The 72,089-nt window shown below is 41.0% G+C and overlaps 3 protein-coding genes across 6 annotated transcripts; 2 read left to right on the top strand and 1 right to left on the bottom strand.

The window, feature by feature from the left end:
• Positions 1-11,242: 11,242 nt before the first annotated feature.
• LOC112565113 (rho GTPase-activating protein gacN-like) lies at positions 11,243-15,699 on the bottom strand. 2 transcript variants are annotated; one of them, XM_025240410.1, is made up of 7 exons: positions 15,007-15,699; positions 14,408-14,493; positions 13,117-13,213; positions 12,622-12,890; positions 12,286-12,524; positions 11,858-12,101; positions 11,243-11,425 (listed from the first exon to the last, which is right to left on the bottom strand). In XM_025240410.1, the coding sequence occupies exons 1-7, from the start codon at positions 15,100-15,102 to the stop codon at positions 11,278-11,280; spliced, it is 1,179 nt and encodes a 392-aa protein (XP_025096195.1). In that variant the 5' UTR covers positions 15,103-15,699; the 3' UTR covers positions 11,243-11,277. The 2 variants fall into 2 exon arrangements, with proteins under 2 accessions (XP_025096195.1, XP_025096196.1); XM_025240411.1 differs by having other exon boundaries at positions 11,858-12,098.
• Positions 15,700-22,732: 7,033 nt separating this feature from the next.
• Positions 22,733-31,462, top strand: LOC112564232 (transmembrane protein 98-like). 3 transcript variants are annotated; one of them, XM_025238906.1, is made up of 8 exons: positions 22,733-22,789; positions 23,415-23,525; positions 23,891-24,057; positions 25,298-25,429; positions 25,833-26,042; positions 27,869-27,989; positions 28,683-28,869; positions 29,237-31,462. In XM_025238906.1, exons 3-7 carry the CDS (start codon positions 23,924-23,926, stop codon positions 28,839-28,841), a joined length of 756 nt encoding a protein of 251 aa, XP_025094691.1. In that variant the 5' UTR covers positions 22,733-22,789; positions 23,415-23,525; positions 23,891-23,923; the 3' UTR covers positions 28,842-28,869; positions 29,237-31,462. The 3 variants fall into 3 exon arrangements, with proteins under 3 accessions (XP_025094691.1, XP_025094693.1, XP_025094692.1); XM_025238908.1 differs by having other exon boundaries at positions 22,755-22,845; XM_025238907.1 differs by lacking the exon at positions 22,733-22,789 and adding an exon at positions 22,853-23,065.
• A 5,755-nt stretch (positions 31,463-37,217) lies between these two features.
• LOC112565302 (zinc metalloproteinase nas-15-like) lies at positions 37,218-44,881 on the top strand. The gene is made up of 14 exons (XM_025240689.1): positions 37,218-37,384; positions 38,235-38,307; positions 38,721-39,358; positions 39,509-39,614; positions 40,012-40,242; positions 40,727-40,846; positions 41,243-41,371; positions 41,922-41,966; positions 42,247-42,456; positions 42,733-42,774; positions 43,513-43,629; positions 43,887-44,018; positions 44,251-44,298; positions 44,604-44,881. Exons 4-14 carry the CDS (start codon positions 39,566-39,568, stop codon positions 44,639-44,641), a joined length of 1,161 nt encoding a protein of 386 aa, XP_025096474.1. The 5' UTR covers positions 37,218-37,384; positions 38,235-38,307; positions 38,721-39,358; positions 39,509-39,565; the 3' UTR covers positions 44,642-44,881.
• Positions 44,882-72,089: the final 27,208 nt, after the last annotated feature.

Below are 72,089 nucleotides of genomic sequence, written 5' to 3'. Positions count from 1 at the left end.
TCCAACATTTCCCAGAGTTTCTTCTAATTTCAACACAATCCCAATTAGTCAAGAAGCTCATGTGCTAAAAGATATAATAAAGAATAAAAATATACAAAACGCAAGCAAATTATAATCGAACCCAACCAAGGGTTAGCAAAGAAGTCTACAATCAAGTTCGAAAAAGCTACAAAAGAATATTAGCCATGACAAAAGAAAACATAAGCAACAAACATGGAGTGTTTTTACAGAACGCAAACAAATGTCCTGTAATCTGGACATTCTTTAACAGAACTAAAAAGGAACAGTCTAATATTAAAAAAATACTTATTGAAAACATATTTTCTTACAGTGTCCAAAAACCAGTTAAAAATCTTGAGTAATCAGCTGAAACAGGAAGTGGAGACAGATATAGAAACACCTGACCTCGGTAAACTTTTTTCCTAAAAACAAAATCAACAAGATTCGACACAAAATTAAACCTGGGAAAGCAGCAGGAATGGACGAAGTATTAGCTGAGTATCTAAAATACTCTGGGGACAGTATGATTTCCTTCATAACAGGTTTTTTAAACATGTTATTTGATTACCAGTACTGTCCTCTTTTCTGGGGATGTTCAGCCAATAGGAGACATCAATAGACCGGTCATCTAGAGAGCAGCTTCGTTACTCAGTGTCATTAGCAAGGCCTTCACTTCATACTGAAGGAGAGAGTGTACAAGCGGGCTGAAGAAAAAACAAATTACATGACAAGCATGGAGGTTCCAGGAAAGGATTCTCAACAATTGATCACCTATTTACATTAGCACCAATAATCCAAAGAGGTTTTAAATTGCAGTCAGGAAGGCTTTTATTGACGACACACGGGTCTTCGACTCGATGGGTAGAGAAATGCTGTGGTCTGTGTATTATATGTAAGATACGGGTATCTACAGGTTTAAATGCTTCAGGCTATATATCTGTCAAGCATGTATTATCTCTTACTATTGACCTCCAACCTTGGGCAAGCGGGCAATGGCTTCATCGGGATGGATAAGTGGTTTAAGACACTGTCAAGGTGCGCAGCCCGTTTCTTCAGGATGTATTGCTTCTCACCTAGAAGCCATACCCTTTCAGCACTGATCATGGTGGACCACTTTAAGGAATGTACACCCAGTTGAAAGCATGATAGAAGTTCTTGGAGTGGTGTTAGTCAGCACAGCTCTGGATTTGGTCCTGAAGGCAGATATTGCGCATCTCGCCAAACCTTTTCTGCACTTTGCTTGAGTTTGCTATCTTTTTTGTTGAAAGATTTAGTGTCATTCTAGTGTTCACGGAAACAGAGATCTTTCTCTGACACCGTTCCAGAGCTCATGCTGAGCCCCTCTACTACCCTTGAAGTCCTGAGGATGAAGATCGTTACACATGTCGGGTCAGCTGCAATAAGGGTGTCGAGCTCTTGGTATTACTTGTCATACTTCATCTGGTTGATCATCATCAGGCCATAGGCATTGACTAGTGTAGCTGATCTTTTGCTTCCTAGTGGTAGGTCAAGGGTCATGAGGAGGTCACTAATTTCTTCAGGGAGCTTGGAGAGCCTTTGTGCAATGTGAGCTTTGATGACAAAGCCAACGCCGGTCTAACGACCTTCCTCTTTGCTGCTGCAACTCCTCGGGATGTCACCACTGCCAGCCTCTGTCATCTGCCCTTTGTCAGCTAGCGATGTTTCGCTCAGACTAGCAATATCCACATAATTGTTAAATATAATGTCACTTCTGCCATACCTCATAGCGCGAATATAATTTCACATATTTCTTTATTAATTCCTTTATTTCGAAACTCTGTCCTGCCTGTACCTTTCAAAACCCAGTCGGTGTCGCAGCCTCTTGCTAGATGATTGCTAGAGAATTGCCTGCTGGCTGCCAAGATGTCCGCTCTCGGCGACAACAGCAATGGATTTCTTTTGTATTACATATCATTTTCTAGAAGTTCACAGTTCACCTAGAGGCTGTGAGGTTACCTCCTGACCTACAAACAGGGACAGATCACAGTGACATTTTCTCCAATTTTAACTCGTTTTTTGAATGTCGATGGATGTTTCTTCCCACATTCACCGAATTTCCATCTTTTCGTGCACCCGGAGCCCTAGAAATCTCTCGAATTAAACACAGCTGTTTGATCGCTATTTTCAAGAATATGGTTTTGAAATTTATTGCGGACTGCAAGAAAGGAATTCATTTGTGGAAAGTGCGATTTTCTTGTTTCTTTCTCCTCCCTGCACTTTCTCTCTCTCTCTCTCTCTCTCTCTCTCTCTCTCACCTTATTAATCACATACTTGTCAGAGTTCTATATCCTTATTTCTCCAATGTTCTCATTGTGTATTCTCAAGATGTATCAGCGACACAGCTGTGAGACTGAGAGATTTGTTTTCATCCAATGACGACCAGACTCGCCCACTTGCTTTCTCTTTTCCCGACGTGCAATAGAAACACAAAAATTAAAAGGCGAGATTGCATCTGGAGAAAAAAGTTTCAGCAGAAATGTAGAGCAACCTGTGTAACCGAAGATCCCTTTTATTTGGAAACTAAGGTGAAAACTACAAAATACCGACACGTCTGATGATTAAAACTATACACGAAACTCTTTTGTAGAAAGTAAGGATGATGTCATTTTATTCCAAAAGAAAAAAAAACTTCTTTGTTCGAAATTCTTGCAACAGTCTTGTGTTATATTCCCACACGTCCTCTGAGATTTATTACAGAATATAAACCATTTTATTGAGATTGTTATTATTGTTGTTAACACTGTTGCTTTGCACAAAATGAAAGCTAAGAATCTTGTAGGAAATTTGCTCCACGTCCAAGAAGATTAAAGACAGATAAAACAAAATAATTTTCAAGAAGGACAGAATTAATTAAATTTCAGATGCAAGAAGACACTGAGGAGATAGCAATAAAATAACGAGTTCACAGTGATAATGTTAAGGACAGACAGAAACTAATAATATTTCAGAGAATGTACCCCACTGAGAATAAAGTAACGAATTAAAAATATAAAAAATTAAATTTAGCAAAATTAAAAATGGGGCAGTTATTAATAAGTATACTTAAGTTGGGATGTAGACATGGTTTAGTGACGACAGAGCTGTTTTCTGTGACGAGAAGAATAGATGAAACGTGGACTAGGAGACTTGTCACTAGAAAGCGGTCCTCACCTCGCCATCATCAGACGAGGACAGCGATGGGTGAGTAATTGAGTTTACAAAGCTGACGACATGTGCTGGCACTTGTTAAAGAAGACTGATATCTCGGCAGCAGGCAAAGTGAACATTAGTCCAGGGGATGGGGTGGATGTGAAACCTAATTTTCCACCTCGTGAAAGCATGTGCAGGCACTTACCATGGAGGTCATCCTGCAGTCGGGTAGCCAAGGAAACGAGATGTACACCCGAGTCGTTTATTTTTAGATATTTTCAGTTCGATTAATGTTCTACATCTTCTAGGCACAGTTCTTTTGTTCGCATCAATTTAGTGAAATTACTTTGATCAGTTATCACACCCTTTATATACAAACAGGAGAAGGATGCACATGATAAAGCACTGTAGATTTGTACTCCACAGAAACTGTCTTCACTTTTCTCTGATCATTTTATAAATTTTTTAAAAAAAAATCTGAATGCATTCAGGAAAACGTAAAATTTCCTGGAAATTATTTTAAAACTATTTTGTTTTGCATTAAGATATTCTAAGATATCGTGCTGAGAACCAATACATCAAGTAATGGTTTATCCTTTCCTCAACGAATATCATCATTAGCCACAAGAGAAAACTCGTAATTCATGTGAATTTTTCAAGGCGATGTAGAAGTGTGTTTAATCTCGGTTATATTTCTGTCCTGAAACTTTTAGAACTACCTCCAGAATTTTGTTTTAAAAACCAACTATAATCATGTTAGCTACTTTTTGATCCCAGCTCTTTCGGTGCACTTCTGATGACCTCGTGGATTTAATGACCACAATTCTATTCATTCCTAACATTACTGTCTGAGACAATGTTTTGTGTTTATGTTCATTCAGGTTATCGTTTAGTCAACTCCCAGTTGTTTTTTTCTAGCATCAGGCATTGTACTTGTATGAGAGTAAACAGAAAGTGTTCCAGATGACCTACTGACCGACCAACAGAAGTGATGGAGCTGTGTAACTTGATTAAAACATCTGTGGACATTGTTTTGACCAGACGTCTGTGATTACCTCCACGCTGAAGAGCTTCTCTGAAACTTACAGAAAGTTTGGCAAAGACCATTTAGTCTAACATCTGACACAAGGACAGAGTTAGCTTCCCCATCTCAGCTTAATTTTTCGTTAAAAGCCCAGACGTAGCCAACCACCGTTTCACGGTATCACGCAGCTGAATTCAGAGGACGAAGTTAAAGGGAAATGCGAGTCAAATGGTAGGCAGGGATAAAATAATAAGATACTGTCCATCTGTTTGAAGGGAATTTCGAAGTGCAAACTATCGTTTGTTTTGAATCACTTCTAAAACAAAACTTCAGATCACCGTGTTTGCTGACTCTTTCGTAAATGAAAATAAACTGACTCTAATCTGCGAGGTCGAGGGACCATCAGGACAAAAAGGTATCGATCGAGAAGTACCAAAAGCTTGCAATATATATGGAAAGGTTTAGCTTACAAGAAATGTGAACTGTGACCTACCTTAGAAAACACTAGGTTCGTGCATATAACTAGCTTTGTTTGTGTGTAAGAATCTTTACAAACTTCTCTGCCAGTGCAAACCGTCCTAACCCGAATCAAAGGCATGTGGGTTCCTTCACTGTTGCCATGGCATTCTTCTATTTGTAACACAGAGAGATCGTTGGCGATAGTCACTCGACGTCACTCGACAACAAAAATACTTGAACCTCGTCAGATGTCTTTCAGACACGATTGTAAGTTAACGATTGTCTTGCTACCCAAAATTTTGATCCTATCTTACCATTTGACTTGCCTTTTCCTTTAAAAACAAATAACCATCTCCCTTCATAGTGAAAATTTATGTGTGTGGGTTTTTTTTTTTGTGTGTTAATGCAGTTGTACTTTTCTTTCTAGCTTGGGATCGACAAAATAACACTGATGCCAGCAAAGCCGATAAGGCGTTGGTGTTTCCTGTCCAGAAGCCCCCACTAAGCTCGGCGTCGGCGAAAGGCAGTCATGCGGGTTCCCGCCGTCTCCTTTATCTGTGGACATTAACACAGGGAAGCACACTTGCTTCCATCATGACCAACATTAATCATCCGCGCACTAGAGTCAACCTCAGTGCAGGGTCACGTGCATGTCCATGTTAGTATGCGTGAGAGCATGCGCGTTTGCGTGCGTGACTTCTGATATGTGTATCAACGTGAATGTGTGAGAGAGAGAGAGAGAAACAGATAACCAATTGGTTAGAACACTGGCGTACGAACTGAGAAGTGCGCTGGTTCGAAACCCGTGTAGTGCAGCAAACTTCCCTCAGTCGACCCAGAGGTAGGTAATGGTTACCTGAGCGACAGAGAGACAGAAGATGGGGACTGCGTTCATGTAAAGCTGCCCCCGAGAAAAGTGTGGTCTCTAACATCTCACCCCTCAACGACCTAAAATAAATAAGGATTAGGATACGGCCTTTACTTCTAGCTTTCCCTGTAGAGAACTATGTTTGTCATTCCACCAGGCCTCTATTGATTTCAAAATGATCCCATGGATTTTCCATCCCTAGCCAGTGAATTTTTTTTTTCTTTCTGAGAGCGTCTGTCAATATATCTTGAGGACAGCACAGCAAATAAGTTCAGACTGTCAGACATATACATACGTAGACAAGTTCGTTGCAAACATATGACCTCACTGTAGGAATGTATTGCACCTTTCGACATTTTCATAAAAATAATAAATTTTTCAGTCCGGAGGATTTTTATAAGATATGAATTTTGTGTCTATTTCCTGGTCGTGTAGGAGTGAAAAGTAGAGGTTGAAAGCAAACTTTGGGTTTTATTTGGTGCTGGAAACTGGTGAAACTTAGTAAACCTATGAAGAGAGACGTGCATACCCGCTTTATTCTAGGTTATTAGGACTCACTTTGCTTCTTTGTGCAAAACCAGGGGCAACAACGGGATAAATAAAATAAACACAAACAAATGAATTACGCAAGACCTGCTTCCCAGAGGACTGCTAACTGAGATGTCTTCAATATACACTTTCTGATACAACAGATTTCATTGATCCAGGCAATGACATTGCTGTTTCCGACAGTAAAAAAAAAAATGTCTCGAAAAATCTGCTTTGAATCTACGTGTGTGTGAAAGAAAGAAGGAATCAAAGAAATGTGTATACAACCAGGAACTGTATTACTGGACTGCTGGCAGACGATTTTTTTCCCCAGTTAACTACTAAAACGAGAGGTGTGTACAAAGCTTCCGGTTTAGTCTCATTCATTGTTTAGGCTCGCCGAGACTAACAGCGGAGAACTTCGCGAGAGGCTAAGCGTTGGTCTCGGCAGACAGACAGCAGTCCACTCGTTATAAAACTGTGACATCGTAGTTCGATGTCTTCCAGGCTCGAAAATATTCCGCCAGCTCAATCACTACCCCGGGGAAAACATTGTGTGTCCAGGAAGTGCCATACGATACCTCTGGTGCTGGCAGAAGCCGTGTGGTCTACACTGTCTTGCCGGTCCCCTCGCAGTGTCCAATGGGATTGCCAACGAGATGATGACGTCATGGTCACACAAATAGATCCTCGTTAAAACAGTCCAAGCTGGAAAGATGGAAACTTGAATCCACGGATGACAGCAGGCTGACAGATAATTTTTTTTTTCAAATTCATGCTTACGAGGAAGAGGCATCTCATAAATCATAAAATCTGTTTATTTCCGTATTGAAGATACAAACATTTTATTTCAATATTTGGATGAAAATAAGCGTTTTTCACATTTTCCGTCATCGCTGTGTTTGTCGTTTAAATCATTTGAAAGTCATTAAAATCTTTATATGCATAATATTTAACATTTTAAGTATTTACATTATTTTTTAAGCATGTATGTTAGTATTTTTCCCTCAACGCTTTGAGTTTTCCTCAGGTGGAGCAGTTCAAATGGGCAACAAAATGTTCATCATTAACTCCATATTAACTATTTTCATTACTTCTTCAACTTTGATTAAATTGCGGAGTTAGATTGTGTCACGAAGAAAATGACATCTTTTTGGCCATTGTTTTCAGACAAGCAAAATAATATAAAAACATATACCATGCGTGAACTATTTCATTGGGCAAGATTGCTGCTTGTGGAGATTAGGTAGCGAACGGAGACCTAAGGTCTTCCTGAACTCTGTTCCTGCTTTGTTATCATAGATACATATCAGATAAAAAAATATATGAGGCAAACATTTGTAACAGCTTAGGCAAATTCTTGCAAGTACAAGCAATGGTCGGGTAAATAAATAAAAAGGAAGCAGGATTCGTTTTGTTATTCAGCAAGAAATTGCGTGGTGAAACAGATTGTTTCCTCGAATTTAGAACTCTCTTCCGGTGTTGCGATACTCGCCTACAGACATCAGCATCCACATACAACAGAGGACAACAGCAAATAAGGCACAGATACACATAATTAACACATTACTAATTATAAGAGATAGCGAGACAAACATTTTTTTCGTCTGGATTGTGTGCACGGTTTGGTGATCACGTGAGTGATTAAACTTAAAACAAAATTGGCAGATGCTTGTAAATTCCTCTCTTTCCTGCACTAACCTTGTACTCCATCTTTTTTTACGCTTAGGAGACGTTCAGCATTGGGGAAAATCATTTTAAATGAAAATCGTATTTATTCATGTAAGGAATCAGGTATTGTATTTCAGCTTTATATCGCCGTCAGGTTGGAACACAGCACTCCTCCGAATAACCGCAGCAGACTCCCTGTTTCTCCGACAATCACAGTAATTCCTGTTCAAGTTCAGATCACTTGTTGCTTTGTGTCGAAGATTGTTCGCAACTACATTGTCTTTTCCACAATGACGGGATCAGTTTGAGGCAAGCAGACGGAGATCCCTCTTTCCTGGAAACGTCGCTCGCTCGGCGGAGGGTCTGCCAGGTGAGCAGGTATTTTCCGATGTTTCGGGGATGGAACATATGGACAGCGATTCGTGGGGGGAACTTTGGAGGTCAGTTGGAATGTCCAGAGGAGGGGCATAACCACATTGTTTCGTCTCTCTCGTTACACTGCGTGCTTCCGGCATTACTGAGGAACGATAATCCGAGTGGACAGAGGAAGCGTCCTTGTGAAAGGCGACTGCTCTTCCCTGGAGCATGACAGGGTCATTCCTGTTCGCCGAGTTAGTCTGTTGGCCACAACCAACTGTCATCTTTTCTGTGCCACAGAGGGAATCACACTCACATTTAGCGCTCGAACCCAACAGCAGCTCCTGCTCCAAACTCTGGAAGGTGCGAGAAAGAAGTTCCACGTTTTTCTGGATGTTTGACATCTGCGCACCTTGGCGCCTGGGAACATTCTGTGACGGATGACTGATTCTGTTTCTGGTCACAGTTCTTACCGGCTTGTCTCCGTACATCGCTGCCGTCCACCTGAGCTCTTCCTCGCTACGTATGATGTTTAACTCTTGAATATTTTGCTTAGTTATTTCCAAGTCATCTCGGTCTTCCTCCTGATCTCTGTCGCTTCCCCATTTCTCATCACCACCCCGATACAGCACCGAAGATCTACTGCTTATCAAATGTTGAGACCTCGAAGATGAAAAAGATGAATCTTTATTATTACTCTGCTTCGTGCCTTGACAGGTTTGTTGAATGAAAGTAGAGACCTTAGCTTCATCGCCTTGCGCCTTCTGGTTCACGAGGGCTTGGTTACTGGAGTGAGCGCGGGAAGGACCAGTGTTCCCTAACCCTGCTGACCGGTTTCGGTTTTTCTCTTCCAGAAGACTAATTGCCCCCTCTTTGTTCTCAAGTGGAGGAGCTCCAGCCACGTGGTTGTAACCTGTGCTTTGCTCGGCAAGCCGGATCCCTGCCCGATGTTCTCCACCGTCAAGCTGAACGAAGGCAGTTGCATGCATAGTGGGAGTGCAGTTCATGGAGTTCGACAACTGCAACTTCGATCGTGAAGTTCGTCCAGACACAATGTCCACTCCTCTGGGAGCAGCAGAGTTGTCATAACGCATCATTTGTGGATCCGTTTCGCCGCCTGCAGGGCTCTGAGGATTCATGACCATCGTTTTAGAGCGCAGTGCGTGTCTCTGGGTCGAGTTTGATGTGGGGTTCGGGGGCTCACAAGAGTTGCTGGAACGCTGAACTCTTTGTCCGCTAGGTTTCCTGTTTTTGATCTTACACATATTTTCTGCTTTACATTTGTTTTGCACATTACGAGACATCTGTGAAGTGTCAGAACAGCAGCGGTCGAGGGCGCGTGGTTACGAGTCTGAACCAAACCCACGACCTCCGCGCCCACGTTCTGATGGTGACAGTAATGGCGCTGGACCTGGGTCGTCGCCTTGTTGGCATTCCTCTTGAGAGGCCGATCGCTGTTCTCGACAGAGTTCGTAGACTCGCTCTCCCTGATGGCAGATTGGGTAACGGAGGTTCCATGGGAGGTCACGATCTGGTGGCACGACTTGTCGAGCACAGCCGCTTTATTGTTTTGCTCTTCGCCCTTTAGCATCTTGAGCAACGTAGGCAGGGGGGTCTGCCCGGGGGCGCCCACCACCAGTCTGGGAGAGACTGCACGCGCCTCCTTGTTATCCGAGTTACGAGAGCTCTCACACCCTGGTCTGAAGGAACCTATCTCACTTTGAGATCTTTGTGGTAATTCTGCTACTGTATTTCTCCTATGTAATTCTGCCGTTTTTTTCTGTTGCCGCGGGGACATGCACTTTCGTGCCACCTCTACCTTCTGGCGCTGGCGTCGTTTGTCCACCTCAACACTCGATGTGATTTTTCGTACCCCGATGGACCGGTCCGACGCTGAATGTGCCACAAAACCTGCAGGATGTTCTTTGCGACTATTTCCGTTACATTCTTGTACATTCTGCTTTACAATGTTGCCAGCAACCTTGCTGGATTTTTCAGCCTGCCCCAGAAGCTGGTTCGCAGAGACTACGTCTGGACGCCTGTTGACATTGCCGGCTCCGGAAACATGATTCTTGTCACAAATTGGCTGACCTCTAAGAGAATTATCCATTTGTTGACCCTTGCAAGAAGGAGAAGCTCTCGGATGCCCTTGGTGATCGAGCTTTACTGTGTGGTCAGTTAAGAGAAAAGGTGAGCGCTGCACAGAACGCTCCTTGACCCACTGCTCGTCAAGCTTATTAGGATAGGCCTCCGGGCTGGAGATGCTGGACAGAGGATTTCCAGGCCGAGGATCGTTGTTCTTATGCCCTGGCAAGCGAGGACACAATTGTGTTCTTGTCGGGAATGCCAGCAACATCAGCACACTGTTGGGAACTGTTGTTCATCGGTCGTGCTGGATCCGCAGTGCAAACCTTTCCTACACCCGGGCTTAAGCCACCTTTCACAAGTTCACGGTGAGGAGATGGATTTTCTGTTCGTGGGCTGCTTTTAGACATGGGCATCATGGGGCTCCGTTTCCGGGAATCACATCGAACAACAGGACTCTCCAAGGGGATACAGCTGACCTTTGCTTGTAATATTTGTTGCTTCTTGTGGACTTCTTCGCAGCCAAGCACACCTTTCGGCGAGGTAGTAGACCCTTCAGAACCCCGGGCTGCAGCAGCCGAAGGTTTTGATTCCACCTTGTCACAATGGCCTCTCTCACCTTTACTGTTGTCTGCCTGAAGATATGAGACTGACTTTTCAGGTGATCGTTTTTGTCCATCGCTCTCTTTTTGCGGGCTCTTCTTTTCAGCTACATTTTCATGTATCAGTCTATCTTTTGTAGTATGAGGGCTTTCCTCGAGTGCAGGGAATATTTTTGTCGCGTGAAGACTTGTCTCAGGTTTATTTTTTTCACCTGCAATGCAGTTTGGCCACGCTTCTTTCAACTTAGGGTGAAGGGCATTGCTTACATTTAATTTTTCCATCACATTCTTTGTTCTTGCCGATGTAGTGGCGATAGCTGGTTTGGCACTGTGGGATCCACTCTGTTCGTGGGCGTCAGGTTTACACGGCGAACTCAGGGACCTAGGACTGCCACGAGCCCACACACCTTGGTGACCCAACAGGTTGTTCTGTAAAAGTTCTATTTTGGCAAAGTCCAGAAGGAACTTTTGGTGAAATGTCCTCAGAAAAATCGGACCACGCAGACGTCTCCTCGTCGTTGTGGACATCTAAGTCAATTGACCGGAATAGCATTGGACCAAGATTCCAGCAAACTGGGCCCTATCTTCCAGCCGAAAGGAAAGAGATCTTCGTCAAGATTTTTTGTATTTTTTCTAAAATAAGTTATAGTCGGCTTAGTTCTTTGGTCCACCGCACACACTCTGTCGGAAACAAAGGAAAGAAGAGCTAGATAAAGGAGGCGACATAAACGTATTTACAAAAAACTAAAACATACAAAACACATCGAATTTGATGTTAGACTTTTGTGTTTAACTTTGAGAGGTAAACGCGAATTATTTGAGTTTGTTTTCAAAAACTATATATATTTTTCTTGTTGGCAGTACTGAGCTGTGCAAACAAACCGAAACACTCCACGTCAGATAGGAAACTTTTCACCCAAACAAAAATATTCTTAGACATAGAGAAGAAATAAGATAGGTCAAAAAACGAACACTTTTTTCTATTTCTATAAGACAAAGAAGTGAAATGTAAGAATTCTTTCTTTCTGTCCTGCTTTCTCCCCCACCCTTTGTATTTGTTATTTTGTTACATCTCTAGACAACGGGATTCATGGAAAATATTCTTTTTTTTACCTCTTAACGTATTTCTTGTTTTTGCACGTGTTGGACAGCGATTGTCCGCACGACCGGGTGCAGTTGCTAGGAGACCGCTGTTTCTTCCTCGGAACAAAGCTGATGCGAGCGTTGGGCACACTCATGACCTGAGTGTCTGGAACTGAATGGCAACTGTTGGGTCGAAATCCCAAGTCTGCTATGAAGAACAGCAGCAGCTTTTCCGATTCCAGCTGCTTTTCCAGAATCTTTCTCTGCGCCTCTGCTGTTGCGTCAGCACAAGATTACATTTCAAACTCACTCACCTGAGCATCTCTCTTTCTCTCTCACACCTGAGATTGAAATGTGTGTGTGTGCTGGTTGTCTTGTGAGTCTCTCACTCAACAAGTATCACACAAACAAGCACGCAGATATAGAGATAAAGAAAGAAGGAAGAACAAGAAATATACCATTTTTCTTTTTCTTTTTAGCTTTCAGCTTGCTGGACATGTCCTCCAGAAGCCGCAGACTTCCATGGAACATGCGTGACGTCATGACACCAATGGTGGCGGCGTGACATATGAGATGTTCGACTAGCGCCGTCTGGCGGGGCAGGGCTCGTAACTCCTCCTCCGTCATCAGCTTGCTGCGGGACTTCATGCGGATGAGGCTGGGTGTGAGGACCACGGCGAGATTCCGCGCCGTCATCCTGAGGCCACGATTGAACAAAAGATCAGATGATTGATGATTGATGATTGATGATGATGATGATGATGATGAAGAATAATCCACATAAAAAAGTGTACCTATTAACTACTGACATGGCAGCAACGTGTGCCAGCAGCCTCATGAAGTAGCGGAGGCTGGACAGATGGTGAGCCGGGAGGGAGAAGCACAGTCCCTGTACGGCCTCCACCCGCCTGTCGTGATGCGTGATGTTCAGGCAGGCCAGCAGCGGGTCGTGGAACAGACATGGCACCAGAGGCTCTGGTAGCAGGCGGAAGAAGAACTTGACCAGTGACGTCACATCGTGCACGTCACACTCACTGAGGGAGCATCCTTGCTCTACTTGGCTCTGGGGGGTCGCGTAACACAAAGCAGGCTGAGTAGTTTTCAAACACCAAACGAGGCGAAACATTTGTGTAAAAGTGACATATTCTTGTAGCCCGGCTCACGTTCGTTTCATTTATTTATTTATTTATTTAACCATAGGGAATCATTGGAAAGTGTAAAGACTAAAATGAGTCTGCTAGTTGGCCAGTATGCACGATGATGTTCTCTTTGTTACTGACAGCCATTACCTTCAGAACGTTCTGTCTTCGAAGGTCCCCGGATTTTCTGAAAAGGCCTTCACAGTCGATATTCTTTTTAATCACTTTTCCGGCGTCTTCCAGAAAGCTGAAACATTTATCAACTTTGTTCTTTTTTCAAGGCATACGGTTGAGTTTATTTTGTAATGAAATCCTCCTGGGCGGCGGGACACTCAGACAGTTGCCGAGTGAATATTTAAGAAAAAACAAGCAGCAGACAAGTAAATATGAAATATACAAAGCATGTCTAGCTTAAGGATTCACCATGGCACCTGGAGAGAAAGAAAATGTCACACAAGAACCTCATTTAGTCAGCAAACATTCCACGCAAACTCGAAAACAACTCAAGGGACTTAACTCTATGACATGTAAGCTGTGGAGACTTAACAAGAAGTCTGATCTTTCAAATCTGATGGCGAAAAGTAGGCGAAAGACTGTTAGAGTTTGACTTCTTAAATCCACTCCTTCCCTTTTATCTTTTCTCTCCCCTTTTGTGATGCTAACACCCTGTCAGAAGCGACGACTCAACTATATTCCCTAATGCCTTCTGATAACCAAAAGGAGGATGAGGATGACCATAGAAAGACGGAGAGTGAGGTTCAGTCCCAGAACACCAGGACTGTGTGTCTCTGAAGTCAGTCATGAAGATGGTCTGAGGGTGTGAGTGGCTGCTGGGTGCGTGTTGCAAGAGGAGGTAACCCGCTGTCCCGCAGCAGAGACTTCACGTCATCCTAAGAACTCTTCTTTTTGTGAGGAGACATTCGTCCACCTCTTAATCATCACCACCGTCGGAATCGCAGGCAGAAGATCGGCAAAGGAGGGAAAACGTGAGGCGAATGTGATTTATGACATTAAAAAGCACCCTAATTCACTAGAATGCTGAAGAAGTTGGTTGTCCTAAGCATTACACGTAAGCATAACATGTCTTTCAGAAAAAAATGACTGGTAAGAGCAAAATTCTGAATGACTCTAGTAAGCGCAGATTTTTGAAAAATGTTTGCAAATGTGTACAAAAGGAAGAGAGTAATTTAAAATAGTATGTCTTGTAAAAAGAACAGTTTCTTAAGTGACAGCAGGTGGCCAATCTTCTAGACGAATATGCTGAGCAAATGAGTGTTGGAAAGCCCAGCATTTTTCTTACATGAGAGGAAGTCGGTCATGTACATACAATGTCATCTACTCTTTAAGAGACATTTTTTCAATCAAAGCTGAGTCCTTCAAATTCCATTACCGCTGTGAAGTGACACCTCAGTGAAATATTTAAAATTAAAATTATACTTACGCTGGCACGTAGCCACAGTCACCTAGATACAGGCAGGGCAGCTGCTCCAAGGGAACCCCGAAGCGGAATTGAAAATCTAGCTTATCCTGCAAAAAAACAAAACAAAACAACAACCCAGCGTTGTTGAATGTAGGTCATTAATCACTTATAACCAATTAGTGACTAGAGGCAGGCTTACTCGCAATTTTGCAGTTTTTCGCAGAATATTTGGATAATTAGGATGAAATCATGAATGACTCTCAATGGACATGCATTGGTGGATTGCTGTCTGTCTGCCGAGACCAACGCTTAGCCTCTAGTAAAGTCCTCCTCTTTAAGTCTCGGCGAGCCTAAACAATCAATGTGACTAAACCGGAAGCTTTATATACACCAGCCTCGTTTTAGTACTTAACTGGAAAAAAAATCGTCTGCAAGCAGTCCAGTAATACAAGTTCGTGCTGAGACTGCAGGGAGGTATAAAACAAGCGACTCTGATGCCCCTGATGCACTTTCCGCATCCCGATGACACATTACTTTGAGCACAGCAGCAACAGAGCTTACATATCAACACGCAGAACGCAGCAGGCGTAGAGACAAAGTCTCTACACAACAGCAATTACCCGAAGAGGCGAAGAAGAAGACTTTGCTTGAGCAAGAACTCTTCTCCCGCTCGACGGCCGGCCCTGATCTTCCATCCTGCAGCTGCACCAACACATCCGGGGCGGCGTCAAAGGTTACCTGTACGTCATTTACATTATGACGTCAGTCGTAAGGTGTCGCCATTGTTTAATGTTGACGTGGAATTATGACGTCAGTCGTAAGGTGTCGCCATTGTTTGAATTTGACGTGGAATTATGACGTCAGTCGTAAGGTGTCGCCATTGTTTAATGTTGACCTGACGTCATGGAAATGTGTGCTGACGTGTACGTCAGAGTCGCTTGCAGCCTCGTCTGTCAGATGGCGAGAAGCATCTCAAGACGATGTTTACTGCACGATTGTCACAGCTTTTTGCCTCCTACGACGAGCGGACTAGTATCGTCTGCAAACACAATCATGAAGAACGTGTGTCTTGACTCCTTAAAGTGCTTCCTGAGCTCTGCATCCTTCGGTCGTATCAGCAACTTCCCACACTGCATGCTGACACTGAGGAAGCTTCGCGAAACAGTTCATGTCAACCGTTTTTCATTTTTTTCTGGCGTCGCTTATCTCGCGAGCTCCCGAGTTTTGACGTTCAACGTGTTCCGCTGATTTTGTGTCGGCTTCAAGGGATTTGTAAAGGTAAAATACAACTGTTTACAATCTCGTAAAGAATGGGATCAGCTTGAATCTCGTCTATTTTGTGTCTGTTCATGTGGAAAAAGTTGAATGTTTTACAGGATGTTGTGTTTAATTAGAGAAATTACACGGGGCTCTTTCGTTTGCTTCAACTAAGTCTCCAAAGTCCTCCAAAGACGTCAACTGGATCCCAGTGTGAACTGATGCAATGATATGGTTGGACATTGCTCATAGCCATCTTGATTGTTATCACTGAGGTTTGGAGAAGGTAAGGCAGTGAGGGAGAGGAGGTGCCTTGATGTAAAGCTAAGCTGAGGTCTCTACTTCCAGAAGCCTCAGGAAGCAAGAACCTTAATCTCTCCTGTTAAAAGCTTCTAATCCACGATCCATAAAAATCCACAGTGCTGTTTTTCGTTCTTATTTTCCCCAAAGGGGTTTGACATGTTAAAAAAAAAAAGGTTCTTCGTAATCTCTCTTCTGACTGGCCTCAACCAAGCATTGCTACTCATAGGTGTATGAGTGGGTGCATACACGTGCACCCACTCAGCCGTAACTGTCGCTGGAAGATTTTATGCTTGGATGCACTTGATCCCGACTTAGTCGCTACATTTCAGCTTACCTGTGGCAATGATACGTGCAAATCCTCTTCGTACACCAGACTGGCTAATTAACTAATTCATTGATGAACGACCTTTTTCTCATTTCCTTCACTTTTTTTTAATTTCCACTTTAATCAGATTTTTGCAACCAAAAAATATAATTAAGAGGGATATTAAACTATCTCGAAATACATGAAATGTTGACAAAGAGGTCGTGCTTTAAAATTTCTCCCTTTCACAACATTTCATGAAACTGAACAAAACAGGTATACGAGCATGCAGTGGATAATGATGAAGATTATGAAAACTACTACTATCAACATCATCAACAATGAATGAGAGTTGAAACAGTTGCGTGTGAGTTCAGTCCATGTAAATACATTTCTGTATTGATCAGTTTGTCAATGATATCACTCTGTGTGTGTGCGTGCTAGAGAGAAAAACAAAGAAGAGAGAGAGAGAAATAAAGAACGGGAAATTAGTTTGATAAATTCTGTAAGGTCGTGACTAGCTTTTCTCGATGTTTTGTCGGGTGGCCTAGAAATCATTTGCACAGTATGGACGGTTCCCAAGCAATGGCTGTGAAAGCCAAGCAACATGGAGCTAGGAACAAACACGGCATTGATGGTGTCATGTTTGTCCTCAGTCACCTGTCCTTGCATGAACTGAATGGAGATAGATGAGAGGGAGAAAGCAACAGACGATACAGAAAACAAAGGAAGAAGAGAAAATGAGTAGAATTTCGAGCGAATGAAATGCTCGTAATAATTTAAAAAAATCTCAGCGAAATGATTAAATTCTTAAATGGAATTTAAGGTCAGGTTTGCTGGTGCCAAAAATAAAATCACTAAAATCACTGAAAATGTCGCTTTCTTTCATTGTGGGTACCTAGGCCTTTGCACCTGCGATTTCTCAGTGTACATCGACAGAAACGAGCTTTTTACCAACGTGTCTGGTGTAGGTGTACTCATCCTGATTACGTCAGTCAGGCAGCACAGTTACATGACAATGGCCAGGAAAATAAAGTGCGATGATGATTGACTGTAGATTCTGAAAGGGGTTCAATCAATGCCAGAAACTAAAAGTTGCAGTATACAGTTGCACATAAGTACTGTATGTTTTCCTTTTTGTAGACAATTTGATTACAGGCATACACCAAAACAGGTTTTTCTTGAAATTTAATTACAACAGTCTTGAGGAAAGAAGATATCCTAAATGTAATTACTGGACAGTAAGTTAGCGACGACATATTTCTCTCAAAAAAGAAAAAGAAGAAAAGTCTAGCAATGTATGTTCTCGATTTGCAGTATATGTTCATCTCCGTTTCGTAAATTCACAAACAGTTGATGTTCTGTTTATCGCCTTAGACAATATTACAACGACTTGATGGGAGTCTGAGTTTATTTCGGTTGTAATAAAATTAACAGGAAGAGGCAGAAAGATTTAAGGGTGGCTTGAAAAACTGGACAGTGTCATAATAAAACTTCTAGCTGCTCTCTTGCAACTCTTCTTCTCTCCGCTATTTTTTCAATACAAAAAAACACAATTATAGTAAACAAAAATACACTTAATTTGTGTCATGACCGTATTTACCCTTGCCACTATAAATCAAGGCAAAAACAAAGATAAAAATAACAATCCTGTTAGAGAAAGCAAAATTTTAAAAAGCAAATGAAAATGTGCGGGTTTTTTCTTTATCTTTGAAAACTTTTTACTTCAGTTATATGTATAGAAGTTTTTTCTTAGTTTATTGTTGTTTTAAAAGTTTTGTTAAAATTGATGATAATTTTGCAAAATTTAAAGTAACAAAGTTGTAAAGATTTACTTAAGACGAAATAAAATAGAAATAATAAGCATCAACTCGACAATGTCTGCTTTACAAATTTTTTCCCCAGCAAACATTCATTACGACGAAAGTGGGGAGAACATAGAAGTATTAACAGAGAAGCACAAACCTGACTACCTGACACTTCAACAGGAAATATAAAAACGTCCTCAAAACAAAGAAAGAAAGAAAATCTTGTAGCGGCCATGTTTTTTTTTTTTTTTTTTTTTTTTTTTTTTTTTTTTCTTTTGCAGAATGACAGGGTCGTTCAGATTTGCTTTCTGGGTTATCGACAGTTATTTCCCAGATCGAAGCTACCCGAGACTGCCCCACCTTCCTGCAGCGGATGCTGGCGATGGGCAAATATGAAGGGCGTTGTGCCTTTTGGCTTCTTCTCCAAGCGATCTTTATATTCGTGCCGTATCGTTGCCACGGGCGGGCAAAGGAGAAGAACATTGTTGACGAGGCAGGCTTCGTGTCTTTTCATGTTACTGAGGGTTATGTCGGAAATGCAGCAAGTGGAAGCTTGATATTTTGTTATGTTGTTTTTTTTTGGTGTTTCAAAACACATTCAAATAATGAAATTCTTCCCTCGTGTATGATGCAGAAAAGATTTAAATGGCGAGCTGTATTTTTGCACTCCTGTGGGGCAGTTTGCTATGTTGATTGCCTGCCTGCTTGCCTTCCTTCTTCTACCTGCTTGGCCTGCCTGCCTAACTGCCTACCTGCCTCTCTGCCTGCCTGCCACTCACCTGTCTATTTTTTCAAGTCCATGTAGTTCCGTGTTTCGTCTTTGTTCTTCAAAATTAAATAATTATGTTTGTGAGGAGAAGAACTTCTAAAAATCAAGTTTCCGGCTTGCATCATGTTTGAGTTTTGAAAACGACTAAGTTTCCAATGCCCTAATTTCTTAGTCTCTATTTTTAAAATTTAGAGGCAATGATGACGATACGAAACCAGATGATAGAGGCGAAAGCAAAGCTTTAAGCACCCAACATTACAGTAATTGCTTCCTTTACCAGTGAGCTGCCTTCGGGATAGAGCAAAAAAAAAAAAAAAAAGAAAAGAAAAGAAAAAAGAAAGAAACTAAAACCAGCATCTGCGCATGTAATCTGACGCAGATGCACTTTTCTGAGGGTTCGGAGATGTTTGATATTTACATGTTCTTTTACTCAGCTACGACGTTGATTAAATGGAATGATAGTTTATTTGTCCTTTTTCTATTACCAGTTAGGACGGTCTCTGTCTGTCTGTCATCTGAACACGTAACAGGACAGCACTGACATAAAAGAAGACATCTCTGTCAGTCGTTATATCAAGGCCTTACAAGCTCTCCAGGACTGTTGTACAAAGGCTTCTCAATGCCCCTTTGGCATTAAGACCACTAAAAGATGCCATTTTTTTAATAAGATCAAAGATAACAGTTACCTGTAAGTAAACATCCAAGCATGGAAAATAAACTAAATGCCAGTATCAGTAATCCTGTCTTTCCTTGAGATAAGCTACATTAAGCAGGGTTAGGCTTTGTGAGAGGTTCTGTATCTTGTCTCTTGGTTTTGGAAGAGATCCACACATCCTTCTCTTTCTCCCTGTTGGTAGTACAGTGGCAGTGCGCATGAGCAAGCTATAGCAAGGCTACAGTGTGTCTGCTGTTCCTAAAGACCCAACGACACGGAGGCTACACGATAAGATAACAACCTCATCCGCCACTCAGAGCTACAACAGCGGCATTGTGTGTGATCTTCACACAATTGTGATTTGTCAGAATATGATTTCAACATTTGCGCGTGCATTAGCGGACCCTTCCGTGAAGAAATGGTTCTTATGTTCTGTGTAATGTCTTTCAAGTAAAAGCATCGTTTTTATGTTTCGTTGCTAATGGCGTTAATGGAGGTGCCTGTATGATATAGGGATTGGGTTTTAATACGAGAGATTGCTGTGCGTTGGTGAGTTCGAGGCGAGGAAGAGAGGAGGGATGATTCAGCGAACATCTGACTTTTTGGACCTGATGAAAGTGTAGAAGTAAGAGTACACGCTGTTGATGACAATCATCAGTGAAATCCTCCCTGCGATTCTTCAGCAAGCTAGCGGTACCTTCCGTTGTTCTCAGCTACAGACAATTACTGCAGCTTGAAGTGACATCCTGATTAGCTGAGACGAAATTGAAAAATAATCAAACTGCAAGCTCCCGTTATTTTCAGTGCGAGCTGTGAGACGATCAAACTATACTCTAGGACGAACCGACTGGAGGGAAACCGTTTCGCCACTCACTCAAGCAAGCGAACACGCGTGCGCGCGGGCTCTCTCTCTCTCACACACACAACAGATTTTAGGTTTGTCATAAAAATACATATTTGAGCTCATGTATGTGTGTTGGTGTGAGGGCGCGAGTGCTTGTACACAAGTGTGAAAGATTGATGGGTGATGTGTGTGGATGTAATGCAAATCTCTATGTCGGTCTTCGCTGAAGAGGAAATATGCAAAAGAAAAAACAAAACAAAAAAACAAAAAAAACCACACATTAATTTTTTAATTTTATTTACAACAAATCCAATTCAGCCACATATCCCACCACTTTTTGTCTTTTCCATTCGATATTGTTTTATCTAATATCCTTCTCATTAAATTCCTTGGCAGTACAGAAGTTTGGACACGGGGGTATATATGCTGGTGAAAGGCACCTACCCATACTCTCGTAATCAATGCATTTTCCCGAGTTTGCTCTAGCAGAAGAACGAACCTCTCGCGAAAATGAAATAACCAAATTCTGTCACGACAGGTCTGCCACAAATCTCTACAAGACAACTGTGAGAGATGGGAACAGCGGGCGAGATCGGAAACAGACCAGTGCACTGTGGTCTACTGTGACCCACAATCTAATTCCACCATCTACTTCCTAATGTGTCCACACCATGTTTGCAGTCACTTGTCGTGTTTGACTGAAAATGGTCCACTGGCAGATATGTGAAATGGTTTCAATCATCAGCAGCAGGAAGCAGGCTCAGCCGAATCTCCAACATTTCCTATCAACGATTAGGCACCAGCGATAGGTTTCAGCCAGCTTAGCGCAACATTTAGCATTTCCTAAACAGCCTTGACACAGCGGAAATAAATGGACATTCAACAGATGAATAAATGGATGTGTGATTTATACTTAAAGTTCGAACATTCAGACGAGGCAACAGTTTCCAAATAACACATTAATTTCTTCTTCTACGACCACGACAATAGATAATCCCAGATCATCATGTTCGGCGTCGTCGTCGTCTAGTTCTGCATTCCTTGATACGCCAGATAAATAGGAACCAGCCTCGTTATTCAACTGTAAACCTGTACAGACGCGTATTTATAGTTCATCTATAAAACTGTTATAGAACATCTACGAATTGAATGGAAGTGGAATAAGCCAATTTGACTAAAATATAATATGCTAATTTCTGTAAGAAACAAAAAATGACCACCTTCGGCCCCCTTGTCAGCACGTCACGCCCCCCCCTTTTGAGACCAAGACATTCTATCTATATATGATTTACATGGACGAGCTTCTCTGTGAAAGTGCCGATGGAACTGTATTTCCGAGACACAAACACGCCTTAGGGAAAGACAAGTTTATCTGACGTAAACGACACACGCATGAAGCTTAGTGTAGCGTCCTAAAACTTCTCCCGCAGCCCCACGTGATTCTTTACGTTGGTGCCGATAAGCTGTGTGCAGTGTGGAGACATCCTCAATCGCTGCCAATGGCAGCAGCATCCAGAAGCAGGAAGTTGGACTCGACGGGGTGGTGCATGCGGCCAGAACTATTTACCCTTTACAGGCACTACGTACAGTCCAGTTTGTGGTCAACATGTCACACCCAAATTTGGCTTTTTTTTTTTTAATGCCCTCTAAGGCTCAGGTACAGACATATCGAGGCCAGATAATTACGCATGAGAAGCAGTTTTATTCCCCTCCGCTAAAAAGTATCTACAAGTTTACAACTCCCCCATCATTTGAGTGGTGTATAGATATATTAATGATTGTAGTGAGACTCGTGGCCATCGCTAAATAATAATATCGCTTTAAACGCGCAGTACGTGGGAAATCCTATTTAATTGTTGCAGGTGCAGCCCTTGTGTCTGCAGCATCGCTATCGATCTGACATGGCCTTGCAAACAGACTTTCAGTTCCCTGCTTTACCGGTGTACGCGTGGCTTGCTATAACCTGTCGTGCCACAAAGTTCTACATATGTACGTGTCTTACACTCGTACAAGCACTTAATTATAGGGACGTCGAGCGCGTAATTGTCTCAGTATACAAAAGCATATAACTCGTCAATGTAATCCTTCTTAAACTATATTGTCTGTCGTATTTGGTACTGTTAAATGTTGGTACTGGCCAAGTGCGACAGAAAAATAACGTAATCGAATATATCCATATATACGAGCGCGTGAAAAAAATGCATCATAAGTCCAGTGCCATGGACCACGCACATTCTCCATCTTTACTCTCTTCTAACTCAAAATGGAAATTTATTTCCTCTAACACGAAAAATAACATCATACATTTATGAATAAAGTTTTGGCATATTATTCTTTTGTTGTACTTATTGATCTTTAGTACATAAATTTTCTAAACACAGCGATATTCTGAAATAAATTTTATTGAGAGTATACAAAATTCTCGCCATTTTGATTTGTTTGTTTTGATGCAAGAATGTATAAGTAAGTAAAGTTGCATGCTCAGTCGGGTCTTTTTGTGCGCAGAATGTAATGCGTGGGTGAGTTGAGGCTTGAATTTATCAGCTGAAAACTTAGTATACCTGTGTGAGTAGTCAAGTTGCAAAAGTTTTGCAACAGTTAAGATTGTACGAAGGGAAACTACTCAACAAGTTTGTCGAGCTTTTCTAACAAAGAGCTCAACGAGGGGCTGGACAAGACACACCTTGCTTTTATGATAAATTTAAATTTATGAAAGTACTAGGATGTACATTTTAAACGGTAAGCATCATGACAAGAAGCATATTAAATTTATCGCTTCACTATGATATTAAAGTTTATTTAGCAGTTCTCAGGTTTGTAGCCGGACATACTTATGTGACAACAGAAGTGACCATCTGTAGTGTGTAAAACTTAAAGCTTCGACTTTCTGGGGTTAGGGGAAAAAAAACTTCAGCGACGCTAACATCGTGGTAATTTTTACACTTTTTTCTTATTTTAGAGGTAGTGAGTGAGTCTTTTTTGGTTCCGTTTAGGATTATTGTTATTCTACGTCTTTTGTGGTAAGCAGCATTTAGTTTTAATTTTTATTTGTTCTTGTTAAAACATAATAACAATCTTGTGATTGCAGAGGTAGGAAATCTAAAGTGTTTCTGACAGTGGCAGGTCTTGTTAAACAGTATTCCTTCATGGAACTCTTCAAAGTTGAAAAGTTGTTTTTATTGTCCGGCCATTCTTTCTGGTAAGTAGTGGACAGACTTGAAGCCATACATTTTGATTATATTTTTATTCTGTCATAAATTCATGTATTAATTTGAAACACAAAGGACCCTTAAAAGTTCACAAATGACAGGGATTTACAAGGATATGACTATTGTGATTGTGTTTATTATGTATTTATGCTATGTTTTACTTCTAAAGCAGCAACAGAAATGTACTCAAGACTGTAAGCAGGTCTTCAGTGCAGAACAATTGTATCATTTAGTTTTAAAGTTTACACATCCAGAAACATGAACATATTTTTTAAAATTACACATATTAAAAGCTACCTGTTCATATATTAATAACTTACAGTATTATTGGGTGCTTTTTTATTTTTTTTGAAAGGTCCTAAAAACAAAGTGTTGAGGAAATCCAGTGATGGATTTAGTGGTTGCTATAGCAATTGGGGTGTTGAGTGCAGTGTTCCTTGGTGCTCTGTTAGCTCTGGTGTTTGTATGCCGGCAAAGATGTCGCCGTCCAGATTTCATCACAGAACAACATAAAGAGACTCGGTTTGTAACAATTTTGTTTCAGACTTCCCTGAATTTATTGCCAAACCTTAGTGTCATTTCTTAATATTAACTGTACTATGTAGTTTTTTGTTTGAGTTATCTTTGTATTAAACTCATACCATAATCTTTATATTTACTGCAAATAGTGGCAGGTAAAATTTGAAATGGGTCAGCCAGTGTTTTATTATGGATTAAATTTATACTGTTTGCACCTTTACTTTTATAATGTCAGTATGCAACAAGAATTAAGAAAAACATTGTTGCTAGAATTCACTTATTAAAATGAAATATTGTTGTGGAGTTGAAATGTTTTTATGCAATCTTTATGCTTTAACCAGATTTATCAAATAAGTGATCTGGGCATTTATTTTTAATGATGAAGAAGCACTTTAGTTTGTCCTTTTCTAAGCTTTGTTTTTTGTTGATTTGAAACTTTGTTGTGGATTTACGTAATAAATAGATAAGGCAACAACAAAGTTAACAAAGACTGGAAGAAACCGAAATCATGTGATTGCACTACTTAGGTGGTTTGTAGATCTACAAATGTGGACAGTGAAGCAGAAGATGGTAAAAGAAACATAGATCAAGATTGCAAGTTAAAAGAAATATAAAAACACCCTATGCCCAGAGAAACCTGTACAGTGTAGGGCGATTAAGCCGCAGTCCAGTAATCTGCAAAATCACTTAAGCCTCGCAAAATGCTTGGATCTCAATTTTTAACACTCTGGATTGTACAGACCTGGAAATGTATTTGATGTGTTTTGTTATTCTTAAATTTTAAGACTGCTCATCATGATTAATGTGCAGCATGCAATATCGTGATGTTTAGGTTATGGTGCTACTTTCAAAATGACGACTCTCAAATCAATACCTGAGAAAGGATTGTGATCAAAACACATATAGTTTTTCATTATTGTAATCTGTGCATTATCAAAAGTATTTAAGCCTCGGACACCTAAGCCATGCTTAAGCAGTTTGGACCCCAATCACTGCGGCTTAGTGGCACTACAGTTTATTTTGAATGGCTGCAGAAATATGGCTAATGAATAAGGATAATGGCATGAAACATATATCTCTCTCATGAAACAAGTGAAAAAGAGAGGAGGAAAAAAGTAAAACCCTATACTCCAGAGAAGGAGGCATTCTAAAACATATAAAATATGTGGAATGCAGAGTGATTGCTTTTAGTCTTAACTATTTGATAATATTGCTATTATAGGGTTTTTTGTTTGTTTAATAGGCCTGATGTTCAGTTGATAGGCTCTGCAGATGGAATATCACAGCTTGCATCAGATGTTGAAATGGATGATGTCCAGTTTAATCCACATTTGGAAGAAATTTTGGATAACGAGCAGTGGGTGGATGATGCAACGTATGTTACTTCATACATGGCCTCAAATATTTTCTTAATCTATTTTGTATTCATATTTTGATGACATAGAGTAAACTAGTATGGGCTTTTGTCACATAACCTCAGACCCCTCACACATCAGTCTTCAAGGAAGCTGATTAAGCCAAAAACAAAATCTTATATTTTCCTTACTTTTGTGTATTTTACTGTATACTTGTTAACATCCATAGCTGATGTCATGTACCAGAGCAATTTATCTACCTAGCTCTCCACTAAATTGAGTGATTGATAATAATAATCATCACCAACTGTTTCATTGCGTTAGCCATAGCTCAGTTATAACTTTTTTGTAACTTGTGCTTAAACAGCAAACTAAGCTTTTGACATGTGAGTTGCTTAATTTGCTTTTCATTCTTGCTTACAGAGGGCTGATCCCACATTGCCTGTCAATTCTGAAGACATGTCACCATCTTACAGAAAAATTAGTTGGAATGACTATGGGAAATGCACAGAACATACGCACACAAGAGACACAGACAGACCTTGTGACCATTGCTAAGCGCATTTCCCCTCGAGTGGATGAAGTAGTCAAATCAATGTACCCACCATTAGATCCCAGGCTTCTGGAGGCAAGGTGAGACACAATACATTGTAGTAATAAAACAGAAGTTCTGTGTTTGTAAAATTTTGAAGTACTTTGTATTGAGTTTGATATTTTAATATGCATCTGCTAAAATGATTTTTAATTAGTAAAACTGAGGAGGTATCATAGTGGTTAGAGCAAAGAGGGTGAACAAGAGAGCCCACTGTTGAGAGCTTGAAGTCAGGCAGCCCACATGGCCACTCCCCTTTTGGTAAAGTAAACATTTATAGTCACTCAGGTGTGTGGCACCTTTATTCTGACGACCATGCACTGGCAACTTTGGTTTACACACAGAAGGGTGTCAGGCGCACACACTTGCATACCTCTTGAAAATCATATTTCAATTTGACAACTTCTCTAATTTTGAAAACAAAAAGAAAATGTTTCAAGTATTCTGCTGTAGGATATGCTTTGCATCTTCACTGGAGCACATTGGGGAGGACACCAGCTTCTTCTAAAGGTGGTGCTTTGTTGTTATTTCATCAAAATCGACATCACAGACCTTGCCTCCATGCTGTGTAGCAGACACGTTTTTCTTCAAGGCTTCAAAATATTATTAAACCCTGGGAAACGTTAATATTTTGTATGGCTTTTTGATTTGTTATTATTGAGGGCAAGTAAAACAGTTTTCACAGCATTTTTTATGCTTTTAAGCTTGTATGTGTAAGTGCAAGCCCGAGGAATTTTTTTTGTGCTGGTTGTCCATCGATTGCTTCCAGACAATCTTGTTTGTGTAGCAACAGTTGTAAATGGCGCAGGAGGAAAATATTTCTTTAAATCCTGAATTAAGCAAAGCTTCCTTGTGATTTCTGGGTGTTTTGCTTTACTGTTTTCTTAAGCAATCATCGACATTTCTGCTGAAGAGATTTTACTTTCACTTTGAGCGGTAGTTTTGAAGGGGGATGTTTCTTTCATGCTAGTTTGTTCTGCAGCTGAACCAGATGGTTTAGGGAACCACAGTGAGATGTAGATGCCAGTGGTATGTCCCAATTTTAAATAAACTGTCCACTGTTTTCCAACATTATTTGAAAATATTTCCGGTATTGCAGTCATACTGTGAAATGTATTTGATGAATGTTGTATGAATGCTTAGTTTGCATTAGTTTTATTACTTGTGATATTCATCTCTTTCATTGTGTTTTATTTGTTTACTTTTCTTTCATTTGCTCCTTTTGTTGAAAAATCATTTTCTTGCGGTAGTCTTTGCTTTACTGTTAGTGGTGGATTAAATACATCAAAGATGGTTGGAGCTGAACACCAGATCAGCTGTCAGTGCTTGTTCAAGGGGTTCATGAATTTGCTTGGCTGAAAAAAAAAGAGCAGAGAGCATAGTTTACATGCAAGTTCGACGCTGGCTAGCCGGCCGGCCCAAGAGATCACCTTGCCTATTCCACACCCACTTCTTGCATCTGAAAATGACAACATGAGCAGTGAAACTGCTTAACAGCAGCATATGTGGCAAAATCAATGATTAATGTGACTTGTTAATTCTCCTAAAGAAGGAAAGTGCTGCTAACTCACCTTTCTACATCTTTCAGAAAATAAAACAAGCAAAAACACATAGTTAGATAGTTTTGACAACTCGGCACTGTGCGCTATGAACTGCCTGACATCCTGATAAGAAGAATGATGGTAATGGGTGGAATGTGTACAGTGTGGCTTCACTTTCCTGCCTTAGTAGGCTCTCTTGTTGACCCTCTTTAGTTCCAGTGCTTGCAGCAGAAAGTTTTGAGATGCATATTTTTTTTATTTTAAATGGTTTGTGTTCCTAGTATAACATTACCACAGTTGTTCTCAGTGTTTATGTGTGTGTGTAGATGTACTGCTCTTGTGCTGTCGGTGAGTCATCTGGTCTTGGTGACAAAAAATGCATGCCACATGTCAGGAGTGCTGGATTGGATTGATCAGTCATTAGCTGATGTTGAAGATCACTTGAGAGTAAGTATATAATGTCCTACCCTGTTGTTTGAACCACTGCCTCTCACTACAAGCTATAGCATAATGAATTGTGCCAACAAACATTTAATCTAAAAAAATTGAATGTTATGCTGGGCAAATAATGTATGCATATCCATGTAGGAGATTTAGATGGCATGTTAAATAGCATTTCAAACATGTGAGCAAAGAGATTTTGTGTGTGCATTGGAATGCTATTGAGAGTTGAGAGAAGTGAGATGTAATGTAAGCTATTTTATTAGTTATTTGTGTGGTAATTGCTCTTTACTCCATGCTAACTTAGCAACTAAGGTATTCTTATAGTTACCTGCATTGTAGCAGCTTTTAATATGTATGCCATCTTGAAGAGTCATGGAAATTTTTTTAGGAACTCCCCTCTCCCTTTCTTTGAGAGTTATTAGATGACATGACACAGATTAACTTCCATCATCCTTACCTTATTTTGTCTCAGTGATATACTAGTCGAGGGATGGATGATGATGTCTTAGCATGGAGTGCTATCTTTATGTTATGATTTGATAATAGAGATAATCCTTTAACAGCAATACTACAAGACAGGGGTACTAACACTTAAGGAGAGAAAATATGTGTGGTTAAAAGAGGTTACTGTGTGACATAATAGTATCTGGTTTGTCTTGAAAGAGAATTTAAAATTCTGATTTCCTAACCCCCAAGGTGCTAAGGGAAGCAAGCATAGCCTGTGAGATGAACAGACTATCGCTGTTTAACTTGAATGCAAGCAACCAAGGCCCAGGATCCAACATTCTCAGCATATCAGAACAAACTGCCATCATCACTACACCTGTTATCCATAACGACATGTCTCAAGTGTGATTCATTTTGCTGGTGTTATCTTGTGATGGTATGCTTGATTTGCTTTCAGTTTCAGTGATACTTTAGCTACGTGCAACAGCTTTTTGTTTTTACTATGGTAAATGTTCATTTACGTGCTGGCAGCTTCAAGTAAAAAAGTAGTTGATAGCTGTCAGTATACAAAGCATTCGTTATGGTAGAGGAGTATAGTATCACATAAAATCGTAGCATTCTAGTATATTATCCTTAAGAACTTTAAGTTTGTTACTGAAAATATTGCAGTCTCTTATAGCTGTTCATTCCAGATTGTGTCAGCAAATAAATTTGTTTCTTTTCTCACACATGACAATGTGGATTGTCATGGACAAAACTATGAAACTAATTTTTGCAGTTTCTCTCTTTTTTTTTTTTTTCAGACTCAACGTGCCAAGGCCATATGATAAATGATGATACAGCCAAGAACCATTGAATATTGTCTGTGCATCTGGTACTCCTTTGAAAGATTTCCTGGTTGTACTCATTGGTGTTTTGGCAAGAATCAGTCCACATTTTGGAATCAACATTCATGCTGTCAACTTCACTATTTCAGAATGTACTTGCTCAACAGGGATATTATTCTTACCTATTTTTGGATCAAATATTCTTCATCGTCATGTCTCAAAAGATCTTCATATCCATCACTTCAAGTTTGCAACTAATATCTACAGCATCACCTATGGTAAGATTTGTAATACACACTTGAACCTATAATCTTTGGAAATATAACATTGCACCAGAGGAGTTAAACGCTTAGATTTAGTTTATTCCTTGCTACTTCTTGTGGAGCATAGAGCCACAACAATTCCAGGAGACCTGGTTTTGCGCAGCCTTCCTCATTTGGGCCCATGTGGTTCCAGTATCCTTTGCCTCGCTCTCTACTGTTCCAAGTCTGCTTTGGCCTCCCAACTCTTCTCCAGTCAAGCGCCTACCAGGCAATGGTGTCAACAGGTTTGCGCATAGAGTGTCCTATCCAGCCCCACTAAACTTTAACATATCTTGAGTCAGTGGGCTAACTTTGCATGAGTTGTCAGTAGATTGAATGATATTTTGCAGTAGATATCTGAATGTTAAACTGATTACAAGTGATAAATACCAGTTTTAGTCCCAAGTATAACTTTTTAAACAAAGTTGAATCTTTAGTACTACAAGAAGAGAATATTTACCATAAGTAGTTAACCTTTTTTTTTCAAAATCAAGTCCACCAGAAACACTAGTTATGGAAATTCCTTAATCACCATTGCCTAATGTTTTCCTCCACATCCTGTCTCTCCTGGCATCAAGGTTTCTTTACAAATATATTATTAACAAAGAAGCAAGTCTTTGCGTGAAGTTTTCTTTAATCTTTACTGTCAGTACAGGACTATTTGTAAAAGAAGGGATTGAAGGCTGCTTTCCGTTGTCTTGATTGTCACTCTACCACCCATCCAAGTCCCCTCGTTTAGTCTCGATCTCGTATCTACTCTTCCACCACTCCTGCTTTCTACCCTTCATCCTCAATTTTCATTGATGCTACTACCTTCACTTTGCTTGTGATAAAAACTCTTGTTTGAGACAATGCAAAATAAAGGGATCATTCTTCTGTACTCTGGCTTTCTAAAAACTTATCTAAAAGATGGTTGTCTTTACTGTTGTTGTTTTACCTAATATCTCCACATGCTCAGCTGTGTAAGTACAGTGGGAGGGACTAGTCATGTTTGACTCATTCTTGGTTAGATTGTGGCCTTTGTTGGATAAAGTAAACGTGCATGGCATATTCGATTTAGTTTTTTATGCATTTCTATCTATAACTTTGAGCAAAGCTTGATTTAAAATAATTTAGAAAGACCTTTATAAAATTGTGGATTTTTGTGAATGTAAGGCAAATTTGCATAAAAATTTTTAAGTAAATGAACTGATAAGCATGCAGGAAGTGTCCAGGTAAAAATAGGTGAGCACAAATCAAAATAATGATTTTATTGACACTTAAATATGAATAGGTGCAAAACTACTCAATATTTAACATTATTTACCTATTATGCTTTTAAGTGTACTTAATTGTTGTATTTTGCTAAATTGTAGTATAACAATGGCATTCACAAATATTTATTCTGAGAAATCAAAATACTCGGTGAAATCAGTAACTGATACAGCCCTACAGTAAATCAACACAACCAGGAAATTACACACTGCTCACCAAACCTAAGCCATTGACAAAATGTTAAGTGGTTAAAGGGAGAAAATCCCATTAGGCTATAAACATCTTGTCTGCTGCCAAGTTTTCTCTTGAATGTTTGTTGGTGTATTGTGGTCCTTGTGAGAAGAGAACTTCTATGACTTATACGACCGGTCTTTTGTGGAAATAGTGACTGTTTTCATTCGAAGATTGGACCCACTGGGGTTTTAGTTAATGGAAGAGTTTTTTTTTTTCTCTTTAAAACTGTATAATTTAGCACAGAGGGTTAAAGTACATATCTTTTGTATCCTGCATAGTGATTTCTTTATATTTCAGCTTATGGATATCCATCTTCATAATAACCAATCTTTTTTTTTCTCATTAGGAAGAAATTCTGTGTATGCATCTTTTTCACATGTTCTGTGAATTTGAGATCTTGTAGACAGGAAAACATTGTGAATTATTGGAATTCCCAATTTGTTTTCAGCAAATGCTGTAAATTGTGGATAACTTTTATTTTATTTAGTGGTTAAGGAAACCCAAATCTGTAGTTTGCAATTGTGCCATAGATCAGTGGTTCTCAAAGTTTTTCGGACCGCGGACCACTTTACTTAAGTAAAAAATATGGCGGACCACCAAGGCCTAAAAATCACTCTGTACCATGAATTTCAAATTTAAATTGCCGCATTGGTTTCATTACAATTCAAAACTAAATGTCCTTTTGTGACAATAGTATAGTAATAAGTTGATAAACAACTACCTCGTTATTTGTAATTAAAATGTTAATGTGAGGAATGCATCACTTTAAACATCACTTTGCTGACATATGACGACTGTCAGCCGCGGACCACCTGACTTATGCCCGCGGACCACTAGTGGTCCACGGACCACACTTTGAGAACCACTGCCATAGATCATTGACATATATGACAGTAGAAAATGTAAACTAAAACGCTTTGCTAGATCAGAAAAATAAATGCATTTCATGTGCACAGCAGTTCAAAATGTAGCCCTGTAAAATGATCTAGTATTTGTTTTACTTGTGGTGGTTTTAATAACAGTTTTAATTGTTGAAGTATCAGTGTATATCAAGACAGTAATAGAGAAAATTAGAATCTGCCGTTCAACACGCCCCATTTATACTTGTCTGTACCAAATATTTAGCATTAAGTGCAGGCTGATTTTGTTTTTTTTAAATCTTCATTAATTTTTGTTTTGGTTTCACTTCATGGACGCAAAGAACAATCTGAGCATTTTATTGCATGACTTTAGGATGGCTATTGAATCTCGTAAGCCCTTTCTGCAAGAATGAATGTTATGGTCTATATGTTTGCTCTTCCTTTATTAAGATGGATAAACATTGTGCTTGTTTTATTTTTGTTAACTGCAATAAACTTTCCAAATTTTGTTTTCGATATTTATTTAGTACACTTTGGAAATTGGAATGGTTATGTCATTGAAAATTTTGTAGATAAGTCCATCATACATTTTGTGATGAAACTGTATTGATGACTTTGTATTGTTTTTGTGTAAAATATGTCGTTCTTTTCTTAAAATGTTTCTTGCCCCTAAATACTCTTTATCTATAAAAGTTTTTACGACTTGAGTCTTTATGCATGTAAATTTTCTCCAGCTGGTCAAATTAAAACAATTACATGGAAAAATTTGAAAACGGGGACCAACTGTCACCATGTTCATATTATATCAATTTTTTTTCAGTGTGATAAGCTATGAAAATACAGTTGAATTTGAAACTTAACGAGGAGTTTAGAACACGAAAGTGAGTGCCTGCTTTTTATAAGGTATAAATGTATGTTGCTGATTGCTTTATTTGGAGGTTTTGCATTTCAATGCACAGATGAAAAAATAAGAAAATGTTAAGCTTTTATGCAGTTCACCTGCTTTCTACAGAAGTACAACCACTTAATAAATGTCACAGCTGCATGTCGGAACTTTGTATTCCCATTGTATATTCTCAATATATTCCACTTGATGTCTTAAAATTTGAACCACCTTTTAGATGTAAACATCATAAACTTTGAACAAACTTTCAAATGTGGCATTAAGCAGATCTGGTAGTAGATAAACTGCTATCGATTAAGATAGAATATGACTTTTATTTCCTGCTGACTTCTGCATGATTATTGCACAGCTATAGCATGAAAAAAACTGTGAAGTATAGAAACAGTTACATAAAGCATTGTAAAGATTTTTTTTATTGCAATATGATACCAGGGTAAAATGTACTTTATTTTCTACTGATAGTCAGTGAGGTAAAAGGGACTGGAGTCATTCAGTATGTTTACAGGGTAACACAAATTCATACATCTGCATTGTAAAATATTTACATAGTGTTAGTTCTGATATTATACACATGTAAGTGTGAATGGTGCTTTCTGTACATCTTGCTGCTTGGGAAATACTGGATTACAATTTTAATTTTTAAGACTATTTTATACACTTTATAATCTTACATCATGAAATACCCACATCTAGCATGGGTTTAACTATAATATATTGTTAGATTTATTTGCTTAAGATGTGGTGCCAACAATTGATGCATTGTTGATTTGATAAACTTTTGGAAAACAAAAACAAATTTATTCTTATTTCACTCCTTTTTACATGCATAACTCTCCTGACCAAACTTTAATCCAGTTACTGGTAAACATTTTAAATGGGGCTTGTTCTTACAAATGCACCAGGACTGGGAACTGATCAGGCATGTAAGTAGGTTATACGTTTCTTTTACTAATACTCAGATTGAGAGATTTTATTTAAACTTTAAAAACAGGTATGTCATAAATCATTCCATGTATTTTGAAATCTTTTCTGAATATATTCAGACTAACATGGTTACACAAATCTGTGGTCTTTCTATTTTTATATACGTTTGGTCTCTTTTTAATTACTAATGATGGTAGCATTACAAACAGAAGCTCCTTTCAAGTGCATTGTTTTCATGTTAATTTGTGCTGTAAAATATGTTTTAAATCACTGTAGTAAATGCACTGTACAGATATTTTCATAAGGGTCATACTGTTGAACATTATCAAAATATATATTATGTTTTTATATTTTAACTTCAAACAATTCATTCCAAAATAAAGATTTTGTCAAAATATATTAAGAGTTCTGTTTTTAAAGATAGCTACCTTTAGGAATTACACAGCATGGAGCTGACTTGGTAGTAATTCTACTGTTAAAAGCATCAGTGCATTTAATGGCACAAACATTTATTTTTGTGGTTGACAGGGGATATTGTTTGAAGACCACATCATATTGGCAGTTTTTGCCACCAATCTTTTAAGATGCATGCAAAGATTAAGATCATAATAAAATGACTGCTGTGAGCGTTTATTTTGTGATGTCAAGATGAATCTTAAAAAGAAATAAGGCACTCTCAAGTGAACCATCGTCCTGACCTTCATATTCAAACACCACTTGCTGTTCATTGTAAAACACGAAATTCGTTGAAGTTTTATAAAGAAGAAACTGGGTTCTCAGATTGTGGAAAATCTGGAACAGGTGTCGAAAACACTGCAGCTGGATATAGCAGTGCACAAGGAGAGTATCAACCCTGCCGGACTAGCTCGTTGGAGTGACACTCCTAAAAAGCATAGCATGGTTCCAAAAGACATGGCATCTCCATACGAACGGTACGGAGGAGGAATTCGTTGGTGGAAACGACTTCCGAAGACAGCAGAGTGTGGGCAGTGGAAACACTCGGACAACCCAACGGAGTGGATACACATCCCAATAAGAAGCAACCCAATAAGGACAAGTAGATGGCCACAAGTCAGTACTATGTTGTCCTCTAAAGAAATGCATCTTGGCTGAGTTTTCGTGGCCGAGATGAAGCACCAGTACCTCAGTAATCCAAGGCAAAATGTAACTGCTGAGACTGCGTGTCTAGAGTGCTTTCGCGCAGAAGGAGTTGTCCACAAATCGTAATTTCTAATCTCCCAGATCGCCATCGCTCGGCAGATTAAACCATGAACAATAAAAGCCAACAAGGCTAACCACAAATTTATGTCTTCGAAATCTATTTGAAAAACTGAATGATTATCATCCTCCATTGCGTCTCATCACAAACACGGAGAACTTGCGCTGTTTTTAGAAAGCAGAAGTGAATCAGTGACCATGTCGTTGCCGTGTACATGGGACGCAACTCTAACGCACTGTGGAAAGTGTCGCCGCAGTTATCTGTAACGCTCGCCGCGGTATATAGTTCGCTCTTTTACATCTTATTTACTTAATTTACAGGTGGTCGTGATTTCCAGACGCATAGAATCGGTCTCAGTAGCATTCAAGAAAAAGAATGCTGAGGAAACACATAAAAAATGTAAATTGTTTAAATTTGTTTTCAAATCGAAAGTAAATCAATAGCCGAGAAAAATGCTCCAGTCAAAACAAAGTCGTGCAAGCGGGAAGTATATTATTTCTAGGCTTATTAGCTTAAACACGGACAATTTTTGTTCATATCATTTTATTAGATAACGGATGTGATTAGAGAGTATGAGCAGAGTATGGCGATTAGCGAATGGTTTAATTTCCTGTCCCCAACACCAGCCGGACGAAGCGCTTGACAGGCTTAGCGCTAAACTAAGCAGTTCTTCGAACTGAAGAATCAGAACGCGCTACACAATTATAACATTGTTGTAACAGCGATACTGAATAAAGATAAATAAAACTAGAAGCATGCATTTAATTTATAGGACGATTTGCCATGAGTTTAGCTGACAAAACATGCGCATGTCATTCTTGCCTTCATTTATTTATGCCACCATATATTTTCTTTCTTCTCCAAAAAAAGCTTTTTGTTATATGTTTGTCTTTTCATTCACGCTCACAATGATGGAAGTTTTTATAGGGTGAGCCACTCATCACACCAACATTGATAAATAGCTGTGTTGTCAGCTTGAGCACACTGAACTATACCCACATCCATCAATGTCGTGCATGTCGCACTGACAGGATGATGGGTCTTTGACATGTGAACAGCTGCCAGAAATGCGCTGTATCTTTTGTAAAGGCGCGCTGAGACACTGTAAAAGTCTACCTAAACACAACACGATGTCGACTGAGACGCCGACTCTCACAAGAGCAGCACACACACACGTCCACACGCATCTCCAGTCAGTTTGAATACGAATAACACAAATCACACTTGTAATCCACTCGAAACGGTTTGTCCTTCCCCGAGGGATAGCAAACTCTTTGGTCTCTCCGGGTAACTAAGCGACGGTTGACACCCCAAGGCCGTACACAATCGCGGTGTCGGGGAGGTGGAGGAGGGGGTTCCCGGGGTCACAGCAGCGGTACACCACGGTGACGTCACGAGGCCAACGGTGCACCGAGCCCACGTGCTGCCGGGTGTTGGACCGAAGGCGATCGAGGAATGGTCTGGGGAGGTGATTCTTCCAGGGTCGATGGCCACTACCCTGCTCTACTCTAATCTCAACTCAGGAGGTTTACATGTCGTGACTCACGCACGTCTTCTTCCTTCACTATCCCGGGCCTGAGTATTTGTCCAACCTCGCTGGATACCATGCATTAAGTTGTTCCTTATTGTCTAAATAAAATCAAGCAACATTCAGCATGTTTTGTACATGTTATTTATAGCTACAAAGGAAGAACTGGATGGGGACAACAGCTCGCACATCCAGTTGAGGACAGTCTAAGAGTTTGAACACGAACTCCCATTACAGACACATTCTTCTCGCTGGCCTGCTCGCCATCCCGCACACTCTCAGGTACGCAAGACAAAAATAATAATAATAAATAAATAAAAAAATAATGAATTAATCCTCGCAAAATGTCCAAACCTTTCTTAGTATTCAGTCTCTACAATTTGCCACTGCACACTCATGTGTTTCTCTCTAGATTATATATACACACACACAAATGCACGTGCGCACGAACACACAAAACCCTTTTTTTTTTAAGTTGGAAAAAATATCAAGATAGAAAACAAGATTACTAGTTTGTCACTCATCCTTGGCACTCTTTAAGTGTAGAAAGATTATTCCTTGCACTATTTTCATTTTTACCATGGGATACTTAAAAAAATCCAACGATAGCTTACTTAGTCAAGAGGAAGTCAGCAAAAACTGGTGTGACCATCAGGACTTTTTCCCACGGTCACAGATAAGGATGGGACCGAGAAATATGTTTAGAATCGAGTGAAAGTGAGGAAAGAAGTTTTTGGTAGACTTTTTGTCAGTCTGCTTCCCCGCGGTGGCCAGAGACCACGCCATCCATTTTGGACGGTCTCGTAATCTTGGAAGTCTTCGACCAACACAGCTTGCCAGCAGTCGCCGAGGGTCAAGGGGTAGAAAGGGAGAAATGTTCAAACCACTCGTTGTTTTGTGTAAGTATAAACTATGATACACAATTAAGGTCTTACAGGAATTTATGTACAGAAGATTTATCTCACCTGGATCGCTGATGTTGATTTCGCCTTCTGGTTTTAGAAAGTAGAGCATCACGATCGTGCAAAGCCTCCATGTTGTATTAATTCCTTTACCTCACCTGTCCATGATGGAATTGCCACCTGTCAGCTACGCTGATACTGTCCTGTCTTTGCAGCTACCTTACTAGTCTGGTGAATGTATGAAGCAGAAAGAAAAAAAAGGAATAACAATGAATATTCGTTGTCTACATGAGCAGCAGGATAAAAAAATTTATTTGCTTTTGCCCTAATAAGGAGAAAATTATATTAGACTATAACTATAAATTATAATAGAATAAACTGCAAGAAATGCTACAAAAGTAGTAACAAATATTTCCAAAGGTTTGGCATTATATTTATATATAGAAAGAGAGAACCATACAATAAATGTAAAATGTCCATGGCAGTTATTCATGGCGCCAGTTCAGAGTCAAATGCAGGTCTTACTAATAAACTGTGAAGAATTCGTCATGGGAGAGAGAAAGCTGATGGAATTCTTTGTTTTCATTGGAATGTGTTTTTTTCGTCTCAAAGTTTGATCACGAAAGTGTTTCATCACAAGCCTTATCTGTCCAAGACACATTCTTGTGTTGAACTAGTTTTTACTCGTAAGAGTTGGTGAGGGAGAAGCAGAGGAAGGGGGGGATGTGAGATAAGCCCCCCTGTCCACCTGTTTATAGAATAGAGTGGCTTGGTGGTTATGCGCATGGCTTCATTAACCGTTAATACACAGGTAGATGCTAAAACTGTCGTTCATGCGCGTCGACAGGTGTGCTCGCTCTGCTGCACGCGCCGACTGTGCGGTGTCAGGACGTGGAGCAAACCTCCGCTGCTGTTGAAAGGTGAGAGAACTGCGGTATCTTTCAACTTTCTCCTCTATTACCTTGCTTCCTTTCCTCTTCTCTTGTTATTCCATTGTATTTATTTGTCCGTGTACCGAATACGTGTTTGTTCCTTGTAGACGTCACGTGACTAGTGTGCACGTATCGCCATTTTGCGTGAAGGTGGTTCACTTTTCTGCTGTGTATCTCGTTCTCTTATTTCTTCTGTTCTACCCTTGCATCCGTCTGCTCTGTCAGTGTTGAATTTGGTCGCTGACGTCACATAATAGAATATGTAGAAAGTAAGGAGTTACAGTTTATGAAATATATCACGTGAATTTCAACAACAAAACATTGAATGTTTGTTAAATCATTACCAAGAACTGTGGTCACAGGTGCGAGACGGCTGTTTACACTTGTTCATGTGATTTCAGCGAAGGTACCTTGTCAACGGATGACTTCGTGACGACCCCAGATGACGTCACTATTCTAGTCACGGATGACGTCACAAGTCCCTTGCCTGATGTCATGAGTGCAGTTACTGATGACGGGACAAGTGAAGTGACGTATGACACGAGTGCTGTTACTGATGTCGTGACAAGTGAAGTGACGTATGAGACGAGTGCTGTTACTGATGACGTGACAAGTGAAGTGACGTATGAGACGAGTGCTGTTACTGATGACGTGACAAGTGAAGTGACGTATGACACGAGTGCTGTTACAGATGTCGTGACAAGTGAAGTGACGTATGACACGAGCGCAGTTACCGATATCGTGACAAGTGAAGTGACGTATGACACGAGTGCTGTTACAGATGTCGTGACAAGTGAAGTGACGTATGACACGAGCGCAGTTACCGATATCGTGACAAGTGAAGTGACGTATGACACGAGTGCAGTTACAGATGTCGTGACAAGTGAAGTGACGTATGACACGAGCGCAGTTACCGATATCGTGACAAGTGAAGTGACGTATGACACGAGTGCTGTTACAGATGTCGTGACAAGTGAAGTCACAACTGACACAACTGCAGTTCCCGGTGTCACAAGTCCAGATGTCAATACTGTCGCAGGTAAGCACAGGTGTGGGTGAGTACCCGGATGTCGCGATCACGTTACAAGTAATTAAATGTCGCCTGCTGCTTGCTGACCACAGTCCGGTCGTCAGGCAGTCAGAGGAACTATGGCTAGCCCTATAAGCTGCTGTCCATGCCTGTCTGCAGCCTGTGAAGACAGAGACAAGAACTGCCTGTTGCTAGGCTACTCCATCTGCACGGTCTATGTCCTGGGCCGCCATGTACTGCGCTCGCTCCTGCGACCTGTGTAACGGTGAGCAGCCTTAACTTCATCTTTTTTGGTGTGTGTTGCCAGGTGCCAGCTCCACATGTCATATGGAGGCTGTAACCCACTCACAGACCTGTGTCCTGCATACCGCCATGGCGACTCACGATGTGGAAATCAGGTTATCGGTTTGACCGGCCTGTAAGTGGGTTACAGTCTCGACATGAAATCAAGTCCCGGCACGTACATCTTCACTTTGGAAGAAAAGGACTGACAGCTATTAAATTAAAAGTCGAGTTACAAAAAAACTAGATAGCCAAACGATTCTCTAAATAAATTAATTTACACACGAGAACATGATTTAGAAAGGTTGCTGATTGCAGAGCCTGATTAACTCCCTAAAAAAAGAGACCTCAGACTTATTGTAAATTCTTTTCTTGAACAGGTGTCCCGATCGAAGTGACGCTACACAGCAGCGACTACCCCGACTTCACGTCGGCCATCAGCACGTCCAGCGCCGTCGAGGAGTCCTCCGCAACCATGGAGCCAACACAGACGACCACAACCACGGAGCAAACACCAACGACCACAACAACGGAGCAAACACCAACGACCACCACGGAACCAACTGTCGTCACTGTGACGGAACCAACCACCGCTGGACCTTTGATTCCCAGTAAATAACGGGCATACGTGCTGCCAGACAGCATCCTTTCCTCTCTGCTTCAAATATTTTTTCAATGTTTGGGTTTTTTCTTAGTCTTGAGCGTTTGTGTCCTTCGTGTCTGCTGATCGCTTCATTTCGCCATTATTTATCTCTGGGAGGAGTACAGCCCTCTAACAAAAGGACATTGCGAGGATGTGTCTGTACTGCATGCACTTCGCAACTTACACTTTCTCTGTCGATAGTGTCGTCCGTATCTGATGATAGGGAGGAAGGATAATTCGGAGAGGATGAGGAACCCCAGACCGGGATTTCTCCAGTCCTCGAGATTTTTTTTAAAACTGCTTTTCTCGACGGAGTGCTTTCGCTAAAAAAATTTTTAAAAAGTCCGAGGACTATGACGATGACTGATTGATTTCTTAAATTGATTGAATGGAAAATTAATTGATGATGACGATGACGATGATGATGATTGATGATGATGATGACGATGCAGACTGCTGCAAGGATCAGCTTGGATGGGAGGAATGCAAAAACCACAGACTGGAGTCCTGTCAGGGTATCTACCGCCCGTGGGCTGGTGCCAACTGTCAAGCTTTCTGTGGCTTCTGTCAGCGTAAGTATCAACCAGTCTTTGCTGGATTCGTTTTTTCAGTCCTCTTCATCGTCGTTCTTTTGTAGCATATGTTCCACCTGCTACACCTGCTATACTTGCTCTCCAAAAAACCCACTTCACTGCTTTGTGGGGCAAACGCACTGACTCGTGTAAAGGTTAGGATGATTCTGCTGTTTGTTGTACAGTTGTACATAAATACACATCATTAATTAGGTAATGGTTATCTGCCATCTATTCCTGCCTTTTCCAATATTCCCTCGATGTCTGTGTCATCTGCTCCCTGCTCTAGTCTTCTTGCCTAGTCTGATTAGTTGTCGTGCTGTCGTCTGTATTTGATGTCGTCGACTGTCGTTAATGTCATCTTTGTGTCATCGACATCATTTCTCGTCGCCTCAGCTTGCCCCATCGAGCCATGCGAGGACACGAACCCGTACTGCAGCCAGTACGGCAAAGAGAGTTGCACTTCCGAAAGCTACTTCATCTGGGCCATCACTAACTGTCGCAAGACCTGCAACCTCTGCATCAGTAAGTACTTTACAACTACAGTGACAACTACAGTCACAACCACAGTGACAACTACACAACAACTTTACAACTACACGGTAGTTCTGAATGGATGTGTCATATACGGTAATATAGGGACACAGGCATAAAGACAACGAGTTAACAAATGGAAAGTTTGATGACTGTTGTCACAATCTATAGACAGACTAGCAACGGAAAATAACATGGCATTTGTATTAGTATTTTATATGAATTAATATTTCGTGAAAAACAACTGCCGACTACAACGGAATGATATTGTTTGTTAGAAATGTACAGTAGTGATACAGTATGTCATTATAGATTATCTTTTAAAGCAAGTACATTTCAATTAATGACAAACGTGAAATAATGAGGCCAAAAAATAAATATATTGACACAATTGTAGATTGAACAAAGACTATGATTTCTGTAAATAATTTGCTGTTTTGTAATGTGGACAACAAAAAGTCAACAAGATACGATATCCTGATGGCTGATATTGAGAACAACACAGCATCTGACACTAGACTTGTTCTGTTGTGTATTTCAGACTACGGATTCTACTACAAGTTGAACCCCAACGTGACGATACCAAGTAATTCTTCTTTTTATTTTATTTGCACATACACTTATATATGCCTGTAGAATATATAGCCACACACAACCACGTCTACAACGCTCTCTCCATCTTTATGGATATTGTATATATATATAATATATAATACATAATATTATATATATATGTTTCGTTTGACTGCCCTCATCATACATACCTGTGCATGGAGACCACACGCGCACACCAGTCTGTCTGTCTGTCTGTACACGTGTCTTCATCACAAGTGACGAAATCTCCCTTCACTCTCTTTATGATGAAGCGATGTCCCCTGACCAGCCAGCCGTGGTCGACACCACCCGCACAGCGCAGACAGTCGCAACAGCTACGACAGCAGCAACACCTACAGGAGGACAGTGTGCGGACCTGATCAGCCATTGCAGTGAATACGGCAAAACTGACTGCGGGACCTACAGCGACTTCATGAGCCACTACTGCCCTCGTTACTGTGGCAACTGCACTCCTGACTCAGGTAGCTACCTCACCTGAGACAGAACTACAGAAAACATTTTCATGATGCCATGGCTCCCCTCCCCAAATAAAAAAAACTTTTAGTATCTCAAAAAGTTGTCTTCTAGCTCGACTTCATATTCTGTTTATATTCAGCTTTCTACTCAGAAATGAGCGAAATGACCATGACAGGAAATTAGATCATGTGTTTTAATTTGCCATTAACATTAAATGCCACCTGTGCAGGTGAGGTTTTAGGACTGACTTATTTTTGCATGATTTTCTTGCTCGTCCTCAGGTGTTGAAACCACAAGTGAGCAAACGGAGCTGTCAACCACGAGTGAGTTCATGTACTTCAAGAAACAATCGTGTTGTGTACTAATGGCTGGCATCTCAAAACCTGCATCACACTTCAGCACTAGACACAAGATGACACAGTAGTACTTAACACAAAGCGATATTACAACAGGAGCAACAATATTTACAATACTAACACCAACGCTACATGTTACATGTTAAATGACTGGCCTAACAGCACTAAGTACATTATTGTCATAAACGTTTGTTTACCGTATTTGTGCCTTCGTTTAACAAGCAGGCAAAGTGTGGTTTACAACAAAACTGTGAGCACTTTCGGACCCTCCTCGTGACTTAGCACGACACTTTACATGACCTAGACACGTGCAAAACACACAAAAGGTGGCGCTGCAGCTGACCACCACACCTTACAGGTGAGCACCAAGTAGTTTTGACAATACAACAATGAGGAACCACCTGACAGCATAGCACTAGACACAGCACTTTACAACACACGAGAACATTGCAATCCTTGATGTTAACCCTCCATCGCCATGCATTTCCCTCCCACGTGCTACCTGAGGCCGAAAGCCCGAGAGTCACCAGGGTCGTCCCCTCACAGTTTTCTAAGCCATTTTCTGAGGGAAAAGTTTGATTTCTTTCGCGAAAGAGTACCATCCCGATTCTTTTACAACATCAAGGACAAAAATCAGTATCACTAAAGACTAATTTGCTCGTTCACTGCCATGCTTTCTAAAACATGAAATGTTTTCAACAAAAGGCTCTACAGAATGTGGAGACAGGCTGCAGAACTGCACCCACTACTTGGAAGAATACTGCTGTGGCATCTACGAGCCTTGGGCCAAACACAACTGTGCCAGCTACTGCGGCTTCTGTGGTGAGGATTAGTTTTCACACACACACACAAACAAACAAACGCACACACACACACACACACAAACGGGAGAGAAACCAAGAGAGATAATCACTTTCGCTCGACGGCTCTCTCTCTCAGACACGCGCGCGCACACGCACACACCTCTGGTATTAAATATTCAATGAGGCAGCCAAGAGTCAACATCTTTTTTCGAGAAGACTGCCTGAATGTTGCTCACCCTGTTCACGTGGTCACCAGTCTCTGACACGACGTTTCAGGGGTGCCGCCGCCGCGCAAGTGTACAGACAGCATCGAATACTGTGACCGAGAACCTGACGACCTGTGCACCAATCCCAACTACCGCCTCTTCCGCATGGAGAACTGCGCCGGATTCTGCAAATTATGCGACAGTAAGTCACGTGTCGGGTAGATTGCGTCCTCTACAGAGTACCAGGAGGTTAAAGGTCAGCTTATGTCCCCTCAATTATTCATATAACAGTTTGCATTGGTACAGAGTGCAATCCAGCCATGTCAAGACATTTTTGCAGATATTTTTTTGTTTTGTTTTGACCGTTTGCTTACACGACTTTCAATGCTATTGATTTCATTTCTTTATCAAAGCTTACATTTCTCTGTCACCAGCTCCATGGGTTCCACCATCCTGTGCTGCGCACCTGTACAACGTTAGCGGTAAGAAAATGCAACTAATGTGTATGTGTGGTGTGTGTGTGTGGTGTGCGCCGTGCGTGTGCACGTCCGTAGGAGGGGAATAAGAAAGAAAAGAAAGGGATTTAAAATATACAGAAATACTTCAATCGTGGAAAATCGATGTATTTGAATGAAAACTTACATAAATGTTTATGTCCGTCTGCATGAGTTATAGTGAATTGTTCCACTGGTTGATTGAGTGACTGGCGAGATAAGCGAGATATGCTCGGAGAAAAAGAAAACTTGACTTAAACATTATTTCAGTTATAAATGTATTTCTGTCTTAGCTACAGTCACAGTCCCTGAAATTACCTCTTCAAACTAAGAGTCATGAACTGGATGCTACACTTCCTATCAAGACTGAAAAAAGTTAATTGTCATCCTTGCCGGCAAGGTACCAACGGGTCTTTGCAGATGTCCGCCATTGCCAAGACATCGCCATTATGGACCTGAAGCTCTTTGAGACTTATTTGTGAATAAATTTATTTGACAGCACTGAAGTGGCAAACTGCAAGGTTCGATGCAATGCATTCCCACTTCAGTAGCTTATCAGGTCCCCCTTCTAGAGCAGATGTTTATTAAATATTTGTTATGATTGTTGTTGTGAGAACGTTTCGCGCGCTCATGGATGGAAGTTTGCTCATATGCTTAAATTTCTATTAGTTCACTTTTTTTTTTTAATCCTACACATCTACGTCTTTCTTGTCTCTCACTTCTTTACGAATGTCGACTATATATTAGAAATAGAGAAAAAAATTTACTGACAGTTAGAATTGCCTACAACAATGCAACATTTATCCAGTCAGAAACGGTTCTCAACTTTTCACATCCCCCAAATGTCAAAGGTCTCATGATCATGTAAAGACACCATTGTCTCCTTCCTCTCTCTTTCTCAGTCCCTGTCTGGATGCCTTATTGTCCTAGCTGTATCCATACTCACTTTGGACAGATTACCTCACTAAAATACTGTACTCAGAATAATTTCATATTTTAAAATATATTTTCACTCCATACTCAAATTAAGCTAATCTCAAACCACACAGATCATGCTTGGTGTGGTCATAGCTGCATTATAAAAACACTGCATTTAAAACCATCAAAAAAGGTTCACAGTAATGGTGGTGGACAAATAAATCAAGAAAATGGGTGCTGAAATGACCACTGCCATAACAAAATATTACAATACTTTCCAACCCACACTTTATACCAGTAATAGGCTACTGCTACTTCTACTTTTTTCAGCAGCCCTTTCTCTTCAGCGCATCTGATCATAAGATGAGACAGTTGAATATCTTTTCTTTTGACTGATGCTTCTGGAACCTTACCATACACCAAGCTTCCTCTATCAGCAACATTTGCAAATGGGAGTATTACAGACGGTTGATAGACCTTCAACAGGAAGCAAAGTTGTTGTAGCTGATGAGCAGTCTTACTTATTTACTTTGGAATAAAGGATAATATAGCGTTTCGGCAAGAAGGGCAGTGTCAAAAAGTATGTTGCTCTTTGCGTACATAAATTAATAAGGGAAGGAACTGTTGATACCTTCAGAAATTGTTCTACAATGGATTACTTCCCTTTAAAAAAAAAAAAAAAAAAAAAAAGAGAGGGGTGGGGATGTCAAACTATCAGTTATTTAGTTATATTTGAAAGTAGGCAATGATTCAGTTGATGTAGCTGCCGGTTTCTCAGTTCAATATGGATTTGTACTCCAGCAACCAAAAATAGTAATGTTTAAATTTAATGAATATTTTAATAAACTGCATGTGTTTGGCAGTTTATGTTGGTATATATTGTGTATAATTTAACTGCTACCTATAGACCTACTTCCCAATCTGAGCTTCTCATCCCATACAGTTACAATATTTCATTTGAATTTAGAAAATAAAACCTACATTTCTTAAAAGTCACACCGCATAAATGTTTAAAAAATGCTCTTTAAAATGTATCCTTACAGATAGTTGTCTTTATTGTAGGTTAATAGTTATAAATATTAATAATCTACCGGTCAAAATGTTCAGTCATGGGCATTCACTGTGAAGTAATTAAGCAATAAATTAATGTAAACAAAACTATTCTTAAGCTTTCACTGCAGCAAATACACCACATGACTGCCAAACATATGTACATACATCAAAAACTTTTAAGTACACAAAAATACACAAACTTTTTAGATGTGCAGAAAGAACACATGAAATTTCATACAAAATGGTGATATTCTGTCGATGCTCTTCTCGCAGTTTCTCCATCAGGCAGACAGCACATCCCAATCTGAAAACAGCAGAATGCATCATACTGATACCCATGCTCTGTGCCAGAGATAGAAGGTTTTTAAGTATTATTAGAGAACACAAGACATGGAACTGTTCAGACAGTAAACAAAAGTCACTAAGAAATGAATCCATCATAACCTTTCACCATATTTCAGGCTGAAGAAATGTTGGGGATACTCATGCCTGCTGCATGTACAACCAAACACAGCTGTCTTGTCAAGCTTATCTGTGACTGAGACCCTAACTCTACCTGAAAGTCACTACAGTCCTGTACAACAATGTCATGTGAGCAATTCAGTCTTACAACATATGATTCTGAAACCCCCATCTGTCGACCTCTTCCTGTATGACTGGTGGGTCTGCAGGTTCACTTTGCTAGTCTGGTTGTTTAGAAGAATGTTGGTGTCGGTCTTCAGCTGGAAGTTGTACAGGTCCTTGCAGTACTCACTCATCCGTTGAGCACAGCATTGCTTTCTGTGAGAAGGTAGCCATTGCTGTCTTTGATGCACATTCGTTGTTGATCCGGACCTCGACCTATCCACTATGTTATCTCTTTTGGTCCTATACCTAGACTTGTATCTGCGTGTATCTGTATGCACTTCTCTTGACAGAAACGAGATTCTTACAGGTCCAGGCATGCGTGTACGTGTGTGTGTGTGCGCGCGATAAAGAAAATTAGGGAGAGAGGGTGTGTCTGATTGAAGGCAGCATGCTCGTGCATTGCCATGTTTCTGGTTCATAATCAAACGTGGCTGCAGCAGTAATCCAATCGGTAGGTCATTGCCCACGTCTGTGAGCCACCCAGGACCATGCAGGGGACCACACAAATAAACCTCGTGGGCTGTCTGGACTAGCTCACGACTAGTGGACCGAAAAGCCTTCATAAGAAATCGTTGAGGAAAGCGAAACTGCAGTAGTATACAGACCGAGCTCCCCCTCCTCCTCCTGTGGCTTCATCCACAGAGATTTATGGCAGAGGGTCAGAGGCTAATTTCCCTCTGCTTTGGCGGCGTTAATAGAGCGACTTGCTTGATCGCAACCATCTTCAACCAATCGATAGCCAAAAGGTCGCGCTCGAGGTCAACATCAGAGGAGGAGTGGAAATGGCGGGAGGGACTGTGGCAGGAAAAGAAGGGAAATACAAGTAAAGGTCAAGCGTTTAGCGCATTGGGAGGCAAGGTATGATTGGGGGGGGGACTATGAGGGCGAGGAAGTGGGGCTGAGAGATAATGAGAGATTGATATAATAAATACGTTTATTAGAGTGCGCACATTTCTAGGAATCTTTTCTTGAGGCTAATAGCGGGCGGTGGACTGATGCAGAATCGATGAGGCTGATGTGAAAGGTGAGTGAGTTCTTAAAATCTCTTATAATAAAAAATATAACAGGGTTATGACCTGTGCTCATATTCAAATTGCACAGCCGAGAGCATTGATAGAAGGCGACATCTGCTGACAGCCCTGCTCTATGACATGACATGACATGACAAGCGTTGGTGTGGGAAACATCTTGCCCACATCGGGCAAGGCTGAGTTCTTTCCCTTGTACGCACATCCTTACACTTCCGATACATCATCTGCACCATCAAGGGCTGCAACCCTTCTTTTGTAGCAACAGACCACATGAAGTCTCGAAAAGAAGACGATAAGCTCGAGCAGTAATCCGCGTGCCGTCTTCACTCCTGGCTGTGACCCTGCCCTTTGGACCCTGGCTTCCAGAGCAACAGCAGGGGAGAGCACTAGCTGATCGGACCCCAGATGTAACGGTGACGGAAGCTGTTACATGGCGACTACGACTGTGTTGGGGATGAAGGTAAGTTGCCCCTCCGAGTGTTCCACGTGTTGCAAAGTCCGATCAGATTTCCTCCCAAGAGGACCAGTCTGGCTACAATCCAGAAGCTGGTGGGGTGTGAGGGGTGGAGGTTTGGCTGTGTGGTTCTGTCGAGTCTTGCAATGCACATTGTTTCCACGCCAACTTGCACATTGCACAGTATTTTGTGTTAGTGGTGCCACCGTTTTATTTTACCACCACGTGGCACCGTGGGCTTGTTATTCAACGTTCGTGTCAGTCAATGTCATATTAATGAATAATTGACATAAAATAGAGAAAAAAATAATAATCATCATTATATGGTGAGCGTCGTACTAATTCTCACTACCTAATCCCAACCATCATCGTCATCATTCATTTACTTCTCTAAGACACCATTGGATGCTGTCAGCCTCGTTTCGGCTGTGCTACTCTTGTTTTAGTAAGGTATTCATCATCCCTCGTCTAGTACCACAGTCTCTAATTTTTACCTCTGTCCACTGATTATTCATGTTTTGTCTTCAACTGTTTTATTATGTTTTAACTTGGGGAGAAACTCCACAGTCTGCAATGTAACTTTAAAGTAAAAAAACACATTTTCCAGCACGACAAAGCTACTATGTTCGGGCAAAGAGAGCCTAAAAAAAGAGTAATTACATTTTTCTTTGTTTTCTTCTTTTATTTTTGTAGACTTCGTTTTCTTTTAGCAACACAAGACACGAGAGTCCTTCGATTGGACAAGAATTTTGGCTCGTGCTGTACATTTTTAAAGCTTTGGGGTCTGTCTCTTATCCGTTGCATTAAAGACATCACGCACCAGTCAGTGGTGTGTTCAGGGGGTCACCCCAACCCACCCCACCCAAAAAAAATAAAGAAATGGCGTGAGGCGCACTCTGGGGATGGTGAGACAAATTAATTAATGGAAGTCCCATCGAGATTTCTACTGTAATTCATTTTGACGTGTTTGCTTATGTGTCTGGAGGTGTGTGTTGGGGCGGACACACACACAAACAGAAGAGCGAACTTACATACAGAGAGACGAACACGCACATACAGTGAGACAGACTCACACACCCACCTACACACACGTAAGTATACTTAAGTTACTCGCACACATGCACGCATTCAGACACATATGCACACTCAAACATACAAACACACATACACAAACACTGAAACTTATATATACACGCACACACACAAACATACACACTCATACACATGCATATTCGTTCAAAAGTACACATACATATACATACACATTATATAACACGCACACTCCAACCTGCACGTGCGCACTCACAAACACACATACACACATACGCACTCCATCACTCGCTCACATTCTCTCACTCACAGATGTACAGAGTAGAAGAAAGTGAGAGACGGAGGGAAGGACAGGAAGAGGAATGTGAGAGACAGAGACCTGCCTGAGATGGAAGCATGACTGACGCATAACGTTTTTCACTTCCCGCGAGATCCACGGGTTTTGACGGGAGACCGACATGTTGCTCACCCAGGTTGCGGTAAAGTATTGCTACTGGGTTGTGATGTCGCCAGCCTCACCGCCCGCCGTTTGTCAGCGAGGAGACGGACATCCCGAGCTCACTGTGCCGCACGTCCACTGACAACACTAGCGGCCAGGAAATATGAACAGCCGCTGACCTGACCCCAGGGTCAACGACCTCGACGACAATTTTGGAATGTGAGCATGTGGGCGGCACGTGGCTTAGCCATGGAGGTGTACAGGTGGACTGATGTCTGTCTGCCAAAGCCTCTTGCGAAACTCTCCGCTGATAGTCTCGGCGAGCCTAAACCAAGAATGTGAATAAATCGGAAGCTTTGTAGTCTCATGCCTCGTTTTAGTAGTTAACTGCAAAAAAATGGTCTGCCAGCAATTGAGTAATATAAATTCATGGTTTAGCCATGGTGAAGTCTGTGCTGTCATTGAGGGGCAGCAGGAGGACCTGTAGAAGTGCAGAATGTCAGGAAAACAACATTCAAGAACTGGTTTCTCTTTTGACGGCATTCAAAGGAACATCATCAATTATTCACCTTCATCTCACCCCATTATTTCACCCTCCTCACTTCCAGCTACACTTTGTGGCAGGACGGGTTTCTGCATGTTACCCCGATGTGCGTGCATGCGTGAGTGTGTGTGGTGATTATAATTGTGAATTATGGTGAATGAATATTAAAGACGCATTTGAAGTCTACTGATTAATATTTACTCCTTCCACGTTATGTATGTAAACATCTTGAGTTCGCACTTTGTTTCTAGGATAATGTGTGTAAAAATAAACATTCTGTCGTTGTTATTATCATTAATAATATTATTATATAAAACTACACATTCATTATGTCGCCACCCTCGCTTCTCTCAAGCATCTGAATCTGACGAATGGAGGCGAGGTAACGAGCTCGTATTGTAATAAATTATTCAAAGATTAAACTTTTTCGCTGCATTACGGTTTCTGCTTGAAAGTAATGCTGGGAAATTGTCGACAGAGCATCAGGATTTACTTAAATTTGGAAAATAACGGCTTTATAAAATTAAATAATCGAATAAAACAAAATAAGAATCATCCAAGATCTTCTACAAAAATGATAACATGTCAATAATTTCCTGACATTTTGAATCAGGAGAGATTTCAGAGAAACAGGAGACTGCAAAAGAGGGAAAAAAAGCAAACAAACAAATTTCAGATATTGAAAATAAAAGTGGCTTTAGCTATCCGACAGCTGATCGGACGCCATGGAGCCGCGCATGCGCTGTTTAAGAGATGGTCTGCTGATTAATTTTCCTTCGCTCCTCCACAGAAAAACTCTGGGACTTGCTTATCAAACTTGATTTCACTGCCAGAAGAATGTCCAAATACGCCGAATGTCATTATCTCACTTGATTTAAGTTCACGAGAACATCTCTAAACACGCGATGATCGTTTGGAACGTTTCTTGTTTACAAAAAATTATAGGGAATGCATTTTTATTGTTATTATTATTATTATTATTATTATTATTATTATTATTATTATTATTATTATTATTATTATTATTATTATTATTATTATTATTATTATTATTATTGCATTTATCTAGAGATATATTTCAGAACGTTGTAAAAATGTTATTTGGGTATAGAGATTTTTGTTAAATATACAGAGTGTAGCTATGTCAACTATATGTCGCAGTTCAAGTATTTTTATTGCATATCATTGGTACAAGATCAATTTCTACATGATCGCCATTTCAAAATAAAATATTCATTATTTAAAAGTCGAGCGAGGGATACTTTTTTCTAATTACTGGCTAAAGCTCGATGCAGTGTACTATATATCTGAAAACTTGTGACTACAAACATCTTAATTTAGAAATAAAGATCAAGAACTCTGAAAGCAGGAATGTACATAGATAATTTATGATGAATTCAAATGAATTATATTGAATTCAAATTCAAAGAAACGAATTCAAATGTTAATGAGGTGAAACTGTGAAACACTAGAGTGAGATCTGTTGAGCATGGAGGATATAGCAGATACCCAGGGTTACAATGGGGGTACAATGAGTAGTGTGCAGCAGGCGCCGGTCCTTCGTGGATTTGAAGATTTGACTCTGGTGACGGTTGTACCTCAGATTGTACAGTGGAGTGAACTCCCTTAGCTATAGGGCACACCATCATAGAATATTTGTAGTTTTGGTGATGATGGATGACCCGGCATCAGGCTGGCTCTTGGCTTTCTACACTACGTGGTAGTGTACCCAGTTCTCCTTACTGCTCACCTCACTTCTTCGGAATGCTCGAGACGTATTCATCTTTTTCAGCTTCATCACTCAGCAGACGTTTCTGACTTTCATCGACTCGTCACGCCATTTCTTCACGAGTCAACGGTCCTGGAAAATCGCCTTGCAGACATATCGTGGAGAGAGAGAGAAGGCAGACACTAGGACTGATGAAAGATGAGTATATAGTCTGATCGTGTGGAGGACAGAAACCCATAGCTGATGAACAACATTGTGGGCCCGCGATATTACCTCAGCCTCAAGGCCTGTTTCAGGGAGAGAAATGGACCCTAAGAGGTCTTCCTGGGGGAGGGAAGCGGACACATCAGGACGCCTCGAGGGTTTAAGAAGGGGGCATCATTTGTTCCTCTCTATACCTCATCCACACCTACAGCTCTCATCCAGTCATTCAATGCCACAATCATACCCAGGTCTTCAGTGAACCATCCTCAACCCTCAACCAATCCAAAGCTTCTACCACCACAATGGCTGGTACACCAGAAAACACTCAACAGCTTTTCAAACATCTTACCTCTTACACATCCACTGCAAGTGTCATTATTTACCTACAACTCTTGGAAAATACCAAGATGCAAAAGCTGCAGTCAAGCAATTTATTTGCAGCACACCTACACATAAAAAGCTTCGAATTCAATGATGAAATAACAAAAATACTGGAAAAAACCACAGCAGGCACGTGGTTGTTATGGATCGCTGCAAATGCTGAGAATAAAAGGAAAAAAATATATTACAATCTTTTTATGACTTCCATTTCTTAACAGACACGGAATTTTGAAATCCATGGCTTCCATAAATCTTACAACTAGTCGATCATTAAAATGTTCTACAAAACGTTGAACAAAAGGTTCAGAAAAAAATCTCGAGTTATTTCCAGAATGTAGATACCCTTAAAAAAAGTCAAAATAAATTCTCTCTGGATTTGGGCTGTTTAAGACATAAACCTTAGAAACTTTACTTCATTGACAAGAAGCATGCAATGGTTGTATGATGAATATAGCTGTCATCTAGGCCAGTATGTTGATTGACCTCATTAATAACTAAGTTAATTATTCAGCTAAAGTACTTCTGATTGTGAAAGAAGAATAGTTTCAGTCGATTGTGACAGACACAGACCTGTCCACTGCTTATGTCTTGGGTGGTCGAGAAAATATGTCTGTAGATAGTCCTCTAATCCAGATGAAACGAAGACATGTAAAGTTTCAGAAACAAAAATTATAATATTCTCCAAAGATGTTTCACAGCATGTATATCAACAGACAGTGTATACCTTGATACACAATACGATACACAGAAAACTGTAAAAGATTGATTGAATACAGGATCGTATTGATCATCAAAATCAAGGCACACGACAATTTTTAAAAACAATAATTCCATATACACAATTTCTTTTGGATTTTTAAGAAAGGGCTCGATCTCACAATGGAATGACGCAGAAACAGATTTTTTATCTTAAACTTCAATTATAATTTTTATTTATCTTGCTTTTTCATGTTTATTGCTTCTGAGGATTTTTAAAATAAAAATAGTTTTTTTTTAATAATTTAAATTCATGCTTACTTAGGGAACAGAATCAAAGGTCAAGGCCCAGACTTAAAGTGTTACTCAACTTAATTCAAAGAAAACCTACAACAATCTCATCTTGTGGTTATATTTATTTCTTATTTTATTTGTAAAACTTTGGGACACAGTTTCATTCATCTTTCAAACTCACTTTATATTCAAACTCGACGGTGTCATGTCAAGCGAACATCTTCCTACGCTGGTCAGAACGAGAAGACTTGTCCCAGGAGGCTCAGCGGGGCAGAGGAAGGAATTCGATTGGCCAGCGGAAATGACGTGCGCCGTTATGACCGGTGCCGGCAGGTCCCAACATACGGGTCATCATATGCTGGAGACGGTACGAGCAGTAACATTCTCCACCCTCTGGCCTTCCGGCGACTCTTGCAAACTCGGTTGTAACTTGTTTTATTTTATTTATTTTTTTTTCAGGTTCCTCCATCGCTGCAGATGTCATGTCGCGGTCGGTGTGCTTGGCGTGGTTGTCGTGCATCCGTCGCAGCAGTTGTCGTTGATGAATGTCAGTAGGTTTCATGCCTTCGATGTAAAAATAATAACAGAACGCTTGTCCGCTTATTAATTTCCTGAGAGATCACAATCTTGGAACAACTGTTATCACGCGATGGAACTCAGACGACCCGTGCTGCCGCCTGCCGGGGGCTGTGAGAGTGACTTCCCTTGAGTCACGTCAGCAACTGCGTGTAGAATCCTGTTCTCTATATCTTCAATTGACCATCCTTTGTTGATAAGATCGATAACAGACGTGCAGTTACAGAAATATTTTAATAGTCACAGATATTATCTATCGTAATATAGTTATACCTAAAGTTGAAGAGAATTATGGGATATTATTGTCATTTAATTATTGCCATCAGTGTCACTGCTATATTCTCTCGGCCATTATTAATAATCTGTGTCCCGACTAAACCAAGAAGGACTGTGTGTGGAGGTCCTTGAACTTTGCCCAACCTCATCCTTCTCATTTGCGGGGCATCAAGGGGCAGCAACTTTTCAGCGATATTTTTTCTTGATCCAGGCGTGAGGAGATTATTCTGGAAGGGGGATGTCTGTAAAGCCACCCTGGGTCACGCCGCACGTGGGCCAAGCTCTGGCAGAGCCTCCCTCCCTGACGCCCTTTCTCCTCGGACCCCAAAGCCAGATTCATCTTGTCCCCCTCGGCACGGGGGGGACCATTGATACCCCGGTAAGAACAGGGTTAGTGCAAGGGTTTACAGAGTGTCTGGGCACGCAGCGACACTGGCACAAGCCGGTTATCAATCTCCGCAGCCTGTGGACTGGAGGGGTGGGCTTTACATCCGGGTCACGAGTGGATTGTCTACCTCGGATATTCTCCGCGTATAATGCGTGTTCTACCACAATGTATTCGGTAATTTGCTTCCTACGTCCGCTGCCTGGGGATATTCCATGCCCCATAGTAGACAGAAAATCGCGCAGGACACGTACACACTCAACACACACAAACGAACACACAAAACACATAAGAAAATATGACAATAATGTGATCGTTACATCTTATGATATATCTTTAGTTATATAATACATTTATCATCGAAGGACAATTGCATTTTATTATGTCTTACAATATCATAGACTGATTCTGAACTCCAGATAGTTTTATTTCAAACCTCCCCCGTCTTTAAGATCCATTACCAGAATTCATTCTTTATTAAGTCCTCTTGATATTTATACAAAATAATCTCTAAAAGACTTGAAATTAAATGCTTCTTGTTTACCAACTTTTCGCGGGCACCCTTGGGTGATTCATAGCCTGGTGTGATGACAATGTCTTTGAACTAATTGTCAGTAAAACCAAAGAGACTGTTTAATTTCCTTCGGACCTCCACCAGATCCTGCGGTTATTACTTCATACTTCTTTTTTCTTTGCCATCCATTTAAAACAAGGGTTCCAGGGGGAAAACAGCACCTGTGAGGTTTGGACACCTGGGGAAAAGACTAAACCTCGCATTATAAGTACGGTCCTTCGTATGCGTGTGTTGAGGGTGGGGTATGACTTAATCATGATTTCGGAAACAAGTAGTCAGGAGGCAAGAGTAAGTCGCTGACCTGAGGGAATATGGGGAAACTCAGGGCTAAGCGATTTTGCACTATGATGTGAGCAACAGGGAGTAAACCAGAATACCCGGATAATACCAGGACAGCAGGGTGTCTCTAACCGGTATCGGAACCCTGAGCTTCTTCTGGCGGTGGTGATGAGCGAGTGTCGAACCATCTACTACTGAGCATCTCTGAGCTGACGAGTGTGTTGTACATTATTAATTTGATGGTGGTTGGTACTTTGTGTGCTTCATGAAACGAAATGGCCACCCTTTATTTGATTGATGCTGAGTGGTATGTTCGTGTCAACCACTAACCCTCACTTTGACAATATTAATACTTCATGGCTCACTGGCCAAACTTCCTTCTCACTCTGTTTAATGTATTTCATGTGGAGAGGCATTGAACCAGAAGTTTACTGCGTCTTCAGGGAACATAATTGTGTAATTTTTGTGTTCAGAGTCTGCCTCCATTTTGGGGGTAAAATTCTCGATAATTTGCCGTACCCTCTGTGTATATGATGTCCCCCTCTGTGTGTGCACCAGTTGGGACATCTTTGTCCAGAAGCAGCCATGACAGTCTCCTGGTCCGAGGCACAAAGAATCCTGGTGGCAGCAGTTGCAGGGTAGCAGGGTAGTACACCAGCAGGAGGAGCAGTGGCAGAAGAAGGACTTGCAGCAGCATCCATCATTATGACAAAGCAGACCTTGTCCAGTCCCTCCCAAGAGAAGGGGCGATAAATCAAAGATCAAAGCACATTTACTAGCCCTTACGAATGTATGGCTCGCGAGTTACCCCCCTTCCACAGCATGTAGGAGGTAATGGCAAAGCTCTTGGCTGCTCGTGGAGGACAGCAGATCGCGTGCAGTCTGTAATGAGTAATGGAGCGAGGAGCGTCTGAGGGAAGAAGAGTGGCTGGAGATATACACGAAGATTTATCTCGAAACATCACTTTTGTCATTTTCATCAAAACGTCGCATTAATAAAAGAATACTTCTGTGACTGCCTCCCAGGGGATTCTGCATCAGGGTAGCTTCTCTCTGTTGTTGATGGATACTTCTGGCAGCAACAAAAAAACACTGCTGCATGACATTACACGCACCATTGGCGCCCCCTGGAGAGTATCCTCCACATTGAAGATCGACTAGAAAACAAGCATCATGATCTTTTCATCACAGCCACAAAGTATATCAGTTCTTTATCGTGTCCGAGATATTTTTGCGATTACTCACTTTTGAATCCAGCTTTACTTTCAATGTCCAATCACGTCCCACACATTTCGGGAGGACAACTCATTTTGTTTAACACTCGGCCTCAGGTCTCCAGTGGGCTGTATGTTTGAAGACCTACACGAAGCCATCATGTCGGGGTCTGGACCTCTTTCTTGTGCATGGTGATGTATTGTCTGGGGCTGGTGCTTGGCAGACGATAGTAGTACAGAAACTCGAGAATTCAAGATCATCGACAGAAGATATAAAAAAAAAAATCACCACCAGTGCTTCATCATGCAGAAAGCAGGAATGCCGAGGGAACGCAGAAAGAATAAAATGAACAGAAAATATTTTGTACATAATGTATTAAATGTCTTCTGAAGACGAAGTTCATGTATGATTCAATGATCTGATCATTGGTGTATTCAAACTGACCAAACTGTAATTAAATTTATTTAGTATTGCAATGACAGCGAGAAGTAGGGAGGACAATAGGATCTCGTATGAAAGAAGAAATGACCTATGTACTCAGGTCAGCTGAGAGGTCAAATGTTCATGCCAAATGGTTATTGCCTTCAGGAAAGAACTGAAATAGGAAACGAAATGATATTGTAAGATGGAACCATCAGTCAATACTCATCACTGATGGAGCAGAAGCCAGATGATGACCTCCGCTCCAGGACGAGAAGATGGCGCAGACACATCTGGCAAAGTGCGGTTGTCTCACGCTTAGCTAAAGTTGGATGCACTATTTTTTCTGGAATTCTGTAAAATGTTTATTTCGGAAGGACATTGCAAAATGATCAGTAATTCTGGGTCAGTTTGTTTCTTTCACATTAGTGAAGTTATAGTCATACTATACTGTCTATTCTTCAAAAGCTTTTCTTCTGTCAAGCTTTGTTAAATGCATCTAGTAAACTATTTGTTTCTGAGTACAAACAGTCACCTGATTTCTTGCTGGGGTCAGATGTCCTTGCGGTGATGTCCTGGCCTCATGATCCTGCTGGAAAATCTGCCTTTTAGTGGATGCCACACTGAAGCTTTTCCCATCTGTCACGTGGTTGTGTCTGGGGCCGGGGGACAGAGACCAAGAGAGATTTGCGACAGGGTGGCGAGGTCTCCAGCCTTTCCTCACACAAACTCCTAAGACCAACATAGGAAGTTATGGTTGTTTATCGCCCTCTGTCAGATGATAGCCAAGTAAATCCGGGTAACTGCTCATCAGGCCCTGATGTAGAAGGTTTGCATTGCGCATGCGTTATGAACTTGAACCCTTGAGCAGAATTAACGTTTCGCTTTTCCACCATTTTGAAGTGGTGCGATTTTCAAAACAAATATCTTAGTAGTATGATTTCCAAAAGTAATTTTCAGAAGAGTAAGAAGGGTTCATGCGAAATGAAATATAAGTAGAAAGTTTTTTTTAAATTTTAATGCAATTTGAACTTTACACCTCACTTCTAGGATTGTCTTACTTACAACACCAGATACTTATTACAGTGATGATGCCGATTCTGGAAATAAAACCAGGAAATGTTGTGGGAAAGTTTTTAGATATCAGTTATACATAATTCTGTATAATCAGCATTTCCAGAATTATACAGCTCAGGAAGTTGGGGCTTCGAGTGACAACTTCTTGAGGCTTGATTATTCAGACAATAATGAGACAATATATATTGTGTAACTCAACACTTCTTGACATACGATAGAGTTTGACACTATTTCTTGATGTCATTCATTTATGCTAAAATTCTTTTTTCTTGATGACTTTAATTGATGCTATATTATTCTGTGGCTCTAATGTTAACATTTTAAAGCGAAGAAATAATGGACGAGAATCGGGGATCGCGGGATAAAGACTGGGTTGGGTCGGACCACGAACTTGTATTACTGGACTGCTGGCAGACCGATTTTTTTTTCCAGTTAACTACTAAACGAGGCTGGTGTATACAAAGCTTCCGGTTTAGTCATATTCTTCGTTTACGCTCGCCGAGACTGACAGCGGAGAACTCAGAGGCTAAGCGTTGGTCTCGACAGACAGTCAGCAGTCCACCTATACACGTTGTCCTGACCGATCTGAGGGAATAACTTCTAGCAGACCCGTGATCGCCATGAGGCTGACCCTTGTAGAAGTGCCGGGCATCAAACTTGTATCGATCAAGGCCTGAGACCGATGGACAGCAAATACTGACTGACGTGTGCATGGCAGCGGGCGCGAGACATTCTCGCCGAGCACGGTCAGCTCGCCCGCCTTCTCTCCCCCTGGACATTCCCCCTCCTCCCACAATCCCTCCCCATCCATGACACCGGCGCAGTAACTCTTACCAGTAATCATTTGTACAACTTCCGCCATGACGTCACGGCGCTGACCTTCTCTCCACCTTTTCCAAGACTTAATGACATCGATCGTCCCGCACTTTTTTCTTCCTTTTTCCATCGCGCGGAGATGAAGTTTGGAGTGAAGGAAGGGGGGGGGGATCCCTATTGGTATGTTGTAAGCGCTCGGAGGTCGTTGTTGCGCGATGGGCGGTGGCATGGCTTATCAATGTAGCGGCTTTTCGATGATGATGTCGGTTAATGAATCGGCCAGGACGAAAACGAGGCCAAGTGGAGACGGAGCGGTGGCATTGAAGGAACGGGGAAGGAGGGAAGAAAGGACGGTGCTCACGGCAAACGCGTAAGAAAACTTGAAAGGGAAGAGGACAGGAAAAGGGGGGAAGCAGACCTTGGGAGCTGAACCCGGGAGGAGAAGTGTCCTCCTGGCCCTGCAAACAAGCCGGCAGTGGAATTGACTGCAGCTCCCGCAGAGCAAAGGACGCATTGGCAGACTCACAAGACAGATCTTCATGTTTTATGCAAATTGACGAGTGTCCATACCAGACGGAGGAAGTATCTGGATGTAGAAGAACACAATAACTCAGCTCGGAATCTTGTCCGAACACCAGCAGCTTACTTCACACAAAGACTGTGATGGTCTGGACTAAACACAGCTTCGTTGTGTCACAGCCTGCAGGAAAAGGTCCTTTGGAAGCAACATTGACCTCAGTGGGGAGTGACTTCAAACGGAAAAAATAAAGAGGGAGACCATGTTGCTAGACTTAATTTGCTGGGGAGTTTTCCCCTCTCATTTTGCTCTCAAGGGGGAAAGCGTTCATTTTAGTCAAACTGGCCATGTATTGATTGCACAGAAATGCGCCGAGAGGTTTGGAAGTTTCAGTTTAACCAAGTAGAAAAGATGGAGGACGATGAGGAGGAGGAGGTAGAATATGGAAGGTGGGGGACTATTTCCCCAGAGATTGATTTCGCTGACATCCCGCTTTTGCGACACAAACTTTGTGGTGCACATTATAAAAAAATGAAAAAAAAAATTATCATGATGACATACAATCAGGAGAGTATTAAACTTTAAAATACAGATTCAGCAGGGTTGTTTTTTGTGATTCGCTAAATAATAATTTTTTTAATGGGTTAAGCTGGAAACCAATAAACTAACAATAGCAGGATCGATGCCTAGCAATACCTCAAATTGATATTTGTCTCTTGAGGAGAGAAAGGCCAACCCTCGTGAGGGGCCCGGACTCAGCAGCCAAAGCTCCAACACGAGGCGCGTGCTTCCCGTGAAATGGCGGCCGCACGCGCCCTGTGCGCCATCTTGTGGACCGTTTGGGCGGTCAATGGCTCTGGCCGCGTCATTGTTGGCCAAACGGCGCTGCACGTGAGGTGAACCAGGCTCATTGCTGCTGCTGCTTGCAACTGCCAGTCGCGAGAAGTTGCCTGAGGCTATTTTTGGGGGAAAAAACTGGGAAAACAACAAGGTACCCTAGTCCATAAAGACTCCACTCGAGGACTCAGAGATGGACTGATCGACGAAACGACTAGCGATGGACAAAAGGAATGTGGTTAAAACTGTCCTGGACAGTTAGGCAATTACACGTGGGGCTGGTCTGTTAGTTGTTATTGTGAAGTCCATGAAAAGTGGATTTTTTTTGTCGTATTATTAAAAGAAAGATATGAGTTTAGTGATAATGTATCGTGTTTTGGCATCCTACGAGAAAGCTTCTGCAATAACTCTTCTCATAATGCTGGAAATAAACTCTGGACGGTGAACTCTCATTTCTTTTCACTCCTCTTTGCCCTCTTCCTCCTTTGGCATTGACAGAATCAGCTTTTTCAGGTTGGTTTGGTAAAATACTGTTTGAAAGTTTCCATTCGATGATATGGGATACTATTACTTAAATCTTGTCTAGAAATAGTAGAATCCATTCAAACCAGCAGATAGAAATTGTATCATCCATTTTCTTTCTTCCTTAATCGTTTTATTTAATTGATAAACAAGGTTTAGTCAAAGAACTATATCAACGCGGTTTATTTGACTATCTTCTTTCTCCTTGGTTACCGGTTAGGTCACCCTGCTATCCATCCACAGAAATGGTGAGTTAGGGTGGTTCTGTTATTTTATTTTGGGAAGATCCGAGCCCAATGTCTGGCAAGAAAAGCCTCATCGTCGCCATTGTAACGAGAAGCTAAAAATTGTGGTTTTGTCACGTCTTTCATCAGCACCGACCCTCGTCAAACACTCGTCGTCACCGGTGTCTCCGCTTTATTCTCCCACCAGCTGCTGGTCCCCGCAAGGGATCCGAGTGTTTATCAAATTGACAGGACAGGGAGGGAGAGGGAAGAGCAGGGGAGGGACGCAAGTTTCAAAGGTGTTCTTCTTTCATCTGCAGCTGCCATGTTTACTGCCAGCGCCAGACCAGACTTGGCCTCGCTCCATGTTTCTTGGGGCGATAATGGATCGAGTTTTTCTGACTTTTTTTTGGTATCATTGACACCACAATAAATTGTTTACTTGCCCTTAGATTTCTACGTACGTAATACGTGATTGTGTGTGTGTGTGCAAATACGGATAACTCATTAAGACTGATACCTACAGTAAAAGCTGGTTGATTATTTTGTAGATATGTTGTGATGCACTCACGACTGTCTACTAAACGGTGGTCTTGTCACGTGACACAGACACTGATGACCCCAAGATTAACCTCGCATTAGCACGCGACGAAAGGACGATTTACAAGCCCTCAGCAAAGAGAGGAACCCGATGGACCAAGTGCCTCTCGGCTTTAGAACATAAACCCTCCCGGAGAAAGTGCATTTGCATAATACCTTACCAGAGCTGGATTCAGGTGTTAAGCAGAAACCTCAGCAGCTGACAAACACTTCTGTCTACATCATACTTTCAGCTAAATGTCTGAACTTCAGAACAAAAGTGGAGATATTTTATTGCGAATAATATTGAAACTTCAGATCACGTGATTTCTTTAGATGTAAACAATAAAACTCGGTTTATTTTAAATATCAAAGCATGACTAAAACATTTTACTCCCTTCTTGCAAGAAATTGCTTTTAGGCTTCAACACTCTCGTGCATAATTTAAAAATGTCCATGGCACGACTAGTATAAAGGCTGAGAGAAAAGCGAAATCCTCTAAAAGTATTTTACATTTAAAACCAAGATCCTCCAGACACTTATCTAAACCAAGTACAGTTCCAAAACTTCATTTGCATACATCAATGTGATCAGCATCACTCATTTGTCAAGTGGAAGCTTTATGAGAGAATCCGTTACAAGATGGCAGTTAACCTCGTGTACTAAAGTGAGGCTGGACCTTACTATTAGATTTCAGGCTGTTCGTGAAGCTTGTCCACCAAGACCTGTCAACTGTCAAACACCAGTCGTGCCGGTCTGTGGAGGAGGACCTATTGTCTTCTGTTGACATTTTACGCCGGAGACGGAGGACTTCTGGCCTTTCCCATCCCCCACCTACACAGTTTCTTTTTGCTGTCCAAGGTTTAAATTTGTTTACACGACTGTTAGGATGTTTTAGCCTCGTCGCCAGTGAATGAAGCTTCGTCTAGAATCGCACGAAGGATCGTGTAAACGAGTTTTGCATTGTTTGAAAGACTCGCTAACTTTCTTTTACAACTTTTACAATAAAGCAGCAACTTGGTATGTAAGCTGTTTAATTCTTTTCTGCTTGTCAGTCGGGAAATCCTTTTTTTCTCATTCTTTCCTTCTTCCTATTCTGCACCTAGTCCTGTTCATTGGCCTTCTTCCGGTTAATTCTCTCGTTCTTCCTGTTTATTCTTTTCATCGTCCTATACATTCTTCCCATCAAGTTTTTTCATCTCTCAATCTCGATACTCCTTAGCATCTTTTCCTTAAAATTATCTCATCTTTTCTTCTCAATTTTTTCATGTTTCTTTTCTCACAACTGCCTTTCCTTGTCGCCAGCATCATCGGTGTGTTAACCTACTGCTGTATCCAGCGACTGTTTTTCTCACTACAAATAATTGAAGGCAATAAACCTAGTTTCCTCCTTGACAAACCAATAAACTGATACTCTAGACAGAGGCACAAGTATTCATCCTCAGTGAAATCTCTTTAGATTAACAACAGTTTTATGTTCATTGGCTGGTCCGTGATGCGCACATCGCCCGGCCTCATCAAGACCTTCCTGACACACGGCAGTGAGTCCAGCCCCGACATCAGACATCGATTGTCCTCCACTAGGCAGGCATCAACCATCTCCAGGCAACCTCCCAGTACTGGTGTACTGAACACCAATACAATACCTTTGATGTGTGCAAACACACCAAACACATCCATTGAAATATCAAGATTAATCAAAGTGTTTGTGAACCCCCGAAGAGAATCATTAATGTCACATCTTTGTGAACTTTCAATAAAATTGAAAATATAAATTAAATCAAGGTAAACCCATCATTGTCCTGTTTGTCCTGAAACAAGAAAACTATTACAGAATTGAATGAAGGTCTTTAACCTGTTTAGTTTTACTTCTCCGGATTGTGGAGGTGGGGAGGAAGACCTACTTTGCTTTATAATCAGAAGGAATACATAAATCACAAAAAGGAAAAGGGAACACGACGGTTGACCCAGGCAATATTGGCTTCCATCATGTATGAAATTATTTCTTGTTTTATTTAAAAAAATTATTTACTGGCTAAAGCCAACATAGAGGCTGAATGTCAAAGACTTGTGTGGGCGAACTGAAAAGCTCTTTTGGCATGAACTAAAAGATTTGGAAATATACAGTTTGAATGAAGAAAAAAGTCGTCAAAGATGAAGAACCAGCAAAGGATTCAGATTGAGAACGATCCAAACTTCCAGTGCTTTCTTCTGGTGTCTCACACATTTACTTTTTAAGACATTTATAGCCTCGTTTAATCTCTCTGTGTCCTTACTTTCTCTTTCTCTCTTCTTTAGAAGCAAAAGAGGTTTTGAAAATTTCCCCCAGGCGTAAAGAGGGGAGGGAGATATAAAAGAAAGAGACCTTTTCCTGCGGCTGTCTAGAAGTAGGGTAAAACGGTTAAGCTTCAAAAATGTGTGTTGGACATCTAAATGTCCTCTAATGGCCCATCTATGGCGGCTTGGTCCAGCGTGGCCAGCTTGTGTGGAGGATGTAAACAACTTTCCCCCACAAGCCCAATTTTCCTTTCTAATCTACGCGCGTAATATCTCATTTGGCAAACATTTGGCAAACTGCCTTGGGGAAACTTATGTTGGAGTTCTCTCACAGCACAGAAATGTCCCCAGGGGAACATTCACCCCCTTCACAGCCCAACTTCCATTTGCACGTGGGCGGCTGCATCTTGAATGTGGCATCGAGAAAGGAATGTGAAAATTAGCGACATTGCGAAAAGTGCCACCCGGTGGTCCGTGGAAAGTTGTTGGCACGATACTGGTCCGGAAGGGGAGGAGGAGGAGGAGAAGGAGGAGGGGGAGGAGGAGGGCAATAACTGGACTGGTGCGGCCATCGCTCATTATTAGCAGAACTACTGGAGCCACAGAAGCTTTTAGAGATATGTCAAACGTTCGTGTACACTAATTGCTTTTCCGTGTACTCTAATAGAGGTTTGGGACATGAAAAAATATTTTAAAAATCACTTTGTTTTCTCTAAGGCAAAGGTCACACATTTTCCCTTGTGTGCTTATAATTGTCCTTTTTTGGACTTGTTTCATTTTCAGTTTTTTTTTATAGATGTTTCGTGTCTGTTCTGGCCAATCTGCACTTTCTGGTATTTACATTTCTACCTTAGTTTTTTTTTTATTTGTTATGTTCTGCTTAGTCTTTAATTATGAAAAATTTGTCATAACCACCCAGCTTCAACAATCATTTATTTTATTTATGACTACCTTAATATTGAAGATCACAAAAAGTTCGTATTATTAGGCTGGTCATAATAATCGAGATGATTGAGGGAACACGGATGGGTTGCGGTTGTAACCGACATGGAGATCATTACCAGAAAAGCAATTAGGTCACGTGGACGGCACGAAGTGCATGCTGGGAAACCGCTCTGCCTCTGCAGCATTTGTCTGACAGTGTTTGTGTGAGCTTGCTTGTTAAATATTCACGGCTTTCAATTAGCGGTGGCCAGTCTATTAACACCTGCAGCTGGGTCTGGCGAGATACATCCACTACCTGGTAAGTTATCTCGTCTGTCCTTCCTCCATCCCCTCCACAGCTGGTGCCAGAGATGAGATGATGCCATCAGCCAAGTCAGTCTTTTGGGCCAGACAAGGACAAAAAAGTCTTCGAACATAAATGTCACTAGGTTTCGCAGACTCCTGTACTTAGTGCACAAACAAAGTGACAACTAATGACAGTTTTAGAGATCACGTGACATGATTATTATGGATATTATTGATGATAATTTTTTTACCGATAATTTTATTCTGCAAGCTTGGACACTCTGAAGCTCACATGCACAACATACTTTATTTGTCCTTTCTTCACCAATTTTTTTTCTTTTTCTACTAACTGCGATTTGGTGGAGCATTCACACCGGCTGGTTGCTATGGGAAACACACCCACAAATAAATTATAACAAAGTTAATAGTCAAGATCGAAAGTAGAGTGGCTAACATTTCAACAAAGGATGTTGTTTACTATTTAATATAAAGCTCTGAGAATTTAGAAAAAAAAGTACATAAAATAATTCGGTCGGGAAAAGGCATTCTCTGTCAGAGAAAAGTTTTTGTCTGAAATGATTACAGCATTCATCATCAAAACCGTGAACACATTCCGTGCCTGCTTTTTTCGCCAACATGTGAGCGAACTAAAAATCTCCAGAATTCTTTTGAAGGGAGTTTAACTACAGGCTTCACCCTAATAATCCACCCGTTTAGGCTATAATGGCTGGTTATATTCTGTTGAAGACAAAATGCGAAAATTATCTTGATGATTTCAGATGAAGACAACCACAAGGGTATAAAATGTGACTCATGCCACACTTCTGACAGCTACATATGAAATATATTTGAGCATGTTATTCAGATCGCACATGTACTTGTTTTCTTGATACTTGCTTTGTCAGGAGTAACATCAGATGGTCGGCATAAATTTTGATATGGACACTGGGGTTGGTTTCATGGGAGGTCTTATGTCAGACTTGTCTAAGTTTTATGGCTTCACCTTCTGAAATCTTTGCTAAGTATGATCTTAGAATACCCAGAATGTGACTTAGGGTCGGCAACATTTCAGATTTCACATGCACACAAACCAGTGATGATGTTTGAAAGTAAAGGTGATAAACTGATGTGACATCAAACTAACACCTGATGCGAAGACGACAACGACGACGACTCAGTTGTTACTATCACAACGTTGTTCGCTGATCGTAGAATATTACAAATAATAATCTGCGAGATAGTTTACAGAACTTATATTATTTCACATAGAAAATACTTTATGGCACTTACCAGAACTTCTTATTAGGTGTATTTGAACTGGAATCATCACCATACATAATGTATCAATAAATATCTTGCATCATGGACTGACAGGTTCACACGATTTCGTTTCACACCGACCTCCAGCAGCTGGTGAGACAGAAGATGTATTGCTTAATTTCAGACTTTATCTTCCTCTACATCGTCTCTCAGACAAGTAAACCATTCAACATTGCTAAGAATTATGGGTGGAAATGGAAAAACACTAATGTTGCCGCTAGACTGATGTTGTGTAACTCGTATATCACTTTCCCTCGGTGCAATATTTAATAGTTTCACAAACTTTCTCCCCTTTTAGCACCATTCTAGACAATCGTACTTTCCAGTCTATAAACCCATTAAGGGTAGCTTCAGTGACACGACTTACCCTTTTATCATGCCTTCTTGTAGGCTGAAAGGTGGTGTTTAAAGTAGACATGGCATATTAAAAGAGAGGTTCATACTGTTACTTGATTTGTTGTGAAGAAAGGAAATGTTTAGTTAATAGAAATCTAGAAATTTATTTCAAAAAAAATAAATTTATCTTTGATCATTTAAAATTTCCCCCGCACCCCATGAAATTTAGCAACAGTTCTCTGAACGAACCCTGATGTATCCATCCTCTCCGTTATTTTTGGGATTTACCAATTTCTCATTCTCTTCTCTTTCATTGTCAGATAATGGCGTCTGTCCAGGTGTTGTTATTGTACAAACTAACATCTGTCCAGCGATGGAAAGGTCTTCCAAACGTCTGTACATATTTTCCACACAAAGAACATGATAAATCTGTGATTCTTCAGATATTTTCGGGTCCCGTATCACATGAATATCTTCACTTACATCATGAACCAGTCGCCTTTTGGGGTTTTGTTGATGTCAACAGGACCATCCCTACACTCTGTCCGTCGGGTCAGAACATGAAGAGGGAAAAGAGATGGAGAGTATTGTTTTTCATCCATCAACCAGCTAAGGACGGCAAAGTAGCCTGTCCTGTAAACATGTAAACATGTAAACACATTGACTGTTGACACAAACTCTCTGCCTCAGCCAACAGATAATATTCCAACGATTTCTGTTGATTGACTGTCACACGTGCAGGTGTTTGTTTACATGAAAGTGTGAAAAGCTGGTAAAATCTTCAGTAATGTATAACTTCGTTGACTGTAATTTGTTTTATTTTTTCCCCGTGATGACAGCCATCATTCCCGTACACCAGGAGGAGGCCCGGCAACAGCCACTACTGGTCCGAACAAAATCGCTTTCTGGAGATACAAAGACCGAAAAAAAAAGCTGCATGAAAGCCAGGGTCTGAAAGAGAATGTTTGCTGCAGAAACTTGTATCCAGGAGACAGCACGAAGTGTGCCTGAGACCTGACCTGCCTGCCATCCAGCGAGCGGGAGGGGCGGGAGGGGCGGGCAGATCGGGGGACAGAAATCACAGGTTGTCGTGGACGTGAAAGGGTCTGGCATGGCGGAGATTGTGTGCATTTCCTCTTCGTGTATAGCTGACCAAGTCTTCCTGCTTTATAAGATTCGTCTTCATCTTTCTTTGAGAAAATTGGTTTAGCAGATCTGTTGATCGAAGCTTTTCCATTTGACTTTCCGTGTGTAGTCTGGTCAGTATTCTGAGGAAGGCGAGAACTGCGCACATGCACGCACAGTGAAGTACCTCGAAAGAAAAAAAGTTTTTTTGACTTGGAGACATATAAACGAGGGTTTAATCCATTGAAAAAAACTGAAATTTGACTGAGTTTCCGATTTTTATGAGGTTTTTTTGTCCTAAAGGTCAATACTTTCAGTATGATTCCTGTCTTAAGCTCATCAACAAACCAGATACTGGTGAATGCAGACGTACAGACATGTAAACACAAAAGCTTATTTATGCAAGCCCCACTCACTCAAACTCACGCACGAAATAAACTCACGTGGATAAAATGAAAGATAAATTCGAGAAAGGTCACTCCTGCAAAACCCCGAAATGAGAAACAAGAAGAAATCAAATCTCTTCAGGTCTCTGTACCCGGACACAATTAAACGATTTTGGAATCAGCAGGTAACGGCAGCAAGAAGAGCTCCGGGAAACGTTTCATGTCCTCCATCTCCATCCCCCTCCCTCGCCTCATCCATCCAAGCCATCCAGCAAACACTGGGGCTGCGGGCAGACAGCCTCCCGCCCAGGTCCTGTCAGGGTCGATTCCTGCGTCACGCGGGGAATTTCAGCCAGCTCTCTTCCCCCGTCAATAAGTAATTATCACTTTTTCCCCTAATTCTTTGGAGTGTGTGGACGGACTTTGTTGATTAGCAGGAGCTATAACCAATGTCAAGCACTTTAACCTAAACGGAAAGGCTTCGATCAACAGTAACAAGTTATCCTGCGGCAAATAGTTCATTATATCACACCCTGGACAAGTCCTGGGTAGCGTGCGTGCACGAACACGTAGGACACGAGGTCTGTGAGCTCATGGCGAGGAGGGGTAGTTCCTCTTTTTACATTGTTCATCAGCAGGTGACTTGAATGTTCATTAGTAGAATATTTGAGAGACCAAAGGAAAAGCTAAAAAGATGACATTCATGTTTGCTTCGTTTTTGTATACCTCCGTGTCTGCATGAACATGACTGTGTAAAGGAAGAAAACAGAATTTAAATCACAAATAAATAAACTAAAGCCACTAACATTGACTCTATCGTGATATATCTTATTACTGTTATTGTCAGGGGATAGAAAGACTCTAATTTCAATAGTTACATTAAAAAAAAATATTGTTTTTTCATTAGTTGGCTTTTGTCATGACATCAGCACGTGGGAGTTGCGTCTTCACACCCGTAATGAAGAATCACACACAAACACCTCTTGGTCCCTCGTCAACACCTCAGCTCGTACCCACCTCCAGATCCGGGTAGTAGAGATGTCAGATGTCTTTTTCTACCTGTCGTCAATGTGACACGTCGGCTCTTTGGCTTTGGTGTATGTGCAGGGGTTCATCAGGAAATAGGTTCGGTAACTGAGATAAAAGAAACCTAACCCTGGATGCAGGAAGCACAGAGCACACGTCACTCCACTTCAGGGAGACAAGAACGCTCGAGAATACCCCGGGTGGGAGACAACATGGCGGCACCCTTGAGCATGATGATGGTCAGCGGACAGTGAGTTTTCACAACCTGCTGGACATTTCTTGTTACTTAACTGTAGTGGTACGAGGTAAGTGGAGCATAAAACACTGTTATCATTAGCTGTTATTGTAGACAAGGACTGAGGAGACATTAACTCCATTGTTGTTGTTATCTATTCACTCTTCTCTCTCTCCAACGCGCTCGCGTTTGTGTGTGTGTGAGTGTGTTTGTAAGTGCGTGCATGCGTAGTGAATACATATCTGTTTTCACGGCAGCTGCTGAAGGAGAGAAAGTCACTGGCAAACTCACTGACCCGTCAGACAGCGGGCCAGGGTCTGACGATCCCGTGAGGACGAGTCCAGTGGTGAGCGGTGCTCACGCGCAGCAGCCTGCAATCAATCACGTGACAGACTGAAGTATGCCTTTCGCTGCACAGAAAAAGCGACACAAAAACCGCTCGCCATCGAAAATGAAATCTCGATCCCAGTTTCTGAAAAACAGGAAACGGAACAAAGACGAGAGGAAAGGAAAATATTTCTGTTTCGGCTTATCTCGTGGAGGGAATGTTTGAAAGTAGCGCCTGCCACTGGTTCATGGGGATGTGAGTGTGTACGTATCTGTATAGCTGTGTGTTTGTGTGTGTGAACATTACTGGGTGATAAGACATCACCCACAGAACAAAGGATCCAAACACACAGGTAAGTCCACACACGCGCGCGCTCACGTGGTTTTTATTGCTTCGTTGCCCGCAAATAAACAAAGAAAAAGAAAAGTGAGAAGGGAGAGAATGAGAATATGTCATGCAGTGTGAAGAGATGATCTGATTCACACACAGTTATAACATGCTTCAAGGCAAGTCCCAGAGGCTCACTCCAATCTTGATGGCAGTTCCCACGGGTTGTCTCCCATCACGTCAACAATCGGATGCTTGCAGAGACAAAGTAGCCTCCCCTGTCCCCTCAGAGGCGGGGCTTTTGTTTCTGTAGTCTTGCCTTTTCAATCAACAATCAAAAGCCTTGATTTTATGAAATTGTTGCAGACATGCAGCGTATCGTTATCCTTATTTTAGCATCTTCTTTCTGCCCTTTCTTTCTTTTTATTCCTTTTTCCTTGCTTTATTTCTGTGTGTTGTATAAATGTGTACGTGTGAATGTATGTGCAAGAGTTTTACGTGGTAAACGGAGCAGTGTGAGTGCACGGAGAAACAAGATAGATAAATGAGATAGATAAATAGAATAAAGGTGATTTGATGAAAGATTAGAGAGAAATAGAGGGGAATAGATGAAAATAAGGAGAAGAAGACATTTTCTTCACCCTTTCCCAGCACAGAAGCTGTCAAGTGGTCCAGGTATCGGTAGTTATGGGTGTCCTTCGGACACCTTGACGAAAACCTGGTAAAAGCAAGGTATCCAGGAATCTTCACCCGACAAAAGCCATTTCTTTGATCCCCAAGACTTTGTAAACCACTGTATTGTGTAAGGCTGTAAGCAAACCCAACTGTTTCCTAGTATTTGAAAGAGTAATCTTTGTCCTTTAATTGTCTTTGACTCTAAAAAATCAGACGAATATTGATGTGTACAGATACGAGTGTTTTGTTCGCTTATTGTTCTTTGTATACAATATGATTACACAAAAATACAGAAAATGATAGATAGATGAAAAGAACAAAGGAAATGGAGAGACAGATGAAATAACCGATTTGTTTATAAGAATATATCTCTACATTATAATGTAATAATTTTTTTTGAAAATAAAAATATAAACGTGCATGCATATACACCCACCCTCTCTCTCTCTTACACACACATGCACACACTTCCTTCCCGTGAACTGTCTTCTCAAAATACCTTCACCAAGTCTGCCCCAGTTCGGCTACTCACAAAATTGCTTTTGATGCCACGCATCCATCGCGCCTGTGGGTTTTCGGCAAACACCGCCTACCCATCCATCGGGCCTTTACTTTCCCGCTCCTTTCTTCTCCTCCCCACACTTCACTTCTCCTCACCGAGGAAAAAAAGCGCGTGAAATGAAGTTGTTGCGTCATTGGACATCGCCTATCAGTTAGCCTCGCTTTGGTAGTCTCCCCGCGGGCAACGGGCGCCATTTGCAAGCACGTGGTTTATGTGCGGACCGTGTCGCTCACAA

The sequence above is a fragment of the Pomacea canaliculata genome, linkage group LG5, assembly GCF_003073045.1.
Source record: "Pomacea canaliculata isolate SZHN2017 linkage group LG5, ASM307304v1, whole genome shotgun sequence".
NCBI classification, from domain to species: Eukaryota; Metazoa; Mollusca; class Gastropoda; order Architaenioglossa; family Ampullariidae; genus Pomacea; species Pomacea canaliculata.
Note: the sequence above shows the minus strand (reverse complement) of the source record. Positions and strands in the feature narration are given on the sequence as shown.

Coding starts and splice junctions, on each gene's coding strand:
- LOC112565113 (XM_025240410.1), bottom strand. CDS start 15,102: ATGTGTTGGTGCAGCTGCAGGATGGAAGATCAGGGCCGGCCGTCGAGC. Junction 14,494..15,006: donor CTTCTTCTTCGCCTCTTCGG/GTAATTGCTGTT, acceptor GTTTTTTTGCAG/GATAAGCTAGATTTTCAATT. Junction 12,525..12,621: donor GCCATGTCAGTAGTTAATAG/GTACACTTTTTT, acceptor TCGTGGCCTCAG/GATGACGGCGCGGAATCTCG.
- LOC112564232 (XM_025238906.1), top strand. CDS start 23,924: ATGGATTTAGTGGTTGCTATAGCAATTGGGGTGTTGAGTGCAGTGTTC. Junction 25,430..25,832: donor CAGTGGGTGGATGATGCAAC/GTATGTTACTTC, acceptor TCTTGCTTACAG/AGGGCTGATCCCACATTGCC. Junction 27,990..28,682: donor ATGTTGAAGATCACTTGAGA/GTAAGTATATAA, acceptor CTAACCCCCAAG/GTGCTAAGGGAAGCAAGCAT.
- LOC112565302 (XM_025240689.1), top strand. CDS start 39,566: ATGTCCTGGGCCGCCATGTACTGCGCTCGCTCCTGCGACCTGTGTAAC. Junction 41,372..41,921: donor GACCTGCAACCTCTGCATCA/GTAAGTACTTTA, acceptor TGTGTATTTCAG/ACTACGGATTCTACTACAAG. Junction 43,630..43,886: donor CAGCTACTGCGGCTTCTGTG/GTGAGGATTAGT, acceptor ACGACGTTTCAG/GGGTGCCGCCGCCGCGCAAG.